General features: G+C 34.8%; 6 protein-coding genes, 1 long non-coding RNA gene and 2 other non-coding genes across 22 annotated transcripts; 5 read left to right on the plus strand and 4 right to left on the minus strand.

The window, feature by feature from the left end:
- Window positions 1-605: 605 nt before the first annotated feature.
- On the minus strand, window positions 606-3,266 carry LOC130989680 (ninja-family protein AFP3-like). The gene is made up of 2 exons (XM_057913729.1): window positions 2,182-3,266; window positions 606-1,234 (listed from the first exon to the last, which is right to left on the minus strand). The coding sequence occupies exons 1-2, from the start codon at window positions 2,690-2,692 to the stop codon at window positions 885-887; spliced, it is 861 nt and encodes a 286-aa protein (XP_057769712.1). The 5' UTR covers window positions 2,693-3,266; the 3' UTR covers window positions 606-884.
- Window positions 3,267-17,812: 14,546 nt separating this feature from the next.
- On the minus strand, window positions 17,813-24,428 carry LOC130989681 (nuclear transport factor 2-like). 8 transcript variants are annotated; one of them, XM_057913736.1, is made up of 9 exons: window positions 24,371-24,421; window positions 24,113-24,220; window positions 21,548-21,735; window positions 20,050-20,347; window positions 19,549-19,965; window positions 19,232-19,353; window positions 19,084-19,149; window positions 18,438-18,501; window positions 17,813-18,338 (listed from the first exon to the last, which is right to left on the minus strand). In XM_057913736.1, the coding sequence occupies exons 3-9, from the start codon at window positions 21,731-21,733 to the stop codon at window positions 18,118-18,120; spliced, it is 1,374 nt and encodes a 457-aa protein (XP_057769719.1). In that variant the 5' UTR covers window positions 21,734-21,735; window positions 24,113-24,220; window positions 24,371-24,421; the 3' UTR covers window positions 17,813-18,117. The 8 variants fall into 8 exon arrangements, with proteins under 8 accessions (XP_057769719.1, XP_057769714.1, XP_057769720.1 ...); XM_057913731.1 differs by having other exon boundaries at window positions 19,084-19,152; XM_057913737.1 differs by lacking the exon at window positions 24,113-24,220 and having other exon boundaries at window positions 24,371-24,428.
- Window positions 24,429-27,210: 2,782 nt separating this feature from the next.
- LOC130989682 (uncharacterized) lies at window positions 27,211-30,422 on the plus strand. Its single transcript, XM_057913739.1, has 2 exons — window positions 27,211-27,709; window positions 30,090-30,422. The coding sequence occupies exon 1, from the start codon at window positions 27,322-27,324 to the stop codon at window positions 27,700-27,702; it is 381 nt and encodes a 126-aa protein (XP_057769722.1). The 5' UTR covers window positions 27,211-27,321; the 3' UTR covers window positions 27,703-27,709; window positions 30,090-30,422.
- A 7,297-nt stretch (window positions 30,423-37,719) lies between these two features.
- LOC130989683 (transcription factor TCP13-like) lies at window positions 37,720-44,057 on the plus strand. Of its 5 annotated transcripts, XR_009090717.1 has the most exons (4): window positions 37,784-37,936; window positions 38,242-38,694; window positions 38,912-39,897; window positions 43,572-44,057. XR_009090717.1 is itself a non-coding variant. In XM_057913742.1 (3 exons), the coding sequence occupies exon 3, from the start codon at window positions 39,002-39,004 to the stop codon at window positions 39,842-39,844; it is 843 nt and encodes a 280-aa protein (XP_057769725.1). In that variant the 5' UTR covers window positions 37,784-37,936; window positions 38,242-38,694; window positions 38,791-39,001; the 3' UTR covers window positions 39,845-40,087. The 5 variants fall into 5 exon arrangements, 4 of the variants coding, with proteins under 4 accessions (XP_057769727.1, XP_057769725.1, XP_057769724.1 ...); XM_057913742.1 differs by lacking the exon at window positions 43,572-44,057 and having other exon boundaries at window positions 38,791-40,087; XM_057913741.1 differs by lacking the exon at window positions 43,572-44,057 and having other exon boundaries at window positions 38,912-40,087.
- A 1,741-nt stretch (window positions 44,058-45,798) lies between these two features.
- Window positions 45,799-46,829, minus strand: LOC130989684 (uncharacterized). Its single transcript, XM_057913745.1, has 2 exons — window positions 46,391-46,829; window positions 45,799-46,136 (listed from the first exon to the last, which is right to left on the minus strand). The coding sequence occupies exons 1-2, from the start codon at window positions 46,695-46,697 to the stop codon at window positions 46,045-46,047; spliced, it is 399 nt and encodes a 132-aa protein (XP_057769728.1). The 5' UTR covers window positions 46,698-46,829; the 3' UTR covers window positions 45,799-46,044.
- Window positions 46,830-48,098: 1,269 nt separating this feature from the next.
- Window positions 48,099-48,171, plus strand: TRNAK-CUU (transfer RNA lysine (anticodon CUU)). The gene has a single exon. It is a non-coding gene; the product is annotated as a tRNA-Lys (tRNA).
- A 2,029-nt stretch (window positions 48,172-50,200) lies between these two features.
- LOC130989685 (uncharacterized) lies at window positions 50,201-54,457 on the plus strand. Of its 2 annotated transcripts, none has more exons than XR_009090718.1 (4): window positions 50,201-50,318; window positions 50,804-50,939; window positions 51,747-53,885; window positions 54,117-54,457. It is a non-coding gene; the product is annotated as an uncharacterized LOC130989685 (long non-coding RNA). The 2 variants fall into 2 exon arrangements; XR_009090719.1 differs by having other exon boundaries at window positions 50,216-50,318; window positions 50,779-50,939.
- Window positions 54,458-54,566: 109 nt separating this feature from the next.
- TRNAK-CUU (transfer RNA lysine (anticodon CUU)) lies at window positions 54,567-54,639 on the plus strand. Its single transcript has one exon. It is a non-coding gene; the product is annotated as a tRNA-Lys (tRNA).
- A 4,644-nt stretch (window positions 54,640-59,283) lies between these two features.
- Window positions 59,284-63,166, minus strand: LOC130989686 (protein LONGIFOLIA 1-like). 2 transcript variants are annotated; one of them, XM_057913747.1, is made up of 6 exons: window positions 62,880-63,166; window positions 62,438-62,649; window positions 62,154-62,188; window positions 60,432-62,057; window positions 60,213-60,351; window positions 59,284-60,130 (listed from the first exon to the last, which is right to left on the minus strand). In XM_057913747.1, the coding sequence occupies exons 2-6, from the start codon at window positions 62,574-62,576 to the stop codon at window positions 59,400-59,402; spliced, it is 2,670 nt and encodes an 889-aa protein (XP_057769730.1). In that variant the 5' UTR covers window positions 62,577-62,649; window positions 62,880-63,166; the 3' UTR covers window positions 59,284-59,399. The 2 variants fall into 2 exon arrangements, with proteins under 2 accessions (XP_057769730.1, XP_057769729.1); XM_057913746.1 differs by having other exon boundaries at window positions 62,438-62,653.
- Between the last annotated feature and the right edge of the window lie 8,415 nt (window positions 63,167-71,581).

A 71,581-nucleotide genomic window follows, 5' to 3' on the forward strand; every position in this document is an offset into this window, starting at 1 on the left:
TCAGCCATATAATACATGAAATCAACATTTTCAAATCAATATAAGATCTCACCGTGTATAGGAGATCTCATTGGAGCGCTCCTCTATTGTCCTTAATGAATTTATATAAATCTACTATCACCAATTTTTCTAATATGTAACACCCTTTTTTTATTTATTAAATGCACAATTAATTTTATTTTTTTTAAATTCATGTTTACTTGGTGCTTCACCGAAGGGGAAAGTATAACAAGCTCTTGAATTTATCTTTTCAAAAAAAATTGATTAATATTCTCTCCGTCTCCAAAAAGCAAAAAGTATGCAACATTTTTGGTGGTACAAGATTTAAGATTTGTTAGATGAATGTGTGCTGTAAAAAAAGAGTTTTATTTTGTTAAAAAGTACTACAATGGATTTATTTTCTCATTACTTGTAATATTGTTATTCATATGGTATTGGAAAAAGAAACGTCAAAGCAAAAATTACACATCGATAGTTCCGTGACAGACTATTATGCATGCGGAATAAAATGTGGACAAGAGTCCGCCCAAAAATAGCTAAAATAATGACTGTTAGATTCTAACATATTACTGTGATACCGTTACTTACTTCCAAATTCTCCAAAATTTTCCAAAAATAACCTAATGTCATTTTCATTTGAGAAGACAATACATCATCTTAGTCAACAAAAATGATCCAATACATATTTAAAAGTAAAAAACAGAACAAATAAATGTTTACAAACAAATAAGCGAGGTAGGAATCTGGAAAGAAGAAGTAGCATACAATGTATGGTTGTCAAGTTACAAGCATGGCTTGTTCTTCATCAACTCTACTCATCAAGAGAGGGGGAAATAGAAGCATTCAAGGCCAGAACTAAAGCTAGCAGACCGCAGCGTTCGAAGCTACAAGAGAGGGAAAGGGTTAACTACGATGTGCTTCAAGGGGTGCTCGACGTCGCCCCCACCCCCGTGCTTGATGAATTCCGCCGGTGTGAGGAACATGCCGTGACAAACGCAGACTATCCTAACTTCCTCGCCTTTCTTATATCTGTACAAGAATCCTTCTATCTTGTGGCCCTCGGGTCCGTCTCCCTTGGTGGAGACGTATGGCATTTCACACATCACGTTCTTCAGGGACTTGCTAGGTGGTGGCGGCGGCAGCTTGGCATCCCTATCGGCTGCTGCCCGGCCCTCGCTCTGATCTTGCGGTGGCCGGATTGTGGGAGGTGGGACGTCAGCCTTTTGGCTCCCGCCTGCAACAAGAAAAGTCGATGTTTAGGTCGATCATTTGCAATGAAAGAAGTTAAAATAAAAATGCAACGAGATGATAACGAATAACAACTACTACTACTACTACTAAAAATAACAATAATAATAGAAAAAGTATATGAAAACGAGATGATAATGAATTAGAAGGCACTACTCATAGCTAGAACCAAGAACAACAACAACAACAACTACTACTAATATAATATACAAAAAACAAGATGATAATGAAGTAGATGGCACTAGTTCATAGCTAGAATCAGGAACTACTACTACTATTACTATAATACTACTACAATAAAATATACGAAACGAGATGATAATGAAGTAGATGGCACTATTTCATAATGAAGTAGATGGCTAATGAATTAGATTAAACTAGTTCAAAGCTAGAACAAAAAACTACTACCACAATAGTGCAATGAAATCAAGGCCTCAACGCTGCCCTACTCCTCTTGTCCAAGAGCTCAACAAGAAATCCAAGTTCGTGAACATATTCAATGAAGCTCATCGACTCAAAGTGATTTATACTTAATAAAAATGACACATAACATAAGATGATGTGAAGAACAAGTTCAAATTAGATGTGCTTATTCTAATCTCACAATCTTAAAGCAATGCACAATGTGAGATAGGATCGTAATGCACCACCTAATACACATCACCTAAAACATCCATGAATACAACACAACAACTTGCAGATTTATAAATCTAACCATCCATTATACAACAAGAAGCAACTCTATATATGTGGACAAAGGCATCAAAGTGAAAAGGGACCAATACAAATATCCAACAAATACATGTCACAGATGCTTCAATAAATAGGGTATATATAAATTCCATAACCATTAACCACTAATCAGCAAATTCCAAGGAGATGCAACTCATCAACAAGAACAAAAGTAATTAAAAGATGTAGATGGTTAATTACCCTCAAAATCAAGATCAGAAATCCCAGATGAGCCTGAGCCGGTGGATCCAATTGAGCCTTGCGACGATGAGATTTCATATCCATTGCTCACACCTTCATTGCAGCACTCCTTCTCCTTGTGCTGCACTCTCACATTCCTCAGCTTCTCCATCCTCTTCTTCCTCGCCGCCATCCGCCTCATCGACTGGAACTCCTTCCGCCGCCGCCACTCCTCCGCCGGCAGCGACCGCGTCCTCGCCAGCTCCGCCTCGCCGCCGCCATTGTCAACCGCGAAAACAAAGTTCGAAATCGAGGACGACCGCTTCAGCCTCTTCCTCATTGGGTCAACTCCGAATCTGCCGTTCAACGAAAGCCCCAAGCTCAGCTCCAATTCTTCCTCATCTTCTTCCTCCTCCTCTGCTTCTCGCTCCTTCCCATCTTCTTTCATCAGTTTCTGCAGCGGATCGCTCGAAATTCCCTTCATTCCCATCGAGAGGCTCAGCCTCTCCCGTTTCCCCTCACCACTCTCCATTAAACAATGGCGGAACCTCAACTACTGGGTTTCCTCTTCTTCCCGGGAAAATTAAAAAATGAAGAAAAGAAAAAGAGAGCAAAAAAAATGAAAAATTAGGCTCAATCTCAAAACTCGGCTTCTTTTTGTTTTCCTTACAGAAAGCCGCGGATTCTAGTAGCCGTTGACATGGTTTTGGGTGTTTCTTGCACAAGAGAAACGGCCAGCTGCAGAGAGGAAGCCATGAAAGAGGAGAGAAAGAGAGAGAGAGAGGAGAGAGAGAGAGTGGGGATTTGAGGTGATTGGCAAGAGCGTGAAAAGACGAAAAGGGTATTGGTGGAGCAACGTAAGAAGGTCGGGAGCGTGACACGTGCCGAGAGGAGGAGGATTTGGTCAGGGCCACGTGGCATAAATGAGGAATTAATTTTTTTTAATGGATTTATTAACAAGTTTCTCCAACTACTGTTTTTTTCAATATCTTCCTTGCTGTCTGTCTCCCTATTTCACACGCTTGCTAGTTGCGACCTTTATACCTATATATAAATATATATGCAAATCCAACTCCAAAAGAAAATCCATTTTTTAAGAAAAGAAATTTCAAACAAAACCAACTTTTATTTATTTATTTATTTACATGCAAATTGTCCATTAAACTAACTTGAATTTGGACTAAGTACGCACACTTTTGGCTAAACCCATTAACATTAGGGGAATGTATATAAGTTGAAAGCATTCTAGACTACAATTTATATATTTATAAAAAGATCGATATTGTAAATGAGATTCAATTCAAATATAGAACTGATATAATATTCTGGTTCATTTTATTTCTCGAAAGTTTAAATAAAAAAATTTAAGACTACACGACGATAGACTCGAATCCAGAAACTCAGGTCTTATACATTAACCACCTACCACTAGGCCAACACTCGCACACTGATTTTTCCACTTTTACCGTCAAATAACGTTGTTTAGACCACTAATTTTTATATAAAAAAAAATTGAATCGAAACATTGAGTTGTGAAGTTTGAATGAAATAGATTTATAAATTCTATTTCTATAAATACTTAAAATTGAAACTAAGTTAATGCTTTGGATCCTAGAACTTACTTTCCCCTAATTTAAATATGTAAGTGTTACTTGTTACTTCTTATAATATACTAGTATTTTGTAAAAATAATCACAATCCACCAAGAATATGCTATACCCAATATTAATGTAGCGATTCTTCTATTTTGTCTCATTATTGCATGACTCGGTATCTTGGAGGACAACTTGCAATAATGAACATTCGCATAATCAAATTGGCAGTTAAAAAAAATGAAAAAGAACAAAAAAAAAAGTATCTTCATTGATGAGTATATTTCAATTTAGTTTGATGGGCAATTTATAGTCAAATTATCGAATTTTATGCTAGCTAGTTCTTATTATTGTATGGCAAGTCTTTCGTCGTAATTCGTTGTCTTAATAAGATTATTCTTATTCTTTTTATCTCCACAAATTTATTATTTTTATTATTATTCTTATTTTTTTTGTTCATTTCATTCATTCCTACTATATTTATTCTTTGCACATATCAATCACATTACTTTTTTTTTTTTTTCACATGACTTTTATGTTTATTTTATTCAATTTCCTTTTAAATTTCATTTTAATTTGCATATCAGCCATCACCTAATAATAACTTAAGTTAAGCATAATCGAGATTGAGATAATAATATGAATATTAGTTATAACCCATATTAAATCACACAAATGTATATAAAAAGAATAGGGAAAATATCATAGAATGTCATGTTATGCACAACATTTGACCGTTTGTTTAATAATATCACGATTTTTAATTAATTTTGATAAATTGGTGACGTGAAAAAATATTTGTAATGTAAAAAATGTGTAGATTTTTTTATTTCCATGTCATGTTAAGATCCTAAAAAATAAAAATAATAATACAACATTTAAATTTAACTTAAATCACATTATCAAAAAATAAAAGATCATAAAGATTAGTTTCTTTAAATTTAAAACGATGTTAATTCTATTTCGACGTGGCATACAAAAAATACGCATATTTTTTTTAAAAAAAATGTAAATATTCCATATTGGAAAATGGTTTTATGTTAAAACGTTTGTTTACTAATTTAACAAAAATTAAAAGGCGGAACATTATCGAAATACACATAAAAACTTGTATCGATTAATCATATATCTGAGGTATCCTAAGCAAATAATTAAAATGGTTTGATTGGTGCAAAATTAGATTGTCACATAAAAATTTGTTAGATTACGAAGTTGTCAGAGAAGAACATGTCTGCGTGAAACAAAAATCAGAAACCACGTTTCAAAGAATTCATTCAATTTAGACATGAAATAAAAAGGGCATCTTTTCGAATGGGATATGTGAAATTAAAATACAATATTAGCTTAATTGTTTTATGAATATTAAATAGCCAGTTGCGAGGGCAAGTGGGTGGATTTGAGTTCGACAACGTTATCCTCTGATGATGAATGACCACTTTCAAATATTTATTATTCTTTCTTAATATTGTATTACCATTAATTAATGCCTAACGTGATAATGCTATTAATTGCATGTGTTACTTTTTCATATTTTGTTCTCATTTTTTATTTTTCAGATGTTAACGTTATTTGTAATTGAGTACATATTATGATAAAAAAAAAAAAAGATGCATATTAAATTTCAACAACGCAGCCAAGTTGTGTTATTACTTAATTATGTTACTTTTTTATATTTTGTCTAGTATTTTTTTTTTCAGGTGTTAATGTTATAAGTATGTAATTGAGTACGTATTATATTAATTCAATATGTACTTTAAATTCCATGTACGCGGCCAAGTTGTTGTTGTTGTTGTTAATTATGTTACCTTTTTCATATTTTGTTCTCGTTTTTATTTTTTAAGATGTTAACGTTATTTGTAACTGAGAAAATAGTATGTTAATTCAAGATGTGCTTCAAATTTCATGTACCCAGCCAAGTTATTATTATTATTATTATTATTATTATTATTATTATTATTATTATTATTATTATTATTATTATTATTATTATTATTATTAGGGCTAAATGTGAAAATGCACAAATTTTTACCCATTTTATATGTTTAATCCGACCTTTTGGTTACTGAAAATTTAAAATGGCATAATAATTTTTACAATATTATTATTATTATTATTATTATTATTATTATTATTATTATTATTATTATTATTATTATTATTATTATGATGTAATTTAAATAGTGATGTGATTATATTATATTATTTCCATTTTTAATATAAAAAAAATCTTATTATGAATTTATAACTATGGTTGCATGGCCTCGATATTTCGATCTGATTGGTTGACATACTAACTTTATGGTGATCAAATTAAGAAAATGAGAGCGTTTATTTCACAAATAATTGAAACGTGGTGATAATATTGCAACATTTCAAATATATCATTTTAAATTTACTAAACAAATGAAAGATCTTGCATTGATTGATGATGAACTATTATTATTATTATTATTATTATTATTATTATTATTATTATTATTATTATTATTATTATTATTATTATTATTATTATTATTATTATTATTATTATTTAGTTTGATGAGATCTTATCCCGATTCGTATTCATATAAGAAAATTTAAATTTAAAGATGTAAAAAAGATTAAATCCATTCCAACAGATAGATAATAAGATCCATTAACATTAATTTGCATTTAATTGCTACTCAAACAAGCATACCTGTCCGAGTTCTAATAAAAATTTAGAACCCATTTGCATTTTTTAGTATTTTACATTTTATTATTACAACATGACATAGAATATGGAGTAAATATGGGATCTCAATCGAATCATTGATCGCTACACCATGTATTGTCCTCGAGATTAATTTTTTTAAACCAAATCAAATTAGTATTTTTATGCAAGTTGTTTACCTAGTGAGCTTGATTAATTATGCCATAGGGCAATTGATGTCAATTTCATCAAAATATATATTTGACTTCAAAAATACACAAAAGCAACTTGCCCCCCACCAAAACCTTTTTGTGTGTGTATTTTTCTTTTTTCCTTTTTTTCTTTTTCTTTTCTTGAGGTGATGTTAACACAAGCCACTTGCTAGGATATGTTTGTTGAGAATAATGCAACATTGTCTTGACTATATAAACCAAGTTGCTACAATTAATTATAAGGGCTACCCCCTCAACTTTCTATTATTTCGGTCACATCCTTTTTCTTAAGGAAAATTATTTCAATCGCATCCTAAAATGCTACTCCCTCCGTCCTATTCCAAATGTCCCATTTTTTATTTTGAGTAGTCCTACTCCAAATGTCTCATTTTTTTGGCAATCCACTCTCTCTCTATATATACTTAATATTTAAACAATTTTCATCAACCCACTTTATCTACTTTATGCACATTTCTTAATCTTCGTGCTTAAAAGAAATGAGACATTTGGAGCGGGACGGTGGGAGTATTCTACATGACTCAATTTTATTTGTATTATTTGATCAAAGCTCATGATTTTGGGGGCACCAAGTCGTTTTGCATTACTAATTTGAGGCGACATCGTGTTATTTATGTTATAAAATTTTATATAAGTTTAATCATATTTCAGTTATTAGCTCGATAAGAAATAGGATAATATCATTTGAACATAAATTATGCTGAAATATAATCATCTGATTGGCCCAAAAAGATGAAAATGAAAACCACCAAAAAACTACATTTACTCTATTACCGAACTGTGTAGAAAATTTTGCCTGTATTTACATCTCAAATATTAAGAAAATAAGGTAAACTTAATATCAAAGTATGTGAATTTATAATCAAATACTCCTTCCATCTCACATTCTAACTCCACCTAATTTATTTATTTCCAACACAATTATTTAAAAATGTAAAATTATAATATAAAAGTATGCAAGCGCCTATTTTATTTAGTATTAAATGATTACTCAAGAGAAAATCGATGAAATTAAATAGCACAACCTAAAAAAATATATAAATTTAATCAAATAAAACGAATATAATATTACGTATATTTTTTGAATTTTACACATAAGTCCATCAGAGTATGGCGTGATATGCCATTTTTGTGAATACTTTTTTGAATTTTTGCAGATAAACCCCTCTTTGATGTAAAAAGTAAAAACGCACAGATTTGAAGGAAAAAAAGAAAAAGAAAAATATTGTTAGGGGTTTAGCTATAAAATGAGGTAAAATGAAGGCCGAATGGAGAAAAAAATCAAGGTAGGAAATCTAAAGTGGGCCCTCCCTAATATTTTTCAAGTTGCGCTTTTTTAAAAGAGGGCGGCGACGAACACGTGGAGATGTTGGGTATATCGAGCCACGTGTCTAGTTCTGGTGGAGCCGAACAGCTAAGGACCACGCAAGTTGGTGAGGGCGACGCGTAGAGGAACCAAACCGTGACTAGAGTTGTCAACTGGGCTGGGCCAGCCCGGCCCGGCCCAGGCCCGGTTGAGCCCGTAAGGAGTTAGGCCCAGCCCAGCCCAAGCCCACATTTGAAATGGGCCGGTCCTGGGCCGGGCTTTTTATAAAATATCGAACCCAGCCCGATTCAGGACCACATGTCTAGTGGGCTTGGGCCTCAAATGGGCCGGGCCTCACATGGGCTTATGCTGGGTCGAGTATGATGGGCTTATACTGGGTTGTACTTCGAATGACGGAATGAGCTTCAGTTGGGTACGAATGAGTTTTCAATTTTAGATTGTTTTAAATTTGTAATTATTATCTTTAAATTATTTTGAGCTTATTTATATATTTGACAAATGGTCCTTGGGCTTTAAATAGGTTTAATATTTTATTGGGTTTAATATTTTAGTATTGCTAAATTGTGTAGGGAATTGAATATTGAATAAGAGGAATAAATATATAAATAATATTTAACCTAAATTATTGGGCTTGGACCGGTCCTGGGCTGGGCCTGGTCCTGGTCCTGGGCCGGGCTTGGGCTGGGCTTCTAACGATCCTGGTCCTGGGCCGGGCTTGGGTTTGATAAATAGCCCAAATGGAGCCCATTTCAAAGGGCTGGCCCGGCCCAACTAACCCATTCGATCAAGTGGGCTGGTCCTGGGCCGGCCCATACCGGGCTTGGGCCGGTTCGGGCTGGGCCGGCCCGGCCCAGTTGACAACTCTAACCGTGACAGCAAGATTATTACGTCATGCGACTTTCACACGCTAATATGGCCCAACCAATTATTTTTATTTTTGTAAATAATCTTTTTATCTATGTTTTCTAATTTTTTTTTTTTTGAGAATACAAAAGATCTCCTAGCCATTATTGGATGTTGCGATCTGATTTTTCCTCTGCCCTTTTTCTTTGATAAATTAGAAGTCCAATGAATAGGCAAATATATTTATGAGGTGATTTTGGGTGCAATCATGTTACTGCGATTTTGATCAGAAATTTGTACTTTGATTAGAAATTTATATTTTTTGCATTGTGTAAATAATATTATTTGATTATAAAAATAATACTCCCTCCGTCCCTAAAATAACTTCCTCTTTTTCCATTTTGGGACGTCCCCCAAATAACTTCCTCTTTTTTTCTTTCCATTTTTGGACACCTACCCCACCACTAATAATACTTTATTTATTCTTACTTTTCACTTTTCACCACTCTCAATACTAATTATAACACTTTTCACAACTTTCAATAATAATTATATCACTTTTTCTCCACTATCAATACACTTTACAACTTTTCATTAAAACTCGTGCCGTCCCCAAAGAGGAAGCCATTTCAGGGACGGAGGGAGTATTATTTATAATTGATATTATTCGGTTATACAAATGATAGTATATATGATTGACACTATAACATTGTAAATAACATTGCGTATAATTGACACTATTCGAAAATATAATGACACTTCTTATAATTGACACTATAAAATTGTAAATGACACTACAAGATTGAAAATGACGAAATTGACACTATAAGATTATAAATGTTATAGTGTCATTTACAATCTTATAGTGTCAATTATAGGAAGTGTCATTTATATTTTTGAATAGTATCAATTATACGCAGTATCATTTACGATTATACGCACTGTCATTTGTATAATTGAATAGTGTCAATTCATTTACATAGATAAATAGTGTTATTTACACAGTGCGAAAGAGGGTGCGGATTTCGGACAACCCGGTTGCAACTGATTGCACCCAAGTTTTTGTGTACATTTATAATGTTTTTGATAAACAATACATTTATAATGTTAAGCTAATTAAATCAATAAATTTCGTAAAAATCATAAGTACTTTCCTATATTTCTCATATAGGGTGTGTTCCCTTTGATGGATAAATATATCATGAAAAAAGAAATGATAAAAAAAATTGCCTTTAAATGCCTCATTTCTTTTTCCTCATTTTCTTCAAAAGAGAAATTCACCATTTTTCATTCATTCTTTTCATTTCAAGGAGGGATAATATTATCACTTCATTTTTTGTGTAATAATATTAGAGTTCGAGGGTTTTTTAGGACAGTAACTTAGATTGATTTGGAAATTAGGACAATAACTTTCGAACTTGTAAAAATAGGACACTAATTTTTTTTAGAGTAAAACAGGACACTAATTAATAAGTGTTGCATCCGCAGGACATTTTTAGCCAATTATCGGCTGAGAAATGTCCTATTTTTACGACGCTTATTAATTAGTGTCCTATTTTACTCTAAAAAATAATTAGTGTCCTATTTTTACAAATCCGAAAGTTATTGTCCTAATTTTCAAATCAGTCTAAGTTAATGTCCTAAAACATCCCCTGACTCATAATATTATCCCTTCTTGAAGTAAAAAAAAAAAATGAATGAAAAATGGTGAATTTCTCTTTATAGAAAATGAGGGAAAAGAAATGAGGCATTTAAAGGCATAATTTTTTTTTATCCCTCATTTTTTCATTATAAGTTTATCCATCAAAGAAAACACACCCATAATATCAAAAGACAGTCGTCGTTCTTATTATGTTTTCTTCGATTTTTGAGCTTTTCAAGCTCGTTTCTTCAATCTTCATATTTGGAACACTTCAAACTCCAATCTCGGACCCTTAGTAATAATATTATGCCTCTAAATCACTCAAACTTGAACCAAAATAATCAAAACAATACCCAAGCATAATATCACAAAATAACATAAAACTCATACCAAAAGATATCACAATCAGACATAAGCAATAATATATCAATAAAAACATATGGAAAATAAGTGTTTATCAGTTCCATACAACCTAGTGTATCGTCGTGGGGAGCCCAAATTTTGTTCGTTAAGAAGAAGGATGGTTTGTTGATTATGTGTATCAACTACTGTGAATTCAACAAGCTTACGATAAATAATAAATACTCCCTCCGCAGGATTGATGATTTGTTAGACCAGTTGAAAGAAGAAGGTGTATTCTCTAAGATAGATCTTAATCACCAGCTTAAGATAAGGAAGAAAGATATTCCCAAGACAATATTTTGAACCCGATACTGACATTACGAATTCATGGTGGTGCCTTTTGGTCTAACCAATGCACCAGCTGTGTTCATGGATCTATTAAATCGAGTATTTCACCAATTTCTGGATAAATTTGTCTTGGTATATATTGATGATATCCTCGTGTACTCAAATACGAGGAACACCTAAGCATTGTGCTTGAAACAAATAAAGGTTGAATGGCAAATTTAGCAAATGTTAATTTTGACTAAGAGAAATAATGTTTCTCGGGCACATTGTCTCAGCTGAAGGAATCAAAGTGGATCCAACCAAAGTATATCTTAAGTTATATAAACTCTGATATTTCGTGAAAGTTATTTGTTTATCCAATATAAATATTTTTACATGCACTCTATATTGTTTAATTCTCGCATAATTTCATCGATCGAGATTCTCGTTTGACCTAATACGTTAAATGAGAATTGTGTACACAAGGTTAGTGGCTCGATGGGTTGATCGCCATTGTACACTAGCAAGCAGGCGTTATAAGAGTGCTTTTGGATGCGTTCCAAAAACACACATGAATTGTGAACTGTCCGGGTGTGTTCCGATCACTCAAGTGGTGATAAGCGATTTGACGGTAGCTAGAGGTCTGAATCATAGCGAGTAACAAATTATATCCTAAGAGCACCTCCAACGCAGGGGGCGTGCCGCCTTGATACGGTATGCTGCATCATGCGCTAGCGTGCCCCTCGGCTCGTGCTGGGCCTGATGCTTCTTGCCGACATATTGGGAGAGAAAAGACGGGCGCTTGATGTACACGCGCGATTAAGAAAAAAATTGAAAATCGAATCTAACTATTTTTTGAACTTTTTTTGATAAAAATGACCGTTGAGAGAACGGCTCTTTTTTTTTTCTTTCATCCTCTAATAATACCACTTATTCTCAACTTCATTTTTCACATCCAACACAACAATTCTCTTTCCTGCCCTCACTTTTCCATCTTATTCTAACATATTTAGTTCAAAAAATGGATCATCAATTCGACGACTACATGAAGAATTACGCTCAATGCTTGGGTGTTCCTAGTTCTAGTCCGTGTCTTTCTCTCAGAAGCTCGAATATCTTCTCCACAAATTCTCTTCTAATCCTGGTGAACCCAAGGCCCGTCGTTTGAAGAAGCCGCCGCCCAAAATCTGAAGCCAAAGAAGTCGAAGCCCCGCGCCGGGTATACTTCAGCGGAGACTGAGTTCATTTGCATGTTGTGGGTTGAGGCTACCAGTGACTTAATATTGGGGACGGGCCAAAAGGCTTCCAATATTAGGGTGATATCACCCAGAGATTCAACGACACTAAACCTGAGGGGGCTCATGTTCGTGAAAACAGGCATATCAAATCTCACTTTCAACGCTTGCAAAAGGACATCAAGGTGTGAGTGGTTATCCACGAGAAATGTAAAGCTTGGATGAGTGATTAGCAAATCACTGTGCAGGCGCATGAGATCTACGAGGCCAACAATGGAATCATATTCAAGCATTTCAAAGCTTAGATGATTTTGTGTGAGTGTGATCGGTTATTGTCCTAGGGTGAAGATGTGCAATCATCAAAGAAGTCGAAGGGCTCAGAAGGAAAGGCCACGATAAGATGGAGGCACTCAATTACAAAATTCTCTATACGGACACGTTGAAAATGTTGGAGGCTCAATTGACATTGCACAAGAACATGCTCGAAGAAGTACTCAAGCGTAAGTGATTGATGTAGTCTAGATTTAAATTATTGTAATTTTTTTTAATTAATGTAATTTTGAATTTTAGTTATTTAAGTTATTATATGTTTTATTTTAATTAATGTAATGTTTAATTTTAATTTTAATGAAATTTTAAATTTTAAAATTGAAGAATAAAAATATGATAAAATAAAAATAAGAATTATAACACCTCTTTATAAAATCAAGGGTTAAGGTACAGATACCCCCCTGAACATGACCCCCTAGAACGTATACCCCCTCATTCTCCAACTTGGTACAAATTGCCCCCCAAAATCGACGGAAAGTGTACAACTAACCCCACGGCACAAACGGCCGTTAGACACCGTCCAGATTTTTTTTTATTATTTAGTATTACATGCGGGGCCCACCAAGAATGTTTACACGGGTTTCTCTAACAACTGATGCATACGAAGAGTCTCCCACATTCAAAACTCAAGAGTCGCCGAAGATTTTCAAGACGACGAAGTTGGAAGCAGCGCGCGATTTCTCAGGCAATAAGTCTCCACCGGCGACCACAGATTGCTACTTCCAAAAAACAGGTAAGTTTTGCTTAAACTCGAATCGTGGGGATGGTTTTTGATTGCATGCAGTTAATCCCTAATCAATGAATGTTAATAGATTGAACTAGGATTGAACTGTGGTGTTAATACAAGAATGTGTTGTTTCGTTGTGTAGAATGGAAAATCCTATGGTCACCTTTGTGTTCAATCTTTTTGGTGTTTGGTCTAAAGATGAAAATAGTGGTGAAATCAAATATGATGGTTACAATTCCTCTGAAATACAAGACAACTTAGGCAATATGACTTATGAGCGAATAATGTCTGAGTTTGAGTCATCTGAGTCTTGCTTCATGTCTAAACCTAGGGCAGTTTATGCGTATGATGATGATTACAGATTAGATAAAGGCCTAATTCTCATTAGGGATCAAAGGCATTGTGCGAAGGTGTTAGATTATCTAGAGATATTAGGCCAAGGTGAAATTCAATTTTTTGCTGACTTTGAAAAGATTCATATGCCTAGTTTCACTCCATTGAGCTTGTTTACAGAAGAAGAGCTCGATACTCTATATGGGGCTGGGCCAGAGGGTTTAAAACAGACAAAGGATGGGGTAGATGTTGGGGCATCTGGTACTGATACTACAGTAGGGGATAGGGTTCTTGATAGCTTAGTAATTGACAATGAGGGCAGGGATAATGATAGAGATGAGTGCAGAGATGAGGGCAGGGATAATGACAGAGATGAGGGGGTGATTAGTGATGAAGTAAGAGATGAGGCAGTTGACATGGAAACAGAGGTGGATGAGAGTGACAGTGAAAGAGAAGAGGGCAGGGATAATGACATAGATGAGGGTGTGATTAGTGATGATGACTCTAGTGTTTACAGTGCTCATTTAAGTGAGAGTGAGGTTGATGAGCAAGAAGTAGAGCAAGTGATGGCTACTGTAGAGGATGGGGAGGAGGGTAGATTTCAGTTGGGGCAGACCTTTGCTGGGGCAAATGAAGCTAGAGAGGCCATCAATTCATATGGTGTGAAGTTTGGTTACAAAATAAAATTTGTAAAAAATGAGAAAACTATAGTAAGGGTCATATGTATGAATGAGAAAGAGTGTCCCTTTGTCATGCATGTGTCCAAGGATGGTGATGCTGATGGTTTGGTGATTAAGACTCTTATTCTAGAGCATACATGTTGCAAACAGAGGGAGGTACCTAGCGCTACTCAGGGATACTTGGCTAAGTATTTCAAGCAAGCAGTTTATAGGAACCCAAAATACACCTCGAAGGACATGCAAGGTCATGTGAAAGACCATCTGAAATTGCATGTTAGTTTGGCCAAATGCAAGAGGGCAAAGAAGGAAATCATATGCAAACTGGAGGGGAGCTACAAGGAAGAGTTCAGTAGGCTTTGTGGCTACATTGAGAAGGTGAATGAGTGTATGCCAGGAAGTAGGTTAGAGCTCCAGTTATCTACAGAGCATTTTCAAGCTGGAAAGAGAGTTTTTAAAAGACTCTTTGTCATGCTTGAGCCGTGTAGATTGAACTGGTTGAGAGGTTGTAGAAAATTGATATCATTGGATGGTTGCCATTTGAAAGGAGTCACCTTTGGCTGTCTTTTAACAGCAGTTGGAAAGGATGGCAACGAGGGAATTGTTCCCATTGCATGGGCTGTGGTGAACAAGGAAAACAAAAATAATTGGAGATGGTTCATGAATTGGTTGAAGCAAGGGCTGGAATTAGGTGAGGGAGATGAGGTGACAATCATGTCTGACATGCAGAAGGTATGGTGCATTCTTTATAGTATCATTTTGGTGATTCATTGATTGTGTGTAATTTAACTTCATACTTTCTCACAGGGGCTGATGGAAGCTGTCAAAGAAATTACTCCACAAGCTGAGCATCGATGGTGTGCTCGCCATATTTATGCAAACTGGACCCACTGTCTGTCCTGAGCCACTGGTATAGTAGGGACACCTATTTGAAGTGTTATGAACATACCATACAACCTATACCTGGAGTTAAATTCTGGAATGTGAATGAGGATGATGCAATTGAGCCTCCACCTGTGGAGAAGAAGGTTGGAAGGCCCAAGAAAAACAGGGTTAGAGCTACAAATGAGCCTAAACTGAAGCACAAGCTCTCAAGAAAGGGTAAAGTGCAGCACTGCAGTCTTTGTAGGAGTAACCTACATAAGAAAGATAGCTGCCCTTAGAAGCCTTCACAGGTATCAATCTAAACTGCTTAACATTATTTATTTGTGCATTAACTAACATTCTGTGATTCTTTTGCAGCTGATCAATGAATCACAAGCTTCAACATCATCCAAGCCAACAAAGAAGAGTGGAAGAAAAAGGTCAAACTCATGAGTAGGTTTGTATGTGAATGAGAAGACTGGAAAACAAGTTCTATTGGTAAGTTAGCTCTATTTATTGTCTATCAAAAATAATAGTTCGATTGACTTAACTGTAAAGCAATTGCATCTTAACACAGAGTGGAAGATCCTCATCTATTATCATAGATGAAGGGACCCCAAGAGGAACTGATCCACAGACCAGATTCCCTATACCAAATGAATCTGAGATAAGGAAATAAAAGAGGCAGAGACAATGCACTGAAGAACCTGGCCCAGCACAAGTGAAGAAGGAAAAAATCAAGCCATTCAAGCCACCCAGAGGGAAGAAGGCAGATGATAAGCAAGCACAGATACTAAGGAGATCACCTAGGGGGAAGAATGTCATCTCAACTCTTGGATCCACCACTACGAGTTGACATGATATACTTCTTTTGTTTTTGTGATTGAACAAGGTGTTATGATTTCTGTTGGTACAAACTTGTGAATTTGAAAACAATTTCTGATGTCTTTTGGGAGCCTCAATTGTTATGAACTTCAGTTATGAATTTGTATGAATTTACATCTCAACTCTTGAAGGCAGTTATGAATTTGTATGAATTTCAGTTGTGATTTACATTCTAAGTTATCTTTTACATTTGAAGTTATATTTTAGTTGTAATTTGTATGAACTTGTGAAGTTGTGATCGGCAGCCCAGCTCTGCTTTGCCCCCATTCGCAGAGCTCAGCACTGCCAATCTGCTCTGCCACTATGCACAAATAGAGATAGCACTAAAATTTGCAAATTCATTCCATCAAATCATTGTAACAAACACAGATACAAGAACTTGAAGGTTGCTAATTTCCTTCATTGCTTCATGGATAGTTCCAACATCAATGAGCATAAAAAAGAGCAACACAAAAAGCTTTTTCTTCATGCTACAACTACATACACTAGCAACAACCAAGAGAAAATCAAAATCAAAATCACAAGTGTATTTTTCCTTCTAACCCTTCTGCATTCTTCCTTCAACACTTCCAATACACTCCAAAGATCATCAATTTCGGTTTTCACGTCCATGGATGGGGCCGAACTTTGATGGATCTTCAAGAGCTTCATATTTTCATTCTTCAACATGTTTATAACATCTCTTGCCCTCTCGCACATTGGCTCGTCGTACCAATCGAAGAAACCACAGTTCTTTGTCTACGAGGGGGTAAAAAATGTACATAAATCTAAAAAATAGTGCCGCCAATACAAAGTTCAAAATTTAGTGAAATACCTTCCAATTTATACACCCATAGAACCTTCTCCCTGGGTTGTCGTCTGTCCACGATGTCATTCTTGGAGCTTTAAGTCGCTTGCCTTCAAATTGGCAAAGACAACAAACGTAATCACTCCCATTCTCAGTTCGCATCTGTCGTCGAGCTCGCGACGAGCTACACCCGAATCCAGAGTTAACACTCATGTGTACTTGCTCGATTTCAATAAACCAAGCTAAACCCTAAGCTAATTCGAGAAATTTCCTTCAATTTCTCTCCAAGAATCTGAAATGAGATAGTAAATAGTTTTTGAACCCTAATTTGTAATTTGAAAGCCGTTGATAGTCGTTGCTTGGTGGGCCCCGCATGTAATACTAAACAAAAAAAAAAATCTGGACGGTGTCTAACGGCCGTTTGTGCCGTGGGGTTAGTTGTACACTTTCCGTCGATTTTGGGGGGCAATTTGTACCAAGTTGGAGAATGGGAGGGTATACGTTCTAGGGGGATCATGTTCAAGGGGGTATCTGTACCTTAACCCTAAAATCAATGCACTGAAGATGAGAGACTCTACGATGAGAACCACTTTACAGCACCCTTTTATAGAGTCTTACCAATAGAGATGTTCTAGTTCAGTCTTTATTTCATTAATAGATGCAAAACCAAAATATCAAAACATCATATTGACACGTAAAACATTTGTCCATAAAACAACACATCTATAACCTAGAAAGCCAACAGGAGAAAGGCCAATTGAGATTAGAGATATAAAGAAGACAGGAAGTTAAAAAAAAGAAAAGAAAAGAAATCAGCAACATTCACATAACAATAGTCAATAAAACCAAATTTCATTTTCTCCAATAGATAAAAAATATGGTAGTCATTTCAAGCTACATTCCTCTAGGCTGCAAGAACCCCCTCTACTCTAGACAAAATTCTGTTGAAAAAAATAAAAGAAAAAGACTTAAAACACCGATACTACACTAAGCACCCATTTCATTCAAAGGCAAACCCCTCTGAGATTAACTTTTGAACAAGTGAAGGAGAAGAATTAGGAACCAAAGCCTGATAAGTTGATATTGCTACCGCCACTAAAACGCCCCTGTCAAAATTACCCCCAATATGTCCCATGTCCACGGTTTTATGTTGAAGCTGAATTCTGCGTTGGACTGGAACGACGGCCGCCCCTCCCTCTCCCTTGTTGATAACCATCTCCGCTACGCCCGCTGCTAAAGTTTCCGCGACCCCTTAAGCTATCACTTCTGACATAGGTCCGGCCATCATTGTAGTTTCCGCGACCCCTGAAGCTATCATTACGATACCCTCCACGTGAAGGAGTAAATCGGCCCCTCCCGCCACCAACTGTTCAGAAGCAACGCTATGTCAAGAGAATGAATCTCGCCCACATATTTCAAGAACTTGGAATAGAGACAATGAAAGTTAATGCTTGGCTCCAACTACCTCGGGTGGTTGTCCTCTTTATTTCCACAGCAGCTTGGCGATCACCAATAGTTATAGGAGAAGCCTAAAGAACACAAGTAATGTTACTAGAATGTAAAATAGGAAGATAATTCAAAACATAATGTACGACAATCTATAAGAAAATATAGCAACGCATTCCCAACATAATTTCCGTCCAGCTGAAGCTCTACATGGAGATTTTTTATTGACACTCGTGGCAGACATTAGGCAACATCTCACCAAAGTAGCCACTCACAGAATATTTGAATGCAGTAGAAAATCAATATTCAACTAATTATCTCTTACATCAAAATAAAAATGTCATCAGTCCTTATATTGAACAGAAAGCCACTTCATCATATCAACCTATTAACTAGTACAATGTAGGAGTGCCCAAAAATGTGGGTGGCTCAAGAGCAGGAAGAATTGTTTAAACCAGGAACCCTGGAAATTATACAAGGGGACCTCATTATTAGAAGCATATTGCTGAATCTAAATTTCCTACCAGACTGTATATCTTTATAAAGCAAGATCAAGTTAGTCACTCGCTAACTAGTAACTACTTATGGGTCTTGCATACGGTGATGGTTAAACAAGGGAAGAAAAAAGAAAGTCAAGAAAAGGAAATCATCTGAAGATCACATACCTTAATTGCACTTTGCATGGAACTAAACTCTTGAAATTCAACGAAGCCAAAACAAAAACCTTGTTGCTGCTAGAGGAGATATAGAGTCAATATCAATAAATATATTCGAGTTGAAGAATGCTGAATAACGACTAGCAGTATTCCTGACCTTGTTACTTCTGACTTGGACCCCATTTGGCTTAATAGCTCCAAATTTCTGAAATTCAGATTCAAGCTGAGAAGCTGTGACATTAAGAGGCAAATTGCGGATGTATATGGAGTGGCCCTCAACTGTAAGAAATAACAAACAAAAAGCAAATCAGCTGTTCTGGAGAAAAGGAGGGATCTAGAACGGAAAAGATTTGCAAAGCTATCATCACATCTTAGACAATATTTTTGCTTCTTTCTTATGCTAATCATTTATGTCAAATTTCTTAGTGCTCGAACAATCATCTAATATGGAAAATACCAGCTAAACAAAAATACCTTCATCCTGAGTATCTCTACTTTCTGATGCATTATCAGGTGCAATAGGACTTGACGATTCAGGAGCAGGATGCTCCGCTGTGTTGACTGGCTGCTTCTCTGTTTTTGCTGAAACTACTTTTGCTGTGTTAGTAGGAACATATACTTTTATAGGACCCTTTTTGGTCTGCGAACTAACAATCGAAGCATATGATTTCTTTGGACCATCCTCCTGGGGTGAACAAGGAAGTGATTCTACAGCCACCGATACATCATTCTCATTCACTTGAGGGTCAGCTTCTGCCAGTTTATCAGTATCATTAACAGCTTGCCCCTCATTGATCACTTCATCATCAACTATCCCCTCAATTATCTCAACTTCATTCACTATGGAAGATGCATGGTTTGTACTGGGGGAATCAACCACTTTAGCAGGCCCTGAGAACAAAATGAACACAATGAGAAGGCCAAGACAAAATAATTCACATCATGAAAAACAAAAGAAGCAATTATAAAGCCAACCTGGATTTGGCTCCAAGGAACTGGATGGTGTCTCTTGAACTCCAATATCCACCACGGCACTGGTGTCTGATCCATTTTCTTCCACATACCTAAAAACATCATTTAGAACATAGTACCCTTTGTCTTGAGGAGCAAGAAAAAAGGTTTGCGTAAATTTCCTTCTTAGGTTGTCCTTTCCAGTCAAACAGCCACTCACTAGTACAATCACTCCATCCTTATAAGAATCCTGTGCATCAGCAGTCTTTATCTCTGCCTTATAGTTCTTGTAGTCCAACGAACATATTTTATCATTGATGCTCTGGTATAACCAGAAAACAGAGGAAAGTTTATATCAATTTGAATAAAATCTGCGAGATAAACTTAAGTAGGTTGACTTCTTCACGTTGAATAGGACTGATATTAGTACAAATGGGCACTAATTAACTATTAAACAACATTGTATATATGTGTAAATTAGTTCTAAGTCCCAGTTCTCTATGATTTTTTTTTTATTATAGCCAATGTTTCTAAAATTATACTTCGATTGATTCAGCAAAATTATAGCCAATTGTAATGCATGTCAAAATTTACTGAAGCCGCTGCCATGTAGATCTAGTGTAAATTACACATCATCAATATTGGTTCAAGAAAATTAACCCCCAAAATCAAAACAATCACCCATGCGACCACACTGTCCTGATGACCATGGCCAATTGACCACGCCATCAGAGCCGAAGAAAACATGGAAGAAAATATTTGGACTTCATGTCCTGGTAATAGGCTAATAGCAGTAGCCTGCAAAAGACTAGGTTATTGTTTGGTTTTTTTTTTTTTTTTTTTTTTTGGGGGGGGGGGGTTGGGGGGGAATTAATATTGATGATGTGTAATTAATAATATATCTATGTCGCAGTAACCTTGGCTAATTTCGAGCAACAACGTAGGCAAAAGACACTCCTAATAAAAAGACTCCACGAATCATCACATATGAATCCATAAGTCTAAACTATTAGGATGTTTCTATGTCGTTATATTTGTTTTCGTGATGCTGAGACTTCAATATGTTCAACAATTAAAGATATTATTCCATCTCGGTTCTAGTCTCACTCTTATTAGTGAGTCCTATCTATCCTTCATCACTGCCAACTATGACGCCTAATCTAAAATTTGATGCACAAGTTTGCTTTACTGATCCCCCTCCCCAACCTCCCACTCACAAAACAAAAAAGACAAAAAACATGGCCTAGTTGGTAACTATAATTCCAAAATAACGTTCTATGCACAATTAAATTAGGATATGACATGTACAGAGATGAGTTGTAACATAGATATTGCATGAACAACTGTCACACTCCTCCGAATACAGTATATCATTTCATTAGTAGCACATCTAGAAAAATATCCCATATAAATTCCAGAAAACACAAAATAGAATAGGAAGTGTATTAATATTAGAAAATTGACAATGAAAAGATTTAATTTAGGGATAAATCGGTATTCTGTATCAATTTATCATACTCACTTTCATAGTTGTCACAGTTGTCATAAGGCCATTAGGGTCTGGTCTACTCAGTAGACTTGTATCCTGGTAAAATCTGAAGACCAATTCAGGAGAGTGGTGGAGAATATGGTAATACTGCTCCACAAAAGCATTTCCAATCACTTGAGCACTTGGAGTCGACGGAGGACTCACAGTTTGCGCAGCCATTCCTGCCAGAAGCCGATAGACGAGATTTTAAAATGGTATTTGGACTCTTTCACACCCAAAGTCAGTAAATAGAAGAATAACAAAAAGAAGCCTCAGGTGTTTAAGTTTTACAAAATCAGAATCATACAAGCCAAAAACAAATCAGATATTAGAGCCTACAAATGCTTAAATAAATTCCTTTACCATTAATTGACTTACTATAAGCAGTTACATTTTGTTACATGTAATTTGAGCAAGAACTTTTACCTTGTTTTCTTTGCAAATTTCTAAAACTCTACAGACGTTATTTGGTTTGAAATAGCCTTAAAATTATGTGGAGAAAACAAACATTGGTGTACAACCAGAGTTTTTGAAATCAAGAAGCCAATGAAATAAAAGATTGACAACCAGAAAGACCTAAATACCCACCAGACAAATGTAAATCCAAATCCCAATAACAAAATGAGTATAAATTGCCAATATTTCCTATCTGTAGTATATAAAGATAAACACCCTAATCATCTAGCACAACAAAATAAATAGTTCTAAGAACAAGAGAAAAAATGAGAAAAATCATTTTACTATTAATGAATTGACAATCCTATAAACCCCGAGTGATTAATTTCTGAATTTCCTAAAATGTTCCACAATGGAAACAAAACCATCAGTTTTTTCCTTATTCCACCAGCAAATCCAACCAGTATAGTATTCCGAAAAATAAAACAGCAGAATTATAAGGATGGCAAATGAAGAAATTAATAATCTCTTGGTTCCTACAAAAGCACATATATCTAATCATTTGAAAGACGGAGAGTAAATGATTTACATATAACCCCCCATCATGCTGAAAAAGAAGACAAATACAGCAAATAAACAGTGACCTTGAAACATTAGATCAAATAATAAAATCACTACCTGATTAATGAAAAAATTTGGATCTTTTTTTTTTTTTGGGGGGGGGGAGGGGGGACTGGGTGTGGCTGGTTGGGTGAATGTGTGTGTGTTAAAGTGAGAGATAGATTGAGAGAGAGAGAGATGGGCGTTTGTGTGTGTGTGTGTGTGTTCAATGAGAAAATGAGAGAGCAACCGTGTCTATATATCAACAGAGGCCGGAGGGAGAGAAATTTTCAAAAAGAGCGAGGGGCAACGCTGTATAGCCTTGAACAGCTAGGCAATTACTTAAAGCTTATCTGTTAAATTCAAAAAACATGAATACGGTTCTCCATTTAAAAATAAAACAAATCCATAGAAAGCTATGTTCCCTTTTCCTTTTGCTCAATTTATGAGATATTTAACCGTTAGCTGTGAAATGAATTTAATGATATCGCGAATTCATCACAATCTAGTTGTACATCTACCATTATTGTTGATACGAACAAAAATAAGAGTCAATTAAAAATTAAATCCCTTAGCAAAGAACCATATTCAATTTAAATGAAACAAAAGGTCACAAGTAAAGGCCATATCACCACAATTTCAAGGCAATTTTTAGCATTCATGCACTGTGTATATAGTACAAGGTTTGATTCTAACATAACTCGACTACCCTCTTATTTTGATTCACCCTAGTACAAGCATCTGACAATTCTCTAGTACCCTCTTCTCAACTATAATTATCCTTTAGGCAAACGACCACTCCGACTACCTTGAATGAGACTCATTGATTCTAACATAACTCGAGAATGAAAGAGGAAGTCAATGAAACATTATCATAGGGGTGAAATATGGCCAACAAAGTTTGGTTTTTGGCACTACCCCATTGAGCTTCAAGGAGCAAGCAGTTCACTTCAGAAAAATCTCATACTCTTAAATAAGCAAGAAATTGCAACCCAAAGTCTTAACCTCATTCTATTATATGACACAACTTAATATTCTGGTGTGCCCACATTCTTTGAGGCTCTCAATTTAAAACTTAAGACTCAAAATGTACAAACTCATATCCTGTTTTAGGGTGGGCGAATTGGGGGACCCTAATAATTCACACATACAAAGGTGAAAAATACTACTAGGCTTGTGGTGTGTAAACTCACACCTTGAATAATCCTCGACAAAATATTCGCAATTCCTTGAGAACTAATGCTTGGTGATCTTACGTAAACAAAAGGTTTTCAAAAACCATGAAAACAAAGAGCTAGAATAAAAAAATAAAAAAAATCCTTGATACTCCACATAAACAACATAAAAACTCGAAATGCCAAGAATACAAAACTAGTTTCAACCAGATACCAAAACCACGAAGATCATCTATAACACTACAAGCAATTAAAAGCATCAACACATCCCCACAAACCCTAATCACTTTTCGCATCACCCCATAAACCCGCACAATGCCTCAAAAATGCGAGTCTATTAAGCAGCAATGTTGACATAAACCCCCAAAACCCAACAATGCAAACTAACCTATTATCAGTTCTTCACTAATTCTACCATCAGATCTGACCGTCACGGGACTGAAGAACAATCCCGGAATCAAAAGCTACCGCAAAATGTAGGAATCAAACAGGCAACCTATTCACACAATCGCACATTTGGCATCAGTTGAAAGTCGGAGAGAAAATAGCGTCGAATACATGAGTGATCACGTTTAACAAGGAAAAGCAGCAAATCACGTAGAGAGCGGCGTCGACATGATCTAGTTTAATTAATGCGATTGCGTACCTGATTAATAAACCTTAGTGTGGATGTGGACAGAGAGAGAGAGAGAGAGAGAGAGAGAGAGAGAGAGAGAGAGAGAGAGGAGAGGAGAGAGAAAGAGAAATCTACGGAGTGATCGTGAGCTAGCAAAGAGTAACAGAAGAATCCAGCAGAGTTGGAAAACTAGCCGCTGCTAAAGCTTCTAATTTGTGTTCAATTAAATATTTATATATGGTTTCAAAAAAATAAAAATAAAAGATAAGAGAAAATGTTTAGGGAATTGAGAAGCAATTTTACTCATTTATATTGATTGATTTAATGATCTATATTTATTTATTTTTTATATATATTTTATAAATTTGTGAAACGTTGATTAAATCAATAATTTTAATGAACAAGTCAATAATTTTGATGAACAGACGTAATTATTCATATGTTGAGAATCTCATCATTTTGGGATTCGAACTTCAAATCAAAATATTTATTCATCAAAATTATTGATCTGTTCAACGATTCTAAATTTTACAAAAAAAAAAAATCTCTATATATAAAACCTAACCATACTATTATCAGCACAAGAATGTCTCATCGCTTGAATAACTCAAAATGATCAAGTAATTAAAAAATAAAATAGTATAACCCACCAATTATTACTATAAATAAATTAAGATTAATCCTTTTATTTTATGTTAAATTGGAGAATGGGGAATTGTAATTTTATCTTGATCTTTCAAGCTTACAAATGGAAGAAATACCACTATATTATAATGCGAGCTCTTGTACCACCAATATTTATATTTTGGGGCTATTCGCCTATAATTACACATTTTTTTATTTTATGAAATTTAATACATGATTTTATTTTCTGCTTAGAAATACATGAATTTACTGCATTTTCTTATTTTTGACATTGATAAGAAAAATTAGAGTTTTTCCTTGTCAGTGTTAAAAATTAGACTTTTTCCTTGTTGGTGTTACAAATTAAAAAATACGTTAAGTTTATGTATTTGTGAATAGGAAATAAAAAATCATGTTAAATTTCAGAATGTGAGAAAAAAAATATTTACAAATAAATACCCCAACATTTTGTGATCATAACAAAATATAAAAGGCAATCTCTTATTTTACCAATGATTGGTTAACTTTCATAATTTGAATTTTCTCTACAATTTAAGATGTTCATGAAACTACTTATATCATTAATAGATCGACTTTGTCATTGAGTGGTTACAAGTATATAATTTTGCGATTTTTTTTAATAAATTACATAAATAAATAAAAAAATTGAAAGATCGCGTGACAGAGGACTCGAACTTAGGACCTTAGATCTTGAACATTAACTCCTACGGTCCTACAGTTAGGTCAACACACGCACACAAAATTGAATATATAAATTTATGATACTTTTTTGTTAGTACAAGGTCATTCAATGTATCTCGGGCTCTCAATGTTGTTGTGAGGCAAAAGAAACTGCAGTTTGACTATCTTCGTGATAGAATTTGCAGAAAGATGAGTGGATGGAATCGCAAGTGGTTCTCAGTTGGAGGAAAATAAATACTCCCTCCGTCCGCCAAAAGTAATGACACAATTACTATATTTGGCGTCCGCAAAAAGTATTCCACTTTCCTTTTAAAGTCATGGTCCCACCATCCATCTTTATATTTTATTCTTACAAACACTCTTTATTTACAAAAAAAACTCACCTCAAATTCAATCTCAACCACACATCTCATAAAGTGGTGGGACCATTTCTCCACTACATCAACACCATCACTTAAATCCCGTGCCCAACCAAAGTGTCATACTTTTGGCGGACGGAGGGAGTACTAATTAAGTCGGTTATTCAGTCAATCCCTATTTATATGATGGCCTGTTTTAGGTTGTCCTTGGGTATATGTGACGATATCGAGAAAGGCTTTAGCAGGTTTTGGTGGGGTGTACAGCCGAAAAAAAGAAAAAAAACCATATGCATTTGGCGTTATGAGAGAAGTTGTGTCTTCTGAAGTCAAAGAGGGGGTTTGGTTTTAGGAAACTCGTGCCATTTAATCAAACATTGCTCGCCAAACAAGTGTGGCGAATTATAAAGCATCCATAATCGCTTCTGGCTTGGATTCTAAAACATCGATATTTTTGAAACATAGATATTATAGATACGAAAGTTTCACCAAATTGCTCGTTCATGTGACTATCATTGTGTTGAGATTGAAACCTGTTGACGAAAGAAATATAGTGGAAAGTTGGTGATGGAAAGAATATATGAGCTTCTAAAGATTGTTGGATCGTGTGGTGATGTTTTGTGTTTGAGGACTAAGATGGAGTTAAAAGGTGCGGTTTTTATTGACGTCAACAGAGCATTGGATGATGATAAACTCTCTATGGCTTTCTTGCCTCATGAGATTGAGGCAATACATACGATCAAACTGATGGAATAACCGATGGACGATTGTCGATTCTAGAGGTTCGATATGAAATGAAGGTACATTGTTAGATTCTATGGGAAGTTTTTGAATATGCACATAAAAAAATTGGTGCTTGATTTGTACAATATGAATAGGGCGGTTTATGAGATATATGTTTAAGAAAATATTGAGATATGTATAATAGTATATAAAGTGGAGAAAAAGATCCCACCGAATTGATCTTTTTTAGTAGTAATAAAAAATAGTTTGTGAGATGGTTTTTTTTTATAAATATTGTGTATAAATTGTATTGTATAAAAATATAAAATATAAATGTATGTGTTCTAAAATAAAATAAAAACCACGCTTATTTTGAATGGATAAAAATGATTAAAAACCACACTAACTGTGGACGGAGAGTAAATTACTTGCGTTACATACACAAATATGTTACAAAACATTTAAAAGCATTGTCGCTTTTAAAGCAGTGGCGACTCTGCTTTCCAATATACAGTTTTTTCGAGATTGATTTCTAATTTCCGACCTGCAATTGAAAGAAAATCCCCAAATTCAGCAATGGCGTCCACTGCGAAATCCCTATTCCAAACCCTCCGTCGTTACATCAAGAAGCCATGGGAATACACCGGCCCCGTCGCCCACCCGGAATACCAGCTCGCCATCCCCAAGGCGACGGAGTACCGGGTTTTCTGCCCCGCCACCGTCCCCGGCAAGGCCATCGTGCCCAACTCACTCCCCGAAACCGTTTACGACATCAAGTATTTCAGCCGAGACCAGCGCCGCAACCGGCCGCCGATCAAACGCACCTTTTTGAAGAAGGCTGACGTGGAGCGGATGAAGAAGGAGAAGACGTTTGATCTGAGTGAATTCCCGCAGCCCTACCTGACCGCGACGGTTATCGAGGACCTAGATGCCATCGGCGGCGGATACCAGAAGTAGAATGCAGGTACGGGTTTTGTGTTTTGATTTTATGTATTTTTTGGGGGAAGAATTGTTGATGTATGTGCCTATTTAATTTGAGATTGGGTATTGGTTCATTGTGATTAGTTGATAATGGATGTTATGTTTTGCTGTTTCGGTTTTGTCCTACACATTATTTAGGATTAGGATTATGATTTCTTAGCTGATATTGCTGTTGATGATGCAATGGAGATTGGTGTTTGGATACGAATCATAATTATGTTGTAATCCGTTCACATGAGTTGATCTTGCATGATCCGCATCCTATTATTTTTCAGGTTTAGTAAATCATATGTTAAATTTTCGGTGCTGTAGATGCTTGATTGTGATGTCTAAAAAGAATCTAATGTTTCTGATCATGCAAATATGCATCCCAGTTTTCGACTGGAGGTGCCAGCAAATATTGTAGACTAAGAGGGTGTTTGGCTAAGCTTATTTTAAAGAGCTTATAAGCTCTTGGAGCTTATAAGATGTTTCAAGAGCTTATAAGATGTAGTTTCTATAGAGCTTTAAGTTGTCAAAGTGTTTGGATAATTGACCTTATAAGCTAGAGAGAGAAAATCGAAGAGAAATGAACTTGAATCATATATGATGAAAATAATAAATTATAGTTGAAAAATATTTGAAAAATGATTATTGCATATAAGATTATAAAAAAATAAGTTGGGGTAGAACTTATTTTTTGGGGAAGAGCTTATATTTGCCAAACATTTTGAAGGAGCTTATAAAGCTCAGCCAAACACCCTCTAAATGTAGTTTTGATCATTCTGGCTGATATGCATTGCATCACTTAATTCACCGTGCTGGGGCAACCCTACCCCGCTCCACTGATGTGAACAGTTTGGTTTTATTTGATTTTAAATGTGTACGGTAAGGGATATCGTTGAAGGATGATAGTGTTTCTGCCTTGAAGCTTATGATACTTCTGTGTGGGTTATGAAAATACCAATGTTGTGAAAAGCGCTTGAGGCGGCTGCCTCAGGGCGAGGTGGCGAGGAAACCGCACCTTGTATACGTTTTTTGGTATATAATTAATTTGAACTTTGGTCAGTGTGAGGCGCCGCATCAAGGCAATCATCATGTTAGTTTTAGTTTTATTTGTTGTTTAAAATTATTATGAGTTTTTTTTGTGACCGCCTCGAGGCTTACCGCCTGGGCGAGGCAAAACACCTCAATCCCGCCTTAAGCTTTTCACAACATTGGAAAATACCTTTTGTTAATGCTTCATACCACCTAAGGATTATAGACACGAGAATTTGGATCACTTCCTAGCTTCTTTGTTCAGTTATTGGCGTAGCTATAGTTGTTCAACTTCAATATGATGAGCTCTAACTATCAAATGGTGGATAGGATTGTGTAAACTAAACAGTCAACAAAATAACTCATCTTTGTGATTTCTGCTTTGATTAGGTCATTTCAGATTAGTGTTTACTTTTGATTGGACTTGTATTATAATCACACCCTTTTACCTTAATGCTATAATCTATTTCTGAGCCATGCGCTTTGCTGCCAAGTTAGTTTTGGATGCACTTCCCTTTTTATACATATTTTATTGCTTACTACGGCTACGGTAAGAGTATTATTTTACAACTAGATAAATCAAAGTGGTTCTATTGTAGGGTGTCTGGTCTGGGAGAAATACAAAACAAAATTGCTTTATAGAAGTAAGACTCGAAGGTCATATTTTATTGCGTTTGTTTGTCATGTATCCCTAAAACTTGATTTACATGCACATAATTTGGGTTTCAGTTGGTCCTAAGGTACTCATCAGTCTTATCCAAACAAAGATTTAGGACTTCTGCTGCCCCAATTTAGAGTTGAGAACTGCAACAGGTTGGCCATCCTTTTTTTTTTTTTTTTTTTTGTCTATGACTTAGAACCTAATCACCAGTCTGTTGTCTTAAATTGTAATGTATTTTCTAGACTAACTTGTATAATTAAGTACCTAGCTGGTAGTTGTACCCACACCACATGGCCCTGCTTGTTATTCTTTCAGAATAACTTTTTTAATACAATAATCAATCTAACATTTATAGATGCAGTTTAACCATCTGGTCACAAGTATGTTAAAAGAATTAGCTTAAACATGATTATGGTGATGGTACAAACTTCACAATAACTTGGCTCTGTGCTGTACTGCCTCATATTCACTTCTTGCTTTGTTGGCGCCTGGCGGAGATAAGCATTTTTACCTGATTATTACGCATATATAAATTTGTAGCATTTACATTATTTGTCACATTGAGAAATTTAGTTTGCTAGTTCCATATTAGACAGGCGTCTTCTTATACATCTCTTTTTTGAGAGACAATGAAGTTCTGGTTTATCACTCTGAATGTTCTTAGAGTCAATTCCTTTTGTAACAGGCCGTGAGCTGTGACATCTTTCTGGCTGCTTGAAGTTCTGGTTAATGGTCAGCTTGGTTCTATGCAGCAGGTTTTCTCTGTCCAGATAATTTTCTTGAAAGGAACAAGTTGTATTCCATGACATGTATTTTCTCAATGAGTTGTTTCCCCAATAATGTATACTCAAAGGAGTATTTTGCAGCTCCATGTGTTTTATGTCTAAAATCATTGCTAGATGTGCCTTATTGGTCGTTTGCTCTGCATTTTAAATTATCTAAAGATCTTGAAGTTTGTATTATTTTGGGATCAAGTGTAGTACTATCTGCACAATATAGTTTTCTGCTTTCTGAATCATTTTAAAATGTAATCAGTTAATGTTTATGCTTTAGTGAAGAAAAGGACGACACCCTTTGCAGTGCACTTCCCCTGAGCATATGACTATTTTGGTAGATAGCATTCATTTTCTTTTCACCTAAACCCAGTTAATTTGCCTACCTGCTTTAATAATGATTTTGTGCCCATTAGTCTGCAGACTGCTGATGTCGGTGAAGTTTAGTGTCCTTTGATGTTTCAACTGAGTAATGTTATTTTGTTTTATATGCTGAGATAGGTCATAATAAGTTCATCTGCTCACATCGTGAATGTTAGATATTGATAGGTGTTTCTTACGTGGGCCTATGTGTAACCTTGCCTCTTTCTTGAGCTCATGATGATAGTATTTAAGTAGCATTGAAGACTGTATAATTTGTTGTCGAAGAAGCTCGAGTATTCTTGGGCATAATTGTTCATCGCTTGATTAGAGAGAACTTGCTCCTACTTTATTATGCTACTCGTTTCAAAGTCCGATTTTGAGTATGTTGTGCATAATTCAAGACTTGAGTGTAGGGTACATGCATGTAGAAAAGCATTTCCTAAGGTGTTGCAATATGCTGATCAGTATAGTGTTTATGCCGGCATTACAGATTCTCCACGTGTCGAACAATGTGCGGTCGATGCATTTAGTATTATGTAGCTGGCTTGATCATTGGATGCATTTACATCTTTAAAAGATGCAATGATGATTACTTGTGCCATTCGTTTTGCTTACATCTGAATTGCAGTTTTCACTGATGGAGTTCACTATCTGGTCCATATCTTGTATATTTCACCATTGCGGCGTGGAATTTCATTTTCATGCATCAAGATGGAATATTAGATATGGAATAGAAATAATGCATGAACCAAGATTAAATTTTGAATTTTTTTTTTTTCAGTAGAGAGATGTGTATGGGCAGTAAAAGTGCAAGGGAGGCAAACTCAGTGTGTTGTAGTTATCCATCTACAGTTGCATTCCCACGCATGCTTAAATAGATTTGCCTTAGTAAGTGCAATGTGTGATGTGTTGATGTGCCGTTTCACAAACCAACTATTTTGCATTTTGTAACTCTAATAAAAATGGGTGTGAATTTTTGTATCATTTCAATTTCAATGAATATATACTATTTTCTAGGCTGGCTGGAGGGTGGGTCCTCTACTTAATATGGTAACCTCACTATCAGTATCACCATCACCTCTTTCTTATTCTCTCTCTATCATCCCTTCTCCTTGGCTTTGAATTGAATCCAGCAATGAAGAATAGTTCAATATGGATGATACATTGCTTTTTCCATTTCTTTTAATCTGCTCTCTTTTGCAGCCTTTTCTTTTCCCATTCTATCTTGGTGTTCTTGTCGTGCACGAGTTATAATCTAAAAACAAGACTAAATAAAAATGAAGGGGGTTATTTATTGCTGGAAAATACTTAATTTTCTGGTTTATATCATTACTTTTATTTTTTGTCAGAAAATACATGAATTTAAGATTGATTCTGAATCGTTTCACTGCGGGTAATTTCATCCAAATTCAATCTCAACAATCCATTTATTAGGGTGTTTAAGTAAAGTTGCATACCATTAATATGGTGGAATAGGGCAATTTTGTTCAAATTCAATTTTGAATAGTCTCGCGACTTGCTATTTTTCACCGCGACATCAGGTTGAATTTGGATAAAAGTGCCCAACGTGGAACGATTCAGAATCAATTTTAAATTCATGTATTTTCTGACAAAAAATAAAGGTCATGATATACATAAGAAAATTAACAAACTTGAGATATTTTCCAGCAATAACTCCTAAAAATAATGATGATTTTACTCTAAAATGTCGAGTCGGAGAATATTTTGTATAGGGTGAGAATTTAAACTACCACTTTGATAATATATCTATCAAAACTACCCATCTTTATAATATATCTATAAAAACTACCCAAAGTATAATTGATGTTTATAGGTTTGCATTGTTTTTTTGTAAAAGTTCTTACACAAGAACAATTGTGTAAGAAATATGTAAGATAGATAGTTAAAAATTATACAAAATTTGAGAAATATGCATTTATTGTAAACTCACGTCACTTTGTAATTCTAATATACCCTAAGTTTGCAGTATATATTAATGTTAGAAAGTGACGTGAATTAACATTTATTGTCTCTTTCTCAGATTTTGTACAATTTTCAACTACCTATCTTACACAATTGTACTTATGTAAGAATTTTTACAAAAATCAAAGCAAGCTCATCAAAATCATTTTTACTTTTGGATAGTTTTGATAAACATATTATTTGGGTGAGTACTTTCGATAGATATATTATGAAAGTGGTATTCCACTACTAACACTTTTGTATAAGCCCCCTTTTTCAAAATTGAAATCTCTAGATATTTTATTGGTTGAGATGTTGCGGTTGGTCATATCATATAACGATTGATAGACATCATGTAATGTAAATACTATAATGATGGCACAACAAATTAAAGCTTGAAGAAATGAAAAGGTTTGATAGCAGAGATTCTTCATTGCCAACATGATTAAGGTGGGCTGATGAGTATAAAGTAAAGAATATATATATATGTGGAAACAAGGAAAAGAAAGGGAAAGTAACAAAAAATAAATAAAATGAAATGACATGTGAGTGAATTTAGGGTTCCACAAAGGGAAGTAAATTTGACCAATCTCTAAATAAGGAAGCAGTGGAGAAGAATTGTCTTATCTCTACTGTACTGCTGCTTCTGTGGATGCAGTTTTTGTTATCATATAATCTCTTTGCCACTGACAAAGACATGCATTTATACATATAATATATATATATATATATATATATATATATATGTGTGTGTGTGTGTACATCAAATAATATGTAATTATGTGTGTGTGTAAACCCTACCTCATGTGATTAAGCAGGGACAAAATGCAGAAGGTGAAAAAGCAAGTATAGTAATTAAAAAGAATTAAATGCTTCAATTCAATAATGCAAGATGGCAGAGGAAAAAGAGAACTGCACCCGCAGAACTGCAGCAAATTAACCATGAATTATGATCATTTTAAAAAATATATTTGGAGGCCATTAATAAAGCACACATTATAATTAAGCTCAATAAAGTATAGGAAGTAGCATTAAAGTAGAAGTCCCTCTTGTATTTATCCCTTATTTGTCTCTGCACAAAAAAAAGCCCTAGAGAGTAAGGTCAAGAATTGGAGCATTCCTAGGACTGGTGATTCCCAGATTACTAAAATTCCTCTTTCAGTTATTGGGAAGTCCAAAATCTAGGGTGACAAATTTAGCAATTTTCATCAAGTAATACACAATCTTTCTAAAAAAACAAAACATGAACAGGGTTAATAGGAGTAATTGTATGCTACATATCTTATGTGAATATTTTATGTAAACGCCACTCACATTCAAAATTCTATGCAAAAATAATTGAACTGCCAAATTTAGGTTAAGTTACAATATCTATAATCTATAATCTATAATTTATAATATATAATCTATAATCTATAGTTTATAATCTATCTATAATATAATAAAAAGACAACTTTCAATTTGAAATTAATTTCAAAATTTAAGTGGTAATTTTGTAGTTATAATAAAATTGAAGGTTTATTTGTAAATCATATTTTTTCTTTTTATTTTCGTTTTCTTTATCATCTTATTTTTATTTATTTATTTCTTTCTAAAATTGTGAAATTCGACTAATTGTAAGATATTTATTATGCATATGAAAAAAAAAGATCACGATAAGAGCTTTAATTTCATATATTTTATGTGAATATTTGATTACAAATGTAAAAGTTATAGTATTTATTTAAAGATAAAAAAAAACTCTCATCTCTCATCTGTTTTTGAATAATTCTATTTTTTAATTCTTTTATTTTTATTTTCATTTTCTTAACTTATATTTCTGCCTTTTGATAATACCAATTTTTATTATTGTGAATTCTTCTTTATTTTTTTTATTTTTAAATATCCAGTTCAAATATACTCCCTTCGTCCCACGAATCTTGACATGTTTGGTTTCGGCACGAGAATTAAGGAGTTGTAGATTAGTGTTTTAAGTGTGTAGTTAATAAAGTATAAAAGTGATAAAGTAGGAGGGAGAAGGTAATAAAAGTGATAAAGTAGGAGAGAGAAGATAATAAAAGTAATAAAGTAGGAGAGAGAAAGTAATAATTATTACCTTATTTAGAAATGTGTCAAGATTCGTGGGACGACCCAAAAATGAATACATGTCAAGATTCGTGGGACGGAGAGAGTATTAAGCTAAAATTAATTTTTTGTTATATTTATAAATATAAATATATAATAATTGAGTTAGTATCAATTTTATAAAAACATAAAAAATGTTTCTTAGTACTACAATAGTAGTGTGTTCACTTCAATTATAAATTTATCACAAGAAATGGAGGGCTTTTCTCCGCTGGAGAGATCTCTCATCTTCTATTAAAAAAACTCCTTCTTATTACTCCTTTTCATTCAATGTGTGATAATATTATCATGGTGTGATAATATTATCTCTCAGTGAAATGAAAGAGTATAAATAAAAGTGTAAAATTCCTTTTTTATAGAAAATGAAGGAGGGATTTAAAGGGAGAAAATTTTATATTATTTTTTTCTCGTGATAAATTTACAATTAAAATAAACGCACCCTCACTTTGTATAGATTCTTCATATTAGTACGTATGCGTTATTTTGACTACTGGATACACTTATTCAAGGACGGAGAGAGTTGATCATGAAGAAGTATTTTTATGATAGAAAGGATGAGTGTAAGGCGATGCTTTTGATGTGGTGAGTGTTTTTGCATAGTCCTTGACTTGAACATATAATTTTGTGTTAATAGGCAAAAATGCCCTTTTCCACATGGTGTGACTTTAGTTGTTTAGGTACAATGTGGTTACCACGCTTTGAGTTCAAGTTTTGGAGGCTGCATGCTATGAATTGTCACTCAATCTACCTTCCATAATGCTTTAAGAGTGGTCCCTTTTGTGTTCATTCACAACCCTATTCTCTCTCTTAACTCTCTTTTCTCTTTCATTCCATATCACATTCCCTCAACACCTACTGCATTTTCCCCCAAGTTTCTAATACCCTAGATGCTTTAATTTGCCTTCCAACGTTTTTAAAATCGTGTTAAAATTGCAAAATATGAGTTCAATATAATTAAAGTTTGTGCACTATAATTAGTGATTAATCCAATTTGAAATCAACAAATCTCCATATTAATGGATATAAAAAGAGCTTTCTTTACTAAATTTGGTTTATTTATTGTATCCCTATTATAATTTATCTTATTTTTCAAAGATAGTTTAGTATATAAGATAAGATTCCTTTAGTGTCTAAAATTTTTCAAATTTTGGTAATTAAGATTTATCTATTTCTCGCACGCACATACTCCAAATTAAATTCATTAATTTTTATATGTGTGGCTAGGCCTGTCGATCTGTTGGGATTCGATGACAAGAAATCAAATTAGGCCAAATCCACTAACTGTTTCCGAATCAAAATTGGTGTTCAGTTACCCAATAATCGAATCGGTTAACCCAAACGATTACTTGGAGGATTCAAAAAACACGGGTCTCCAACAAATACAAGGCACTATTTATCCACTACGCAAAGTTACTTTCTTGTTCTATTAGTACAATATAATTCTATTTTAACTAAATATCAATTTTTTTTACAAAAAATAACAATAAATATAATTAAAAAATATATATTAAATCATAAAATTAATAAAAAGCGGTTATTCGATTAACCCGAACCGGTTATCGGGTTAACCGATACCTGAAATTTTTAGAAATTTAATAACCAATACCGAACCAATAATCGGAAAAATTGATAATTGGGTAACCAAACTCGAATGGTTCGATTCGATTATGGGATTATCCAATACCGATATCCGGTTAGACAGCCCTATGTGTGGCACACAACATTTTTGCTGCATATATATATGAAATACGAGATATACAATATATGTAAATTGGGGATTATATACATAGATATTAATTGAATAGTGATGGTGTTAAAAGGGATGTAACACTGAAAACTCTGAGCAATCCCTTTTCTGGGATCCGGGGACCATTTAATTGGCAATAATGTAAAAATCTAAATCTAACTGCTTCCTTTTTCTCGAGATCCTCATCACTGCCTCTAATTTCTGACTACTTCCATATTTTTATTTTTCGAAAGACAATAAATTTATTTAAATAAGTCGCTGAAATTAAAGTCTTCAAATATGAAAAAAAAAAATGACAAATTAATGTTTCGGTATAATATTATGGTTTGATTACCATGAATGAAACGACACAAATTGGCACCTACACCTCCTTTCTTAGCCATGCATATTCTTGACATAATTCTGTGAAATAAATTGTCTCAATAAATATTGTCTCTTCATTGTATAATTATATCAATTTCAAGAAAAAAAGAGATGAATCTTGAACTAATTTGAAATCCCGGCAGCTTAATTATTTTAAGTCTATTGAAGCCGATTATATATGATTTTTCTCCTTTTTTTTTTGTTTGTCAGAAGCAAGAAGTAAAGGAAGTGAAGGGCATTATTAATCCCAAGCTAGCTCTTTAATTTTATGCTAGTTTAATCTCCATTAGAAATAATTTCTGGCATCAAATTTACAGTAGTCAATTATTTTGGGTGCATAGAATTAAATCTTTTAGCTAGGGAAGTAGATGCTAGTTTTTTATGCATACCTTCCAACAAGAGAGTAAATGGCCTTAATAAAAGTGTGTGCAGATACACAGCAGAAAATAATTGAATTCAGTTATCTATAAATGCACGTTTGCTATTAACATGCAAAAAAAAAAAAAAACTATTCATATCAAATTTCTTGTCTCACATTGTTCATATGTTTTCTTTACCCCTTTGAGATCGATGGCTAGGAATATATAGGAAATATACCATGAATCTCAAACCTAATTATTTCTAATTACAAGCAGCATTTTTTAAGTTGATGATATATATATATATTATATCCCTTTTTTTGTATGTTATTTATTTCATATATTCAATTATAATTTGTCGATAAGTGATCAGTAGACATCACAGTGTGAACTTCCTACGCCTTAGATTCTTTGGTAGGCAGCCCACAATATTTCAGAACCCCAAAATTAAAAGATAAGCATTTAATGATTGAAAGAAAAAGAAAAAAAGCACATTTTAATTGCAGAGAAAGAAAGTTCAACACGTCTAACCTGTTATATTCCTATACATATATGAAGATCTTTTTTGATCTGTCAAATAACAAGATTTATATATATACATATGCTGAAGGCCGCCATTAAAATCATGCAATAAAATTCATCTATATATACATCCCACAATTCTCTGAATTTATTCTTTTGATAAGCAAGAAAAATATATATAGTAGTGTGGTCCTCTCCATATATATATATATCTTGAAGAAAATTTCAATGGAAATCAGTTGGTCCCTCACACCCCATGGCAACATCAGAGTGACGTTACTCTCACTCTAGAAACTCCAAAAATATAATCCAATTTGAGGTATTTAATTTCCATTTCATCTACTTATATATATAGTTTTATTATATATAATTGTATTGCTGTCACACCTAACTAATTCTTGATGAACTTGCAGTTGAAGATTTTGTAGTCCTTATAACTAACTAATCATATCATATGTTAGTACATTAAATTAAATGGTGAGTTAATTACAAAACTTGATTAATTAAATGTTTGAATTGAACATAGGCGTGCAATATATCTGTCAAAACCATGTGATGGGAATTCACCATGATGCCTTTTTGTAGTTGTCGATAAAGCATTAAAGCCAACTTTTTTTTGTGAAGAGAAGAATTCATGGTCCCATAGATTGGAAATGCACCGGCTTCTTAGCTCGATTAAGAAGGCAAAATTTTGTCTTGGTTTGAGACTTGGATACTATGCAAGTCCAAAGCTTTGACAGCTACTTAGCTAAGCTTAACCACAATTAATTCATGAGACCAAAACCATGAGAGAAGAATTTGACTAACACATTCCGATGCCGGTGTACACGTGGCGCCACGACAACCATTCTTTCCTTTCTCTTGGAGCAATATGGTCAATGCAATCCAATACCAGCATCTTCACTTCCCAATTCCCTTCTCCTTTTCATTTCACATCTTTGTATAAGTATATATCATCTCTATATGCTAGCTAGGGAATTTAGTTAGGCATATGTATCTTGAGAGGATTTCTGAGCTAGTCAAGAAATTAAGGCATCTTGATGATATGGCTTCAGACAAGGTGGAGTAATTAATTAAGTAAGTTTCTTGTGATAGATTGATTCTTTCATATATATATTGGAAATGGAAATCAAATCTGTGTTTTCTTTGTTTCTTGACATGTCATGAGATCAGATTCATGTGGATCTTTAAGCCATAGAGTGCAATTGATGTTCTTGATTCAATCTATGTTGAAGATCTAAAAGAGATGGTGGGGTTTTTTTTTATTTTTGATGAATTGTATATATATATGCAGATTGTGAATTATTTATCAAGTTTTGGGATGAATTGAGTGAGAAATATCCAATCAAGAGGTGTGGAGGAAACCAATTATGAGTGACATAAGATGATTTCAAGAGAAATAGCAAAGCAAGAGAGTAGCAGCACAACTGACAATAACAACAACAGCAACAACAACAACAACGACAACAGCAGCAACAACATCAGCAGCTTGAAGGCAGCCACGACATCGTGGTCGAGGCTGAAGGACCCCCGGATAGTACGCGTGTCGAGGGCCTTCGGGGGAAAGGACCGGCACAGCAAGGTGTGCACGGTGAGGGGCCTGAGGGACAGACGCGTGCGGCTGTCCGTCCCCACGGCCATCCAGCTCTACGACCTCCAAGACCGCCTCGGCCTCAACCAGCCGAGCAAGGTCGTCGACTGGCTCCTCAACGCCGCCAAGGCCGAGATCGATGAGCTGCCGCCGCTGCAATTCCCTCACCCCACCATGCTCGACAACCTCAACAATCAATTAGACCTCAAATCCAAGGATCATCAAGATCATCATCATTCATATCTTAACCAAAACCAAAACCAAAACCAAAACCAAAACCAAAACCCCTCTTCTTCTACTACTTCAAATATCCCATTCAATTCATCGTTTGTGAGATGGGATCCTTCAACCCTAACCCTCTCTCACCCCCCGCGAAGCCCTAACTGCTCGTCGTCGCCACATCAGCAGCCGGCCGCCGAGGATTGGCACAATTTCAGCCTGGTGCAGCCTCACCACCACCACCACCACCAGGTGCTCGTGTACCAACCTGCAGCTGCAATGGCGGCACAGCCTTATTTCCAGTCACAAATCTCTGCATCCAACGCAGATTTCTCACCAAGTGTTGAGGCCTCCACCCATTTCAACATCATCACCGCCAATCTCCTCCCTTCGCAAAACAACGACGGCAGCAGATGATCAAACTACTATGATTTCATGTCGATGCCATCAACTCCAAACTTAACACACTGGTAAGGTGCCTATGCATGTATACTTATATATAATTAAGTATTTTATGCCCTTAGTTTCATCGTATTGCAATACATGGATATTCAAGGGCTTAATTATGTTATTAATTACATGTAGCATATTGAATTATATATAGGACTAATGTTATTTTCTTGATTAAAATTTTCATTTCATGATTTCTTGAGCTAGAAATTGTGTTTATTGCTGATGATTTCATGGTATATATGTAGAACTGATGCAAACTGATGCCTAATTCCCCCAATCTTTTGTTTGCAAGATCGAAAATTGGTTTTATTAATCAATTTCAAATGTATATAGCTAAAATTAATTAAAAACCTAGGTAGCTAGCATGGTCCCTGCTCCCGCATATAATGAATATGTATCTTATTTTTCTTGTTCATGTACTAGCTAGCAACATTAGAGTGAATATAATGTTGAAGAATGTATTAATTAATGAAATCAAATTAAATGCTACTGATAATTAGTAGAATTAAGCTAGCAGAAATGTGTCTAGAGCAGAAGAAGAAGGGTTTTTGTGAATGAGACGACAGCAGGTGTGGTAAAATCAGCTTTAGATTTGAAGATCCAAGTGGAATATAACAGATCTAAGGTAAAATTAAAAATGGAAAGAAATAAAGAGATAGGGTAGTGGTCCACATTAAGAAAAAAGTGGAAAAAAGAAGAAGGAAATTATGTGTTAGGTGCAAGGTACAAGCTGATCTAGGGTTTGGTTCTATCTTTTGTGAATCTGTGTGTGTGCATGTACAAGGACCACATCTCTATTGATCATAGCTCTACATATGTGTATATATGAAATGGAGCTAATTGTTAAAACAGGACCGTAAATTTTAGTGGTTGTCAAAAAGAGGACTATATATTACGGAATTTGAAAAGGAGGACTACAGCTTCCATCACGGCCCGAGATAGGAGTGTAAATGTAAAAAATGAAAGCTATATATATATAGTCCTTATTTTCAAATTTCGTAATATATAGTCCTCTTTTTGAAAAACACTAATTAAAAATTGTGGTCCTGTTTTAACAATTAGCTCGTATGAAATGATTCGAATAAAAATTTCTTAGAGTAAGAATGCACTGGATTGAATATATATAGTATAAAGTAATTGCACTGCGATAACTTTATACGTACGTTCAGTATATTATCATTGTGCATGCAGTTAGTTTATACGTTTAGTGCAATATTCTCATATTACTTACAATAAAAAGTTTTTATTATATTCCAATCCAAGTCGGTGTGTGCCTATATGTGTATTTCTAGGCTATATTTGGTTTTCTAACTTTTCAATCTGTATTTCTAAAATGTACACTGCAAAAAAAAAAAGTTCCACTAGACATGAGACTTAGTAGTTATTATGTGTGTCATAAAAATTAGTGACATTTGATAGTATAATTAACTAATCACTAATAGTTATACTTTTAAATGTCACTGATTTTTGTGACACGAATATTAGCTACCAAGTCTCATGTCACTAATAGAAACTTTTTTTTGTAGTGGTAGTAAGTTGAATAGACGTGTATAAGATTTATATATGCCAGTTACATTTTTTTTTTTTGGTGTTACATATTTTGTTAGGGAGATAACAAGGATGCATTTAGAAAAGGAATTAATTATGTGCTTTAATTTGACAGTAATGGATGTGTCTCTGTGTGTTGTATTGTAAAATACTTTCAGAATCAATTTTTTTTAAAAGCAAACTGCACGTACGTACATACTTTTCGTAAGAAAATTAAGGGAATTAGGGTTTATAAGCTTCATACACAGATGCTTAATTTACTTTTGTTATGTGGTATAGTTTTTCTTTTTTTTAGACTATAGCAGAACAGACTGGCTACACTGTTTTAATTTTAAAAGTATATATTTTCGTCTAAATATATTTAATTCCCTTTCATATTTTCGTCTAAATATAGTCTATGAATGACGATGGAGCTAGCTGATATTAATTACATACCAATACTGCCACAATTCATTCCTATTTGGTGAAGTTGGGAGGGGAATAATGTCATTGACTCATTGACTCATTGTGTAGGGACACGGTTACCATTTTTTAATCATTTAACATAATAATAATCCAACTAAAAAAAGCATAATAATAATAATAATAATAATAATAATAATAATAATAATAATAATAATAATAATAATAATAATAATAATAATAATAAGTTAACAACAATAATAGACGGCAAACATTAATTAACTTAGCAATTCAACAAAGTTGTTTATAGTGGGTGGTATGGTTTCTTAGACAAATTAAAGATGAAGAAGATTCACACTGAGGAACGAGGAGAGAGAGAGAGAATTTTATTGAATTCAATTTAAGAAAAATGCTCGGTAGATTATTTTGGGGATATATAAAAATCATCATAAATCAAACCCTATATATAACAAACTTAATTTGACCGATTCAATTTGGGCTCAATTTTGGAACCTAAAACCAAACCGACCAAAAGAAACATTCTATAACTTATATGACGATCTTATAAAATAACAGTTGAACCTCAACCCCTCGACATATTATTGCGATTTTAGCATTTTCGAAACTAGAGGTAAACACTACTCGAGGATAGGGTTATAAACGAATCGAATCGAGTCGAATATCATAATTTCGTATCGTATTTGAATACTAACCGAATCGAATCGAATCGAATATTTATCGAATACGAATATCAAAATACGAATACGAATTATTTGATTAGTTTACAATCGCAATGACGAAGCGCGACTTGTGATGGAAGAATGACTTCAATTTAAAATTTTGATTTTATAAATTGTAAAGTTTTACTTTTTAAATTATGGAGAATTACTTTAATGCATGTATATTATGATTTTTTGCATTTGTTCCTTTTTAAAATTGTCAATTATTATATAATATTATAATTCTTATATATATAATTAGATATTGATGAATATAAAATTAAATTCATCCAATAAAGTGACGAATCCACCATAAAATTTACAATAAAAAATGAGTTCATAATTTATTTTAGCCCCTCCACACACACATATATACATATATATAATATTTAAATATTTAACCATGTATCTATGCGAATATCGAATATCATAATTTCATATAAGTATTTGAATACTAATCGAATCGAATATTTGTTATCGAATACGAATAACACAATTTCGAATCGAATATCGAATCGAGCAAAAATATTCGATTCATTTACAACCCTACTCGAGGACATCTAATCTAAGTAGTGAAGACTTGTATTTATAGAAAGATTTATATATGGTTCGATTCTTGTTCTTCCCCTTCTCCCAACTAAAAATAAAGGGTTAATATGCAAATAACCCCCTAATATTATCACTCCAGCGGTACTTAAACCCCCAACGTAACGTTAGTAATAATTAATAACACCCCAACATTTGATAAGTACTCCACTTAAGCCCAGTCGCAGATGAAAATATTAACACCTTAAAAAATTCTTTTTTTTTTTTCAATTTCATGCGAAACCGGCCATTTCTTTTGGCAATGTGCACTACCAATTAAGGCTTCATCTTTCAACAGCGGCAATGTCGAGCGTTGTTCCATTGTTTATAGCCCAATAATTAAGATCGTACACTATTAATCTAAAGGTGTTTCAAGCAAAGAAATTCCTCCTCTACAAGATTTCACTATGTTCCTACCACTGCATTGTCATTTATAGATGAGGCAGCAACGCAATCATTCTGCAAGACGTTGTAGTCCGACATTGAGGTGGTTGAATTCAGAGAGCAGAAGAACAAGGAGACGCGAAGGGATAGATCGGTGTCGGAGACACGAAGAGACTCGTTCTTGCGGCGGAGCGCATCAACCTTCTCGATAGAATCAGAATCACGAAGTCATGATAAGCAAATTTTGTGTAGCGCAATTAAAGAGCTACGGGTACTCGACGATGTTGCTCGAATCATGGAAGTTGCGCTCGGCATCGCCGCCTGCGCCGTCGAAAAATGCGACGTCGGTGGTGTACATAATGGCGGCAGTGGTCTCGCATGAAATTGTATAAAGGAGATGAATTTACTAACGACTCATGTTTCATAGGACGTCTTAGAAAAGAATACGACGTCCTCATGTTTCATGGGATGGAGGGAGTACTATATTTAGTCTTCGCCGAAACTAATAGATTATTTATGTATTATTGATTTAAAGATTATCTATATCTAATATATATAAAAACCTATGTATGACTTTTTCAAAAATATTAATTGTGATTATTCTGCCAATTTGTAAATGTTCGCTTTTAAAACTTAATCTTATGAAATATTAAAGTTTTTATTTTGTTTGTGTGCACATCTATTTGTTTATAGTATAACTACAAATGTTGTATAAAATTAAACATTTCAAACTTAATTATGTGTTATACTTAATGTACTTTTTTCTAATTTAATTATATATATATATATATATATATATATATATGGATCAAAAAAGAATGCTAAATCTAGAGAGAATGAAGAATGCATGTAATCCGTTGGATTTCGTAAATCTAACGGTGATTAGTAATTGATTTAAGTGATCCGTCAATATTAATAAAGGCTAATTAGGTAATTAACCTTTTTTTTATAACCGCCCCATTTCCATATTGTGTTGACCATATCTCTTTAGTTCCGAAAGATATGCTCCACATATTTATTCTTGTTGATTTTTTTTCCCTTTTATATTACATTTAACAATTTCTAATGAAGTAAGATTATTCGATATATGTGTTTTGTTTTCCATATCTAATTTATTTTTTGGGTTTTTTTCTCTTTATTTATTTTTGCTCTGTCTATATTTGTTTTCTTTTTAATTATTTTACAACAATAAATTGTTTAAGTATCAAATTCTGTAGAATTTTAAAAAATTGTCCTCTCTTTTTACGTTTATTTCAAATATTTATGTCAATAAGGAAAATTTCAATATTTTATTTAGATGTTTGTAATTTTATTATGCTTGTTCGAATTTTTTTTTATTAAATTCTATATGTTAGAAAAAAAATGCAAATATTTTATGTAGATGTTCGAAATTTTATCGCGTTTATTCGAAATTTTTTATGTTAAATATTTTATGTCAATAAGTAAAAATCGATAATTTTATTTAGATATTCGTAACTTTTTTACGCTTGTTCAAAATATATTTTTAAAATCATTTAGTTTAATCATTTTTCTGTATCATTTTTCTATAAATTATACTATTATTATTTCAGTTTAGTTCACGTTTTGAAACATATTCAGTAGATTGTTCACATTATTCGCATAACTTGAAAGTTTATTCAGTTTATAAATGCAATATGTTATATTATTCAGATCAGTTAAATGTCCATTCAGCAGAATTTGTATTTCATATTTTGTAACATATTTAGTAGTATATTTTTCACTTTATTCTCAAACATTAAAAGTTTATTCAGTTTATAAATGTCATATGTTAATACAGATCCATTCAATAAGATTAATATTATAAAATGAAATAATATCCTGATAATAATATATATATTTTTTGGTGCAAAATGATTTATAATAAATTTTGCAAATACAATTATAAATTATACTGAATAAATATATAAATTTAACAAATAAATTACAATATATACTGAATAACACATAAGCTAATTGTATTATTCACTAAAATTATAGTGAATAATATTGAAAATTCATCAAATACCATTGTGTTATTAATTGAATAAGTAAAACAAGAAACTGAATAAATTAACTAATACAATTTAAAATATGATTTGATATCCGAATAGAATATACAACAATAACGAACAAAGTCAATAATTCAATGAATAAGATAAGAATTAGTTTCCAATCTGTAAGCAAATACACGATCATATTTAATGAATATATCATTATGAGATGTCGAAAAACAATATAAATCTTCTAAATACAAACAAATGTTATGCAAATCTACAATAATTTAAAGCAATCCATTATTCATATTAAATGAATATGTCACTACAAGATGTGAATAACAATTCAAATTTTTTGAACAAATACAAATGATATACAAGAACATCAATATCATAATTCACTAAAACAAATAAAAAAAATCAATTACACAATTGCTCTCATTTACATCTTTCGCCATCGCAAGATTCATTTCTGATACAAGCAACAAATCAAAATCAATGAAAGCATAACCAGGGGCTCTCTTAATCAAAATCACCGCCGCACGCAGCTCGGCGGCGCCGATCCTTGCAGCACCTTCTTCGCCACCACCATCTTATCTTTCACTCCATCCTCTGAAAATGCATCTATTGTTTGGGCGAAAATGAGGAAAATGCAGAACAGAGCAACACACACAAAAATTCGATTTCATATTTAATATAAACAATTGCTTTCTCTTGTTTTGTTCGAAGAATACACTATTATGTAGAAGAAGTTCAGAAAATCAGTAAAAATCATAGGAATTACAGATCGGGACTCACTGTATTTCCAAGCCACTTCAAAGTTGTGTTTTGTTTCGAATAACGAATGAAACTTACAAATGCGAAATCTTCGAATTTACCTTTACGCAGAAATGAAGGATGATTATGCAGAAATACTGATGAAACTTCAATCTCTTTGTCAATCTGCAGAAACTTACTGCTGCTTTTCACAATGTGTGTGTGTGTGTGTGTGTCTGAGAGAGATAGAGAGGTGGCTAGGGCACGGCGGCGGTGATCGTCCTGTGGCGGCAGAGTGAAGGCGATGAACCTGGCGGCGGCGTCCATCTTCTCCGAAAAGAGGGAGCGGCGCCCTGTGCATGTGTGTAACTGTATGTGCTGGTGTGTGTAGGTTTTCGTGAATGAACTAAAAAATGGTGGGTGGTTCATGGGTGAGTAGAAACCAATAATTAAGGGAGTAAATTTAGGAATGAGAGTTTCTGAATAAATGTCAAATACAGTATTGCCCTTGAACGAATTTTCCAGCAATAAAAAGGTAAATATTTCAAATTTTAAAATTATTAAAACTTACAAATCTAACCGTTCATCACCACTAAATCAGTGGTTAGGATTTATTCTTTAATCTTTAGACTAAGGGGATTCTTTATAGATCCCCACCCTATATATTTAACTATAAGTTCTATAACTATTATGAGCAAATTTAGTAAAAAGTTAATGTAACTGTGATTAAATTCATCAAAACGATCGAGAGACGAAGATTTATAAAATAATATTAATACTAGCATGCCCGCTCGTGCGATGCACGATCAATGTTGAAATTGAATGATATTTTAAATAAATAAAAACATATATTAAATATAATTTAAATATAAATAAATGCAAACATAAATCTCAATAAAAAAATCTAAGTTATGAACAACATAATCTCAATAAACACATGAATTTGAAAACATTTGAATTTTCAATTTTTGAACTACCAATTAATTATTTATAATTGATAAAAATGAACAAATATAAGTTTAATCTTTTTAGTTGCCTTAAATTTTTATAATAGAAAAAAATATAAATAAAAAATATTAAAAATACTTTCTAAAAATAAAATAAAATGAAGAACCGTAGCATTTAAAGAAAGAAGATAGGAGAGAGAGGAGGATGAATGAGAGAGAAGAGAGAAAAAAATAATTTTGTGACTTTAAATGATACTAATAACTTATTTATTTTAAATTTATTTTATATAATTTTTACATCAAATTAAAGATCTTGTCATCATCTTTAATTTAACATTCATATTGAATATTTTTTTATGAATCAAAGTTTATGATTTTTAAAAGAGAATCAAAAAAAAAAAAAGTGAGGAGAGATAAATTTTGATGGGAAAAAGTAGCCGTTATACTGCTCTTTTATATATTATATAGATATAGATTACGTGACACTATTCGGAGACTAAACTAAGACGAAGATAATCAAGAGACATCTAAATGTTTTATTTTTTAACTTGAAATATGAAAAAAAAAAATGTTGATAATGATAATATGGATCCTACTCACCAAAAATAAAATTTAAGACGTTGGCAACAAAGCTTTCAGAAAGCCTGCAACCTTTTCTTTATTTTCCACATTATTCTGCAGGCATAAAATATTTTTTTAAACAGATTGTTTAATTTCTAATTCCTAGTCAACATTAACGTTAGAACAGAGATAGTATTTTTTGTCAAATTTTGCTCTCATATGGGAATTATATCTCAAAACTTTTTTGAACATCAATAATATTGCAGAATGTTCAATAATGTTTCAAAAGTTATAGTTAATGTACAATCATATAGACATCAAAGCCCGTCTAGCTCAGTTGGTAGAGCGCAAGGCTCTTAACCTTGTGGTCGTGGGTTCGAGCCCCACGGTGGGCGATTTTATTGTTTCTTCGCATTTTTTTTTCCGCTATATCTTTATCAGTACCTATTCACGTGGGCGATTTTTTTGTTTCTTCACATATTTTTTTTGGTCAATTCACATTTTTATTTTAAATGGTTGAAAATGATTTTTTTAATCTTGAACTATTAATTTTATATTAATTGTACTATTCGTTTATTTTTTTGGTTTCAAAAATTTGACATAGTTCACTGGATGCCACGATCTATTTAAAATTATTCTTTTTTGATCTATATTATATAAAACGATGTAATTATATACTGAAAAATAAATAAAGAATATAATTGATACAAAATTGAGTGTTCAAAATTTTAAAAATTATTTTTAATAATTCAAAATATAATTGATAGTGCGAAAATAGTTTGGGGTTTAAAGTGATGTTTACCCTTCTATTTATAAAGACAAAATATAAGATATTGTTTAGATATTTTACTTCATCACCTTTTTTATTCCAATCAAAACCTATTCACTATTTCCAAAGTTTCATTATTAAATTATATTTTTTCTTTATCTTCTTATTTTTTGTTTTACTATTTCTTCCTAAAATTGTGAAATTCGATTAATTATAAAATTTTTAATATACATATTAAATTAAAAATCACGACAAGAGCTTTAATTTGATATATTTCAGTATGTAAATATTTGATTTAAAATGTATCAGTTATACTCCCGCCGTCCCAATAATAAAGACACACTTTCCTTATTGGATTGTCCTAATAATAAAGACACACTTCTAAATAAGGAATTAGGGCTTAACAATCATTAATTAATTTATCACTAATTAAGGTATAAACGTCTAATAAAACCCTAAATCCGTTCTCCCTCTCTTGAATATTCTCACTCATCCTCTCTCTCTCGGCTCTCTTGGCGCCGTCGTCGCCGCCGCCCTGACCACAGCGCCGCCACTGCCTTGCCGGCGGTATCCACCCTCATAGTGCCCTCTCTCCCTCATCACCGCCGCTGCCCTGCCGAGCCCTAGCCCCTCCCTCTTTCTCTCTGATTCTCCTTCAAACGGTCAAATCCCTTATCTCATTTCCCTCACAGAACTCCGACGAACATCAACCGGACCTCCGCAAGTGTCCCTTGTCTCGCCTTTGTCTCACCCTCTCTCTCTCTCGGCGCCACCGGTCTCGCCTCTGTCTCGCCCTCTCTCTCTCGGCGCCGGAAGAACAGCAGCAACGAGCCACCACTGACGCCGCGCCCTCACCACTGGTAGCGTGGCGTGAGATTTTGATTTCAGATCCAAAAACTTTTGATTTTAGATCCAAAGCGACTCGATCCAAATCCGGGAGGTTTATGCAGATTTTTGATTTCAGATTTGTGTTTCAATTTTAGATTTTCGAGCTGATCTGTGTTTCGATTTTGATTTCAATTTGAGTTTCAATTTTTCAGATCGATTTTGATTTCAATTTGAGTTTCGATTTCAAATTTGAGTTCAATTTGAGTTTCAGATTTCAATTTCAGATGTGAGTTCTTTTTGGGTTTCATTTTAATTCCAGCATTCAAGGCAACTGAATCTAGCTTTCATTTTAGAATCACATTGAATTTGGCTTCCAATTATTGACAGTGGAAGAATAAAAAAAATCGCATAATAGTAAATTAAAAAAAATATTTAATTAATTAAAAAATTCAAATTTTATTAATTTAAATATTTATATTCCAGAATGTTTTTAAAATAAAAGTAAATACAACTCCTAATCAATTCATTAATCAAATACATTAATAGAGGTGGGCCACAATACTTTAACACATAAACTACCTCTCTTTATCTGCGTGCCCAAATGAAGCGTGTCTTCATTATTGAGACGGAGGGAGTATTTATTTAAAGATTAAATTTTTATAAATATGATAATTAAATTTATACCATTTTTATATAAATATAAAAATATTTTCCGTACATATTGCTAGATATGCGTAAAATTAAAATTCGATGATAGTAATTTAAAAATAAAATAAAAAAATCGATGATAGTATTTCAAATCAATAGGCAATTAATATGTTTATTTCAGAAAGAATATTTAATAAAAATTGATTTCGGGAGCCTCAAGACATCGAAACCGGCCTCAAGACATTACCGTTGGCTCGCAGTTAACGGATTGAATTTCACCGGAGTTCCCACTTTCAGGTTTGTCATCCTTCCTTTTAAAGATCAGAGATTTCTTAATCCCCAAACTTCGATTGATTTGAATTTGCCTTGTCATAAATGATTCCATTGCAATCGGGGGTCAATTACGACATTTCAACCATCATATCGTAGTGTATCTTGAGAATTGAATAAAGCACATTGAATTCTACGTAATTGGTTATATATGTTGATTGTTTGTCAAAGGTAGAATTTGATAAGACATGTGGATTTTAGCATCTGTTTTCTGATTTGTTTATCCTTGGATTAACTTGAATCTTAAGTGAAATCGCAGTTTTTAACCATCGGTCATGATTGAATTTAGATAAGTTCATTGATTACTTACTACTTAGGGCTATGAAGAAGATTGTGTAACTGGCTAAAAGCCCAAAATGTTTGGCTTTGCGCTCGACGTGGCAGTTCTTGACGTCTGGTTTTCTAAGAGATTTATGTCAAATTATAGGGAATGCTCAGTGCATTTTTGTTAGGATGGAATCCATGGTATGCACTATGCAGGCAGGTTAACTGCAATATAGTAATGCATGAGATAGAAAAGAGAAAAGCTGATCCTTCATATCATATGCAGAAGCAGCAAACGATGTCTTTGGCTCGACTTCTCAGCTGGTTAGCTCCAAGTTTCTAATCAGTAATGATTCTATACATAGTATTCTTGCAAATTTTTATTATGTTTACATCACTTTCTGGAAGATAAGGAATGCTACATTCATCTGAGTGAGAGAGTGATGCAGTTGCTAATGATTAAAATGTCGCAAATTATGATCTCCATCTGTACGTGCTATTATAATTTCCCTTAAAGGAAGAAAAGCTAGAGAGACAGATGTCAAGATGTTAAGACTTTCCTTAATCTCAATAATTTATGTGATCTTTTAACTTTAGGCAAGTACTTAAACGGAATGATCAAGATGGTGCTCTTGATCATATTGCTGGCTAGTGTCATAATGAGGAGCTGGGGGGGGGGGGAATAGGCTAGTTTTAAATAATAGTCTGTTAGTAGGCCTGAAGCTTAGATGTGATGTTCCTCTCACATGTCATGAGTATCACCGGTAATTTCTGGGTTACATACAATTTTTTTGCCCAAAATTCTTTGTATGAAATCAAGTAACCTTCATTTGGATACATTTTGTATCACTAAATCTAAAAGACAAAGCTATGGCAAACCAAAACTTATAAGTTGAACACGCATCATTTCTGCATACCCTAGAAAATTAAAGATCAAATGATGCAAAGATTAATTGCGAAATCAGAAGATAAAATTCAACAGATTCTATCTACTCTAATTATGGGAACAAAAATTGTGAAACCGTCCTTGATAGGATGAAAAGATGGCTGCGTTGATTACCTATGATGGATCACACTCTTGAAAATTTAGCCATTCATCTACATTCACATAAGTGGTATCTTCTGTATCAGTTGTGTCGCCACTCAAGTTGTTCGGTATACAAGCATTTGTTATAGTGAAGCTGGCATCATATGCTATATCTTGGGGCAGCAAATTCATAGACCAGGCAGGTTGGACAACACCATTGATGCACAAGTGAGATGGAGGTGCATTTGTGGCCTCAGTATGAGTTTGGTAAGGCTCGAAAGTTATGGAATTTTGTTGTGATAGAGCCTTATCTGGTGCCGTGGTTTGAACATTCCGTTCTTGCGGAATTGACATATTGGTACCAGCACTACTGCATAGATTTATAGCACTGGGATGTTGATTATCAACTTGTTGCATCAAAGTCCTCGTGGCATCCAAACAAGAGATCTGATTACTGAAATAGTTTGGTGAAGATATGGCTGCAGGCATGTTTGTGACTGGTTGGAACAAGGTTGTATCAAAATTTTGAGAAACCATTGCCATCATCAGTGTCAGGTGCTGTTGGTGTCCTTCCCCTGATGATGGCAGCGGCTTTGTGGGTTGAGATCTTGAATCGCCACCTTTTGAAGATGAGGCTTTGGATGACTTGCCATTCCTAGTGTTGCCTCCAACTGGGATAAGCCTCAATCTGCCCCCGACAGTCCACTGTCTTTTGCAAGTCCTGCAATGGAATCGGGGCTGTGTGAGGCTATTGTTGTTGAAGTAGCGAAATCTAGTATCTAGAGAACCACATCGAGGGCATTCCAAGGGGGTCTGTGGTTGCTGGGCTTCTGCTCTTGATTGCTCCATTGCTGTTTGTTGACTGTGTCCTTCTCTTTTCTTCTATGCTCTCAGTTTGTGCATTGTTCCTGTGCTATAAGCTTATATTTATACTTAAAAATGTTAATACTTTACTGTGTATATTTGAAAGCATCTTATTTTGGTTACTGTAATCCTTGGCATGTAAATATTAATATGATTACAAGATTTTATAGATGTGCGCCGATAAAAAGGGTTATCGGGCTAGTAAAGAGGAAAAGATCAATAAAAGCATGCCCGCTATGTGACTATGCAGTCTTCCATTAGAGATAAGATTTTCGCGTTGACAGATTTTCATTGGATTATGAAAATTAATTGAATACAACGTGCTTGTGTCTATTTTTTTTCTATGTACCTTCACTTTCCCTTTCACAGATACAGCCTTTCGACCTTAAATCCGGCACCCTTTCTGCGAAAGCAGTCTGACCTCATTATATCTCAATTCTCAACAAATAACACAATTTTCTTATGGTGTATATTATGTCTTTCATGTCATAACATAAAAATATCTTATTATAGTTTATGATCCTGTGTTATATCTATGTTTCATATCCTCGTATATATATGTGAATTGCAAGTTTTGCTTGCTAAACTCAGACAGCTATTAAAGCATATAATGGGTATATATCGTCCTTATTAAGTAACTTCAAAGTGAATAGCAAGCTGAAGGGAATTGCTTAGGATTTGCCTTTCATGTACGAGTTTAACTAAACTCGTATGAATTTGCCGGATCATATAACATGTATAGATCCTAATGTTTAGGTTATTTTATGTCTCACAGGACATAATTGGGCTTTAATAGTTGTGAAAATTACTTAACCTTTTTTAACTCTCTACTCAATGTGTAAACACTCAGAAGCTGAAGCTGTAAAAGGTAATTGAGGTTGAAGCATTGATTCTTAGCAATGCCTATGCCTTGATCACGTGGCCGTGAAAAAGATTAGTAACACTGACTTCGGGAATAGCTCTCAATGTCTAAACCTGATCTCACAAATGCCGTACCTGATCACCTTGAGGCATTGTCGCCTCCAATGTAACCTAGAATTTCATATTGCTATTGTTCTATTTAGGATAGTAGAGCAGAAAGTCACAGGTGTGGCTTGATTGCCCCATTATGCACTGTATGTTTATCTTTTGATATTTAGTCGCACACCTTCCCTTTAGTTGCAGAATAAATCTATTACCTATGTGCAGCTTCAGTTTCTTCTTCTATGCTCTCCTTGTTCTTGCATTGGTGATGAGAATACACCAGACCTAAACTATGCAGCTGCTGCCTGCTGGCTTGCTAGACGACCACAAAGCCTTTTAACACGACGCTCATGGTGCAAAACCATCACTAGTGGATTGATGATCCCTAGGACAGTTTAATACAGTGAATCGTTTTGGTAAGAAATAGCTCTTGAGCTCTAGTTTTGCAACAAAATTGATGATTCTTGTGATAGTTGCCATTCATTGCTAGTCATTAGTGTCTTGAAAGTTTTTCCATTTGTTACTTATTACTGTAAATATAAAAACTTCAAAATGGTCTTTGTTGTAACACGTGTACGTGCACATCTCGTTTTCTCTAGTTTTTTTAAGTATCTCAATTTTGAATTGCTATTTAACTATTCCTTCAGGGAATTTTGGGCTCACTATGTTGCTGTTTGGTATAATGGCAATGCCCTCTAGCAGAATTCATTTGCAAGCAGCAACGCTTCCAGGAATAAGCAGGAGAAAGAACTTTGTCTTCAAGGAGGTATAAAAGATCACATATTTGTCTGATAAGTAGAGACATCTTTCATTTAACATGAAGAGTCACATTTCTTTATTAGTAATGAAGAGAATTAAAAGTTTTACTAGTACTATTTTTTTGTCCTAATTGATCTAACTAACTCTTGTGATGGGTATGAGGTAGCCAACGTAGTAACCATATATTTAATGAAGTTTTCTCTGAATAATAATGTTCATTTTTCTTATTCGAAGTCAGCCTATTTAAATGACAGAATGAGAAACATTTTACAATCTTTGCTGTTTCTATATGGAAAAAACTGTTGTGAAATAAGGTTTAGGAAAAGCTCATGACATAAGCCCGTCTAGCTCAGTTGGTAGAGCGCAAGGCTCTTAACCTTGTGGTCGTGGGTTCGAGCCCCACGGTGGGCGTTTGTTTTTTAAAATTTATACGAAATTTTGCTTCTGCCACTTCCTTAATCTAAACGACGACGTAAGCACAATAACCGACCTCTTTTACCTACTGCTAATCTCATTTATTATACTTGTACAAGCATGGAAATTCAAGAACAAAGTTGGTAAGATTGTGTGTGACTTGGACTTTGAGTTAATTGTATCAACTTGCATTTGTATTAGAGAAAAAGAAAGATAAAATATCCAAAAAAGAACCAACAGCAAATTGCTTCCTAGAAATGATAACTTCCCAGGCCAACTAGGACTAATGTGATCTTCTCAAGCTAATTTTGGCTTTACCTATGTCTAATTGGTTATTAGGTTTTGGTTAATTCATTAATCGAACCGAAATTCTCGAGTTTGGATATCTAATAATCGATTTTTTTTATTATTGGGTCGGTTTCAATTATCACTTAAAAAAATTCGGGTATCGGTTAACTCGATAATCGATTCGGATTAACCGAATAACCGAAAATTATTTATTTAATTATTTAAAAAATATATATTATATATATTTTAATTATTATTGAAAATTGATACTCCCTCCGTCCACCAATTCATGTCCTACTTTCCTTTTTGGTCCGTCCATCAATTCATGTCCTACCTATTTTTAGTAACTATTTATACATTTTTAATTGATGGGTCCCAGTAAACAATACATTTTTTCTTCACTCAACTAATAAACAATACACTTTTTCTTAAAACTCGTGTTTCCTCCCTAGGTCATGAATTAGTGGACGGAGGGAGTATTATATTATAGAAATTAAAAATTAGGGAGGAAGTTGGAACCCTAGTCCCGCTCTCGCCTCTCCAAATCCCCCGACCCATTCCCTCTTCCCAAATTTGTCTCCCCTCTCCGACGCCGTCCGCCACCTCCGTGAGCCGCCCTCCGTCCGCCGCGGCTCTCCCGCGCGATGCGAAGTTCGCACATCCTGTGCGGCTCTTTCCAAAACCGTCTCCCCTCTTCAACTCTGAATTTTTCGCCCCGTGCAGCGCCGAATTCCCACAATCCGACCAGCTTCTTCCCTCACCAACACTCTTTTGACACTTAGAATGTATGAGGCTCACAAGTGTTATACACGAATCAAAGTTCACACGCAGCGGACATCAATATGAACAATCTTAAGCAACACACAACGATTTACGGGGACACCACGCCCCAACCTTTAATTTTATTCCCTCAATAAAATTACAAGGACCTATCTATGCCAAGGCTCGTGCACAACTCTCTTGCTGTCCAGCTCACAGCCAATTACAATTATATAAATGTGATAGACAACCCCCATCACTAGGTAAAAACCGTCTACACGGCTGAGACTAACTGCCGGGCAGTTTTTTGCCCCACTATCGTGGGTCGTGGCAGTTGGCTCCCAGCAACTGCTTCACTCTGCTCCCATTGATCCAACCGTCGACATCTCCAGAGCTGGTCTGCTCTGATCTCCCCGCGGTGGTATGCTCTGACCTTCCACTGGTCTGCTCTGGCATCCAGAGCTGGTCTGCTCTGACCTCACGAGCTAGTCTGCTCTGACTTCTCGATCTGGTCTGCTCTGACCTCCCGATGCCACTCAACATCGATCATCCGTGTCTCGCTCGGTACTCACCCGCACAATGTGTTGCTGCACATCAACACTTGGCTCCGTTGCCCCATTTCTCGACAACCTTGCGCCAATCTGCCAAGGCACGTCGCACGGACTCGACGTGTCTCAGACCTCGCTTCTCAAGGGTCTAACAAACCACCCCCACCAAAACCTGGCGACGTCCTCGTCATTGATGAGATTAAACCCCCTGATCTGAGCTTCTCCTCACAAATACTCCCGAACCAAATTATGGCCTCATCTGACATCACCCCGTCACCACCATCTCTTTGATCGGCCTCATTCTTGGACTCAACTTGAATTGCAGACATCAACTGCAACGTACTCATCCTCGGGTTCACGATCTTGCTGTCCTCAGCCCTATCAACAACAATCGCATTCACCCGCTTTGGACAATCCCTCATTCGATGCCTCATTTCCTCACAAATGAAACATCCCCGATTTCTCTTCGGGACTGTTGCTGCCATTTCCGGAGCCTTGGTCACTTCCTCGCCAGACTGCTCATTTTCCTTCCCTTTCTTCGAGTCCTTCTTGCTTCTCTCGAACTCGTGGGAATCACCAACCGGTCTGAAATCAACCAACCCCTCAGCAACAGCTATGACCGACTGCACATTCTTAACTCCCAGCCGTCTCACCTCAGCCTGAGCCCACGGCTGCAATCCTGCCATAAAGTTGAACAACTTGTCCGTCTCCGACATGTCATTCACGTCCAACATCAACGAACTGAACTTCTTCACATAGTCACGGACAGATTCAGTGTGTTTCAACTTTCTCAATGCATCCGTCGCCACCCACGAGGAATTTCTCGGAAGGAACTGCTCCTTCAACTCACGCTTCAACGTCTCCCACATCAAAGTCTCTGTTTGGTCTCCACCAGCACCAACACTTGACCTCGAACGCCACCACAGCTTCACATCACCCATCAAGTATATGCTAGTGATCGACATTTTCTCATCATCGGGCACATGAGATGCCTTGAAATACATCTCCATGTCCCACAGAAAATTTTCTAACTCCTTTGAACTCCTGGCGCCCTCAAAAGGTTTGGGCTCCGGGACACGGACCTTCGGAACCGGCCTACCTTGCTCCACCGTTCTGAGCACTCGCTTCACGAGCCGCAACTCATCCAACAGCTCCTCGATCTTGATGTCGACCGCCTGCGTCAAGGTAGACACGTCTTCCTCGCACGACACGATCCGTCCTTCAACAAATCTAGGAGTGCCTTCCACCGATTTACGCATCGCTTCAACCGACTCTTTGATCGCAGCAATCTGACCAAAGACGGTCTCAAGTCCAGCCGACGTTGAAACCTCCGAGGTCCTCCCAAGCACCGTCTCCAACCTCAGCACCCTCTCTTCGAGAGCAGAAAATTCCCTCGCTTGCACCATCTCCACGATGGCCGCAACACGCACCAGAGCCAACCTAACCTCGCTCTGATACCAAATGTCACAGGTTCTTCCTTCAACTCTGAATTTTTCGCCCCGTGCAGCGCAGAATTCCCACAATCCGACCAGCTTCTTCCCTCGCCAACACTCTTTTGACACTTAGAATGTATGAGGCTCATAAGTGTTATGCACGAATCAAAGTTCACACGCAGCGGACATCAATATGAACAACCTTAAGCAACATACAACGATTTACGGGGACACCACGCCCCAACCTTTAATTTTATTCCCTCAATAAAATTACAAGGACCTATCTATGCTCAAGGCTCGTGCACAACTCTCTTGCTGTCCAACTCACAGCCAATTACAATTATATAAATGTGATAGACAACCCCCATCACTAGGTAAAAACCGTCTACACGGCTGCGACTAACTGTCGGGCAGTTTTTTGCCCCACTAACTCAAAACTGCCCATCGTGGGTCGTGGCAGTTGGCGCCCAGCAACTGCTTCACTCTGCTCCCACTAATCCAGCCATCGACATCTCCAGAGCTCATCTCCAGAGCTTATCTCCAGAGCTGGTCTGCTCTGACCTCCCCGCGCTAGTCTGCTATGACCTTCCGCTGGTCTGCTTTGGCATCCAGAGCTGGTCTTCTCTGACCTCCCAAGCTAGTCTGCTCTGACTTTTCGATTTGGTCTGCTCTGACCTCCCGATGCCACTCAACATCGGCCATTCGTGTCTCGCCCGGTACTCACCATCACAATGTGTTGCTGCGCATCAACACTTGGCTCCGTTGCCCCATTTCTCGACAACCTTGCGCCAATCTGTCAAGGCACGTCGCACGGACTCGACGTGTCTCAGACCTCGCTTCTCAAGGGTCTAACAGTTGGGAAGGTTCAAAAAAGAACACGACTCATTTTCAGTGGGACGGTGGGAGTAAATGATTTTTTTTTAAAAATGTCATTAACTAATTTAAATTGTAGAATTAAATTTAATTCAAAATTATTAATTATTTAGATACTTATTTAAGTCCCCAAATCTTAATGAACGAAATTCTGAATTAATTGAATGATGATATTAACTTTATGAAATTTCCAATTCTCAAAGACGAAATTGACTTTATGAATTTATGAAATTTGTAGACAAGTTCTTATCATTCACTTTCATATCTTAGTTTTGGGTTATTTTCTTCTAACAGAACGACGTCGTCATATCTCAACGCTGAATTGTCCACGCCAAGATTCAGGCATTCAAAATCAGCTTTAATTTGGAAAAAATGAAAAACGAGTCAAAAACATGAATAGGTTTCATGTATTTATAACTAAGTTTTAAAGTTCACGTTAAATACCGAAATGTGACTAAAGTTCATGTACTTATAACTAAAATTTAAAGTTCGCGTTGAATACCAAAAAATAAGTAAAATTTATATATTTACGCACCAAGTACTCTAATTTAGTTAAACTAACAATTTTACAATTTAAACCAATCAGTTATTAACCATAAGTTACACGTAATCAATTCTTTATTTTTGAAGTAAAAAAAAAAAGATGCTTCATTTCATAATCATGAATGATATATGAAGTTTATATCACTATTGTTTGGTTTCTCATGGATGGTAGCATCACATAAACAAAGAGACAGTAATTCAATAAGTGAGATGTGCTCTATAATTCTAGAGGGGTTATATTTCTTTATACATTACTCCACACATGTTATATTCTACATTACATGCATCTTGAATTCTTGATACATCAGAGCTACTACTTGGCAAACAGTTTCCTGCAGTGCCGCTTCGGCCAATCGCCGGCGGCGTCCACAACATCGCCGGCGATCACCTCATTTATCAGGTCCTTGAATATCTGGCGTTCAATGTCCAGCACAAGAGAGGGAACCTCACCGCTGCAATCCACCCAATCTTCTGCACCATGCATCATATCCGCAGCCAACGCTCTGCTCGTCTCATCTTCCTCATCCACGTCGTCGCGATCTGATACCCTGCGCAGACGCTCCATCTCCGAATGCACCTCCTTCAGCAGCCCCTGCGGACTCGCCCCTCTCTTTTCAACTCTGTATAATCCGCTCGACACGATTTTGCGTACTAGTATTTCGTCTACGAGATCGAAGATCATCTTTCTCTGGATTCTCTTCTTCTCATTCACTGCCTCGGTCTGTTCCAGCACGTGGAACATGTCCGGATTGATCAGATGGTGCGAGGCGAAGAGCTTCTCGGTGGTTGTCGAGACGAAGCTCGGGTCTCTGAGGAGCCCGGATGTCAGTAGTATCTTGTTAACGTATCTGTAGTCAGGATTTAGGCTCTCGTTGTGACTTGCAGCTTCTTCTTTGTTCGACTGTGTAAGCTCTTTAACTGAGTATTTCGTGTTTTCTAACTTCTGGTTGTGTTTGAAACTGTGATCCAATCTTGTGCCGTCCATTAAATGATTCAGATGCTGCAGACACCATTCTGCTTCGTCGGGGCATTGGCTCTCTTCTTCTGTTGATTCCAAGAAAACACAAAGATCAGTTAACCGATACCAAAGTTGATACTGAGAAATGGAGCTATAATATATATATACCTTGAAAAACTGTTGTTATTTTCTTTACTGGAGATGGTGAATCTTCAGAATAAAATGTGTCGTCGAGAACTGAGATGGGGCTAGGCTGTTCCAGCATGGTTGCGGCGCTTTCGACTGCTGGCACGTGCGACACAAGATTCTGAAGGCGAAGAAGGAAAAGCTGTTAGTGAAGGAAAAGTAGCTAGTTTTAGGCATACTCTGTTTTGCACTTGCGCTTACCTTATCTCGTCGCGTATTTGTTCTGATAGAGCGAGCCACGCTCGTGACCTCTGTTTCCGACTGCTCTGATACAACAGAAGCTGCGTCGCCTTGGTAACTCGAGTATCTCGTCTCACCGCTAATCTCGCTCATTTGGTCCTCACTCAACTGCTCATCCTTTGCTCTCACTCTGTTTTTCCTGCTCTGATTGCCTCTCTGGCTGCCATACTTTCTTACCCTCGCCGATTCTGCAACTTCTGCCCTCCTCGGATGATTCTGTTGCAATCTTGGACTCACTACTTTCATGCGTGGAGTCGTTGTCGAGGCTCTGTCTAGTTCCGGAGAAGCAAGATGTCGACCTTGATTCTTGACATTTCTATTCTCCTGCGTGAGATTGTTTGCCTTTTGGCTGTGAACTGAACAACTTCTCTGATATTTAGGGGTCCGCAGATGTGGTGTCTCCGCCGTGGAGGCTCGAGTTGGAACTGAGAGCCTAACTTTCTCCATCACTCTGGCTGGTTTCGCGATCACAATCGAATCTAGTTGCTTCGGGCTGCAAGGCTCCCTGTTTTTCTTCCACATTGGCAACTTGGAATTCTGATGCGAGCTGAGCTGCGCAGCTTCTCCTCTCTCGCCCTCCATTCGAGCTCTCGTCTTCTGCATTGCTTCGAGTATCTGTTTCAGAGCTCTGAGGTCCTTACCGGACTTCTTGAATTCGAGCTCTGTTACCCTCTTCTCAATCTCACCATAAACTGAAGTTTGATGCAGGGTGCTTGCAGCAGCTTTTTTACTCCTGGAGGAATCCGGTTGCCTCCAGGGAGCTGCTTCCACCGGAAACCTCGACAACGTGCTTGGTTTCCGGGCGGAATTGGCGCTCTGTGATCTTGATGACTGTGAAGCGCGAGGAGAATGTTTCATTTGATTTTGCTTGCTCTGTTCCTCTGCTGTCTGCGGAAGAAAAGCTTTGATCGTGGGAGTCCTGACGTCGTCGTCCGTGGAAACGGAGCCCGGGAGAGCATCCAACCCCATCAGCCTCGCGACGACGCTCGACGTTCGTTGATGGCTTCCGTGTTCTCGACTCGATCGGAGGGGTTGGCTGGATTTCTCATTCTCCACACTTCCCAGAAAGTTGAGCCTCGACTCGAAGGCCTTCATGGAATTGGTTTTGCTGTCTAGCGACAGCCTCGGCAGCTCCTTGTGCTTCATGGCCGACTTATACACCTCCCGCGATTCTCTCCCGTCGTAAGAGAATCGAGGGAGGAGCGCGAGGCGGTCGTCCTTGGCCGGAGCGCGAGGCGGCGCTGCTCCGCCAGCGGGACCTATTATAGCTTTTGGAGGCCTGGGTGAGTCGATGTGTTTCATCACGGTCCCTCTCCTCTCGTCGTTGCTGTGGGATTTGATGCACAGACTCCGGACTTCTCTGTGCATCGACTCCTTCACCACGTCTCGGAGATCGTGTTGCGATCTCGAAGACGTGGTGGTGGCCGCCGGGATGCTGATTTGTCTGAGTGAAAGTGTCTCCGGCTGAATGGCTCTATTGAAATCGAGAGATGAGAATGTGGATGAGCATGAAGATGATGAAAATGAGGCTCGGGATGATTCACTCGAGATTCTTGGCTTCTCTTTCTGCATCTCCACACCCTTTTCCTGCAAAAATGTAAAAGTAAATATTAAATGAAAACGAAACTCATTTCTTCCTTTTTTTTTTTTCTCCCCAGAAAATGCAAAGGAAACGTGTCTTACCATTGCATATTGCTGCTCCATTTGGTGCTGCCCACCTTCAGAAATACAAAAGGTGCATTCAATATTAGCAAAATTGCAAGTGATCAATAATTGATTCAATTAATTTCTAGTCTTTGTATTCTTTACTTAAATTCATCTATCCTTACGTATGTCTCTGTGCGTTCCAGTACTATCATGTCTTAAAGTAGAAGAACACAGCTTACTTTCACATCTTCACACATAATTTTCATTCTTGAAAACATCAAATAACCATAGAGAGAAGATGAACACAGAGAATTTTTTACCTTGAAGCAGCCTTTTGCTGCTGCAGCTGCTGATACGCCTGCCCGTGATGAAATGGTGACGGTCGAATATTTGAAAAAATCCGTTCATGCATCCCATCTGCTTCCGAAGATCTCGGCTTTCGTCGCGTAGAGACGACATCGTTTTGTCCAACTCTCTCAATAGCTTGTAGAGTCTACAATATTTTTGTGAAGTTGAGTTACACCCAGAGATGCTACCTAGTTCAAGAATCCAAGAAATTCATATCATGCAGGGAAAAGCTTCCAACACATGCATCATAGATTTTTTTTCATGGATAAGTAGCTTCAGTTTTAGGATGTTTCTTGTCAAGAAAAAGTTTGGAGTTACAATCTGTCACTGAAAGGATATTAGTCTTGTCAAATAATTCTAGTTTTTGGCCTTTATGAAAAAAAAGAAAAGAAAAGAGAAAGACAGTGCACTTACAGAGAAGGTGCAAATCATTTGTTTGATGACTGAGGATCACTGGTCTAAAATGATCACTTTTTAAGATTCCAGTGGTCAAGGCAGACAATTTCCTGTGTTGAAAAAGAGAACCCAATTTCTCTCCTTCAATGTATCAAAAGCAAATTCAATGGAAAAAAGAATATAAATCAAGAGAGAAGATGCTGTTATTGCTCTTGGGTTTTTTCCACAGAGAAGAATAAGGACATATATAAGTTTTGGGTCTCAAAAAAAGGCTGCTGGATTTAGAGGCTGTAGTGTGTAGAGGGAATGGGTTATTTATAAAAACAGGTTGTTTATTTAATTGTTTTAAGGTGAGAATGTGGGTCAGATCTAGTGTGAATATGTGGGACATGATTTTTTTTTTTTTTGAAGTGATTATTTTCTTGAAATTTCCATGTGGACAGTATGAGGTGGGGTGGGTCTGAGGTCTGGCACCAGGACCTCTCTATATGGGCATGTGGGCTCTGTCAGTAATGCAAGAAAGTGGATTGGTGCACTGGCAGTCCCTTTGAGTCTAAACCTGTTTTTTTCTTCCCAATCATCCAGAAAGCAACATGAACTTTTTTCTCAATAAGCTAGTTTGCAATTTTTTAATCATTATATATATGTAAGTGTAATGTATCTACTTCATTTCTTCAGCTTTTGATTTGATATATATATATATATTTTTCATTTCTTGATTTTTCAGTGTGCATATGTGCTGTGCTGTGTGCATTTGAAATTGTGATATGGAGTTGAGTATCATCATCATCAGCTGGCTGTAATAAATTCTTGCTGCAAACACTTCCAAATTGGTCTAGCTAAAGTTATTATTGGGTGGTTGCAATTTAATCTCCTGTCTCACATCACTTCTGCTGCCATAAAATAGATTAGCAGTTTCTGTACAATGTCGTTGAAACTATTCAATGCTAGATTTCTCATCAGAGGTTTCACTTAGGTGAAGAACAAGTACTCCCATTTTTCTAGTCCCACTCGCTGGGTACCAGACACGGGGGCCGATCGTGGCTCGGCCCCTCGGTCTTTATATGATTAAAACCTACATTAATCACATCGACATTCGACGGGTTACTAGTTATGGCTTTGGAATACAAAGTCACTCATGTGGTCGTTATATGATTAAAACCTACATTGACACTGGGGTTGTGGAATACAAGTCACTTATTATGTGATTAAAACATACATTAATCACATTTAACATATGATATTCTTATAAGAGGAAAGGAAATATTTGATTTTATTTTTGGCCTTTTCCTAAAGATGCTTGAGTCAATTTTTAAATGATGAGATATTGTTTTCTGAACTCACAGTGAGTGTATTCTTCACATATTTTTGGAAATCAATTCAAAGACTGTCCTTGCAGTTTGGCATCTTCCCTCTGTGTAAGAAACTGAGAAATCTGTCAGTTTAAGCCTTTCATCAATAAATGAGCAACTTTTTACATATGTGGTCCGATTATTAGGTAACATCAATTCAAAGATCATCAAATTCATATGGGTAACAGATTACACATGATGAGTGATGAGAAAAACATATATTTTTTTTCCCATTTGAAGAAGGTTTATGCAATGCTCACAATTATCTGAAAGTTGTGTGTACTTTAGGATGGGAAGTATTGTATCGGGACTATTTAACGGGACCCGACACTCGCAAAATTATAAATATGTACTCCTTCTGTTCCACCCCGATTAACCTAATTCTTTAGTACTACAAAGTTAGTAGGTTCATATCTATTATAATGAAAATTTATTACTTAAAAAGGAAACATGACAAGTAGGATGTGACAATCCAAAAAGGAAACTAGACGAAGAGAGTATTAGATATGAACTTGGGACCTGAGTTTTGGGTATGGGTTCCGTGTGATGGATATTGACCCATTAGACGATACGACACGAGTTTTTTATGGATAAAATAATGCAGTTTTGATGGAGTTGAGAAAGAATTTGAGCAGGATCGTATTTGAGGAAGAAAAATTGTATAGCAGGAAACACTATTGAGGGTATGGATGATGAGGATATAGCTGTTTTTTGGCTTGTGCCTCTGCATATTTTGGGACATTATGGTTCCCCACCTAATCAAATATAGTCAAGAATTTGCCTACTTGTTACCCTTTACTAATTAATGCCCTGTATTTATTTTCATTTTGTGAATTTCACGGACCAAGTATCCAAAAAATTTTAAAATTCGAAATTTGAAATTTAAATAAACTAATAATAATAAATAAATAAATAAATAAAGAGATTCAGGCAACTCACCAGCTACCATTTCTGATAGTTAAGGTGTTGTTGATCTATTTGTATGGTGAGAAATTATGTGGAACTGGAAGAATAGTGAAATACTTGCATTTAATTTGGAGGTTATATAGTTGAGTTGAGTTCACTATTATTTTGCTAAGTATAATATATATATACACTATGCATCAAAAAATTTGTATGGGTTGACAGCGTAACCAAAAAAATTGCAATATAACATGGATGCATGTTATTTTGTGAGGCAAAAAGTTTCGGTATTAGTGCCAAAAATTGCATTTTTAAGGCAAGTCTTTCTCCGCCTAATGATTCGGCTTGTCAACTTCATCGTGTTAAATTAAGGCAAATATTTTTTAGTGTCGTTTATTATTATATACGAGACTAAATTATATACAAGTCAGAAAAAAAGAAAAAAGAAAAGAAAATAATAATAATAATAATAATAATAATAATAATAATAATAATAATAATAATAATAATAATAATAATAATAATAATAATAATAATAATAATATGTCTAAATTTGCTTATTATTAGAACTGCTTTTCACTAATTATAGCATGATGCCCTACTACCTGCCTGCTCTTTTACGAGATATACCTTGTATGTGCTACAATGTGTGCAGTATTCTACCATGAAGTTTGGTTCGTAGATGAGATAAATAAAATTGATAGGATCAGAACAAAGCCAAAAATTTTATATAGGGGCGAACTTTTTCAAAATTCGAAGTATAAAAATTGGATATATATTTAATGATTAAATAATTCACTTAATTTTGGGTGATAAATAATCACTCAATTGCATGATTAGAGTACAAGCCGAGTTATCTATCACGAATTCAATCTTGCAAATTAAATATTTGATTAAATTGAATTATTTATCAATCATTTCTTATCACTCAAACCAAACGCTTATGGATTATTGGTCATTTATTTAGAGGATGATACGTGTGATGCACTAAAAAGATTTACAATAAGATTTAAATAAGGATTATTGTATATAAATTATTGATTTTTTTTATAAAAATCTCATTTTACATATCAATTTTAATTTTTTTATTAAAATTATTTAATTATTATTTTTTCTCATTTTATTATCTAGCTAATCTTTGGCCAAACATAGTGCTAAAATATCGTCTGAAAACCTACATGTCTAAATCTGCCAATTATTAAAACGATGTCGGTTTGAGCATATTAAAATAAGAGAAAAAATTAAAAATGCCCAATTTTGTTAAATTGTAATGGAAAATGCTCACTTTTTATAAAATTATTATGTTTAAGCCCAAATTTACTAAATTACTCTTAATATTTTCAATCAATGCACTTGCAAGACAAAAATAGCTTGCTGTCGAAAAAGTAGGTTGTCAGCCGGACAACAATCTCACTAAGTAGGTTGTCATCCGGGCGACCTGTCGGAAAAGTAGGTTGTCGCCCGGACGACACAACCTCACTAAGTAGGTTGTCGTTCGGGCGACAACCTACTTTTCCGACAGCAATCTAGTTTATGCCCAAATTTACTAAATTACTCTTAATGTCTTAAATAAGTACAAATATGTAAGAAAAATGTCAGACTTTACACAAAAAATGATGTAAAACCATCAACATTCAAGGGCAATTTCGACTCTTCACTTTAATATGGGCATATGATCATTTTTTTTATATAAAAGTGGACATTTTTAATTAGAAGTTATAAAGATGGACATTTTTATCCATTAACACTTAAAATAACGTCGTTTGCGTTTAAAATTAATATCTAACTAAATTAGGGCATAAATAAAGAAAATATGAATGAATATGAGGAGCTTGAAGCCGACGAAAGAAAGCGAGAGGAAGAAAGTGACATGCTTAGGAATCGACTAGTTCCAAGCAGACATGTGGAGCTAAATCTTGGATTAAAAAGTGAAACAAAAAAAAAAAGGTTTTTGGGTGTTCGTCCATCTGTTCTTCGTGTTGGGTGTATTCTGAATATGTGAATTGCATATTTTTTTCTAAGTGCTTAAGGAAGAAATGACGTTGCACGCATATTATGTGGATTTTTTTTTTTTAATTTTCAACAGAACTTTCAATTCGTCTAAAATAGTTCACGTGTATTGATAATGTGGATGTAAAACTAAATATGTTAATGTGGATGTCAAACTAAATACATTAACTTTCAGTTGCCAATTTCTTTTTTTTTCTTTTTTTTTGTGGTCCACAAAAAAAATGCAATCATAGGACAGAGGGAGTATAAAAAAGAAATTTATTTATTTATGGTAACGAGATTAAAAATTAAGATATACTTTCTCAGTTTTCTAACTTATTATTCATTTTGTCATTTTAGTTCATTTTTCAATTTAGTATTTTTTTTATTTTTAATAAAAATACTCTGCACAACCCCATAAAAAGTGGGATCCTTATTCCATTTTAACACTCTCATAAATGTGAGATATTTATTCCACTAATAACACACTTAACAATTTTATTAAAATTCGTGTCATTTTCAAATGGATACTCAATTGAAGAGTGGAGATAGTTAAATATGATGATCTTATTATTGATTCTTATGTTCGAGTGGTACGGTCATCGTCACTTTATTAATTTTTTTATAAGTGAATAATTGAATAATTAAATTTAAAAATAATAATATTATGGTGAACTCCAATACCTCTAGTATTAGACATTAATCATTTTATTTTTAAATATTAATAGTGGACACATCCGGGACCTTTACACCAACATTAACCACTCTACTTTTAAGTTTCAATGGTGGACATAAGCAGGACCTCTAGCTACAATAAAATGGTCGAATTCCGACGAAAAATTTCGTCGATAACTACACATATTCCTTCGGTATCCACCGAATCGACGGATCATCGACGCTGATCACCAGTCACCAATAACCTAGTGAGAAAATATTTACCACACAAAAGTGAGAAAAATACTAGTATATTACATGCATGCACAAAGGTGGAAAAATATTAATCAAAGACCTCTCGCAAATTAAAGTATTTGAGTGTCTCAACTTTACTACTTGAGTTATGTCTCATTGGTACTCGTTGTTATCTTTTTTTTTTAGATACAAGATACTCCCTCCGTCCACCTCATATTTCATTTTGGTTTGTCCATCAAATGGGTACATATTTTTTTTTTGGTAAGTGTATCCTACACTATTCACTCACAATAAAAGTGGATCTTTTATTCCACCCACACACTCCTAATCAATTTCTTAAAATCCGTGCCACATCCAAATGAGTACTCATTTCATGGACGGAGGAAGTACATATTATGTCATAAATCGTACTGCCTCCGTCCCACGACTCTATCATTTTTAACAAATTTACACTTTCTCCTTAATTTTCGTGTCAAAAAGTTTTGAGCTGCTTATAGTAAGACAGAGTGGGTGTATTACATCAATGAATTAATCAAATGACAATTATGCTATTACAAATATATAACTAATTAAATATAATTCAATAAATCAAATAAAATACAATTTACATATTTTCGGTGGAACTTGAACTAATGACCTCTTGAAAGAAAGAGAATTTTTGGTGCTTCAAATTTAATGCTTAAACTAAATCTCCTCGACGCACTAGTTCTTATCTAAAAATAATAATTTTAATAGTGCACTCTACTCCTTTTCTATTGAGTCATATTTGTCCACTCTAATTAATAGTATTAATGGTTGATAAACTGGATAGTGATTTGATTGGTAGCTGCAGGAATCTTCGATACACATTGACTGAAGGCTTCAGCTTTCAGTTTCATACATAACTCAATAAAGAAAGCAAATTCATTTAGTTCCTTAATTAGATACTCACATCATTACCGTCTCTAATAAAGTAAAGTAAAATTAAATTCTTTTCAACCTCTGTATGCCTGCGAGCCATAAATCCTAATCTCGATCTTATCGCCAAAAAAAATTGAAAGAACAATAAGCAAAATGGGAAAGTGGGGCAAGTGGATAGCTTTCTAAAAGAAATGGGATGCAATTACCAAGAAAAATCCCCACCAACTTGAGTCTTTCAAATTTTGTATATTCTTGTAAATTATTTTTTAGATATATTTTACATGTGTTAGACCAATAAATCTCCATAAAATTCTAACTTTTTATTATTAAAATAGATAGCTATAAATTTAAAATTTAAGTAAAAATAATAATTATTTTACTATACTTACCATATTATAGCTATTTTTTATTTTACAATATGACTAGCTATAATGTGACTCTATAAATTTATTATTAAAATAGATAGTTTTATTTTTATCAATTCTAATTGTTACATAGAAAATTAAAATAAATAAATTATATTGATGATAAGGGTACAAATGAAAGATTTTGTAATATTATACTATGAAATTCTGAAATGCGATGTAGTACTTACGTGGAAATATAATATGATATTCTCTTCACAAAATATGTGTCACATCATGGACGACACGAGTTTTAATAAAATATGAGTGAAGTAAGAGTTTTATTTTAAATATGGAGTTATATAAACTTTACTATTATAAATAGAAATGATAAACTTTTTGTAAGTGACCGAAAAGAAAATTGTGATAATTTTTTTATGAAGGAACGAATAGTACAGGATAGAAATTTTTATATGACAAAGGTACAAATATATGTGTGTATGTTTGTATGTGTATATATATAAATTTTTTGTAAGTGACCGAAAAGAAAATTGTGATAATTTTTTTATGAAGGAACAAATAGTACGTGATAGAATTTTTTATATGACAAAGGTACAAATATGTGTGTGTATGTATATATGTTTGTATGCATATACTCATTATACAATAGTACGTACATATATAGTACAAAAAATGAGTTTTCATACCCCCAATATGTAATTCTCAAGTTATTTGACTTGACATCCCTAAAAACTAGAAATTTGAACAAAATTGATGGTTGAGAGGTTGAAAAAGAGGAGGGGGGGTGCATGGTCACATGGGATAAAGTAGAAGAAATGGCATGAGGGTTGCCTCAAATTCATAAGGCAAAAACCAACTAACCTATCTTAATCAACTCAATAGCTAATACTATGTTCCAAGAAACCCCTACCCCATTACTCCAACATGATTGCCACATGACCCTTTTCCCCACACCCCACCAAATCAACCCACCATCATATGCCATTTTTTGAAATTATTGGCTTATTTATTTTGATTTTATGGTTAGCTAAGATTGGGATCATTTCCTAATTATTATATTATTGTGTTTATATGGTATTAATTAATCTTATCAAGATGGAGGGGTATGAAGGAGCATTGAGCAAGAAAGGTGTTGAGGATTGAGTGGTCATTAAATAAGGGACCATTATAGCATCACATGTGGAGTTTAGAAACCAATTACATAAATTAATGGAGCGAAATAAATTCTTGATTTATAGCTCTAACTCATTATTATTGTCATTCAAGTATTTGAACCAAACATTTACCGAATTTTATATAATTAATGATTACTGCACAGTTCATTGGTTTTCTTATAACTATTACTTATAAAGATTATCCCCAAAGAATTAAACCAATTACATAAATTAATGGAGCGAAATAAATTCTTGATTTATAGCTCTAACTCATTATTGTTGTCATTCAAGTATTTGAACCAAACACTTACCGAATTTTATATAATTAATGATTACTGCACAGTTCATTGGTTTTCTTATAACTATTACTTATAAAGGTTATCCCCAAAGTTTGGTATAATATAGGAAACTATTTTTTTAAGGGGTTTTTGGGACTATAAATATTCAAACTTTTCTCATTTTATGGTTTTGCACCCTAACTTTAAAATTTGTTCATAAATGCTTGAACTTTGAATTCTTTCTGATTTTGCATCCACCCACAGATCGTTGCTGACATGACAACCGAATTAAGAGGAAAATTTGAAGTGTATAATGAAGCATATAAGTTTGTTGTCAATGTGAGATCTAAAACATGTACTCCATGGTTTTGGATGCCAATCGGACTGCCATATCAGCAATGATTTAGGGGTAAAAATTCGCCGGGTGCAAAATTAGAACGAATTCAAAGTTTAGGTATTTATAGGCAAATTTTAAATTTGAGGTGCACAATCAGAAAATGATAAAAGTTCGAGTATTTATGTAATATCATTACCCTTTTTTCAAAATACACACATTTCTCCTCGATGTAGCAAATAGAAACTCATTAATGAGGTTTTTATATTAGTATATGTTTTGATGAAATCCATCAACTGGTGCAATTTGCACATATAATGCATTTTGATATCAAGGGCTACGTACTATTTATAATCAATATTTATATAATATTTGCATGGCTTCATGAATAAGTCAATATCTAAAAGTATAATATAACTTAGTCTAAACGATTTGGAGCCCTTTTACATTCTGGATTTTCCTCTTAATTTGTAAAAGTTTTAATTACTTAATGGATTATTCTCTTCTTTTATTTCATTTATAATTTTTCTCCATTC

This window comes from Salvia miltiorrhiza, chromosome 6 (assembly GCF_028751815.1).
Source record: "Salvia miltiorrhiza cultivar Shanhuang (shh) chromosome 6, IMPLAD_Smil_shh, whole genome shotgun sequence".
NCBI classification, from domain to species: Eukaryota; Viridiplantae; Streptophyta; class Magnoliopsida; order Lamiales; family Lamiaceae; genus Salvia; species Salvia miltiorrhiza.

Bases quoted from the DNA above. Each gene is read 5' to 3' on its own strand.
- LOC130989680 (XM_057913729.1), bottom strand. From the start codon at position 2,692: ATGGAGAGTGGTGAGGGGAAACGGGAGAGGCTGAGCCTCTCGATGGGA. The intron at 1,235-2,181 runs GTAATTAACCAT...TTCTTGTTGCAG, and splicing joins TTCTGATCTTGATTTTGAGG to GCGGGAGCCAAAAGGCTGAC.
- LOC130989681 (XM_057913732.1), bottom strand. From the start codon at position 21,733: ATGGCTGCGCAAACTGTGAGTCCTCCGTCGACTCCAAGTGCTCAAGTG. The intron at 20,348-21,547 runs GTGAGTATGATA...TGGTTATACCAG, and splicing joins CAACTGTGACAACTATGAAA to AGCATCAATGATAAAATATG. The intron at 18,502-19,083 runs GTATGTGATCTT...TGTGTTCTTTAG, and splicing joins CCATGCAAAGTGCAATTAAG to GCTTCTCCTATAACTATTGG.
- LOC130989682 (XM_057913739.1), top strand. From the start codon at position 27,322: ATGGCGTCCACTGCGAAATCCCTATTCCAAACCCTCCGTCGTTACATC.
- LOC130989683 (XM_057913744.1), top strand. From the start codon at position 39,002: ATGATTTCAAGAGAAATAGCAAAGCAAGAGAGTAGCAGCACAACTGAC.
- LOC130989684 (XM_057913745.1), bottom strand. From the start codon at position 46,697: ATGAACCACCCACCATTTTTTAGTTCATTCACGAAAACCTACACACAC. The intron at 46,137-46,390 runs GTAAATTCGAAG...CCCAAACAATAG, and splicing joins TCCTTCATTTCTGCGTAAAG to ATGCATTTTCAGAGGATGGA.
- LOC130989686 (XM_057913747.1), bottom strand. From the start codon at position 62,576: ATGTCGTCTCTACGCGACGAAAGCCGAGATCTTCGGAAGCAGATGGGA. The intron at 62,189-62,437 runs GTAAAAAATTCT...GTATTTCTGAAG, and splicing joins CAGCAAAAGGCTGCTTCAAG to GTGGGCAGCACCAAATGGAG. The intron at 60,352-60,431 runs GTAAGCGCAAGT...CTTCGCCTTCAG, and splicing joins CAAATACGCGACGAGATAAG to AATCTTGTGTCGCACGTGCC.